Below are 70,875 nucleotides of genomic sequence, written 5' to 3' on the forward strand. Positions count from 1 at the left end.
CAAATTGCGCAAGTGTAGGGAGATAATTTTGCTTGTTAACCATCGTGGTGGAGTAAAAGTGCGATCTTTGCTGCAATTTTATCAAATAGAGCGTGAATCGAAGTGAGGTATGTATTTTTATGCTTTCATTTGTAGTATGCCCCTGTTTTTGATGTTTGAAATGGATGTTGACTGCAACCTTGTTTAGCGTACATGTTATATGTGAAATCGATGTTGTTTGAAGTGAAAGACGTATTTTCATGGTTTATATGTGTGAATTGTATGCTGTTGTTGTCAAATGTGTTGGGTTGTTCGATTGTTATCCTGTATGTATCTTATACTGTTGTTGTTTTTTGTCTTTGTGATTGATGCAGAATGGGTGATAATATAGTGTTAAGGTTTCAATACAATGGAATTGATGTGATTATTTTGGTTGAGGATGTTGATAAGGTTAATCTAATAGACCTAATTGTAGAGTATTGGGAGAAGGCAAAGGCAAACAATGTTGAAACCCCTAGTCACCCCACATTCCAATATGTGTACAAGATGAAGCATGTTTCACATCTAAATGATAATGATGTGATGAAAATGTTTACAAATTTGCCAGAAAAAAAAAGAGATTTACATATGGGTAGGGTGTGGAGCAAAAGACAGTAAAGTAGTAGCTGCTGCTAGGTCTTTAGTTAAAGGAAAGCATCAAATGGATGCAGCTGAGGTTGGGGAGCAAATAGTGCCACCTGTAGTAGCCAAGCCTATAGTAATTGAACCTCAAAAGAAACTTACACCTAGGAAGAGAAAGAATAGAGAGGTGGAAGTAAATGTAGAAGCAGAAGTTGTAAGTAAGGCAGAGTTTGATAAGCATGTGAGTGCATTGGGCAAGCAACCAGTTCAGGTGGAACCTGAAGTGCTTAATTATGATCCAGAGGAAACATGGGTTGAATTGGAGCAGAGATTGGCAGAAGAGGGTGTGGGTGCAGGTAGAGCTAGGGGGAGGGGAAGGGGTAGAGGGAGAGGGAGGAATAGTGTGAGAGGGAGGGGGAGGAATACTGTGAGGGGGAGGGGCAGTGTGAGAGGGAGAGGGAGAGGGAGGGGAAGAGGGAGAGGGAATTCCCTAGATTATTGGTTCAATATTTCCCCAACCCCTTGGGAAGGTGAACAAACTGAGCAACCAGTTAACACCCAAGAACCAGAACCTCAGTACATTGTACCTGAAGAGTTGACTATACAAGACACACAAACTCACCCATCTTCCCAACACATTGTACCTCCTTTGCAAAATGTAGGAGCATTTGGTGTCAGTAACAACTCAGGGGTGAATGAATCTTCTAAGTCTTCAAGGGTATCAACTTATTTTCATAGGAGGGTGCCTAGAACTAGTGCTAGAAGAAAGGGTATTGTGATTAGTACTAGTACTAGTGGTGGTGAGAGTGCTGTCAACACTGCCAGTCAATTGGGTGAGGGAGTACCAAGGTCTGAGAGTGAGAATGTCATCACAGAAGTTAGTTTAGGTGATGACACTGCTGATACTACTTTGACAGTGTATGAAGCACAGGATGATGACATTGATGATTATGGGTATACTGCAGATGAGGGTGAGGGTGAGGGTGAGTCTGATGATGATGGTGAGGGTGATAAGAGTGACAGTATAAGTGATGAGGATGGTGAAGATGAATATGGGACTAAGGTAGAGGATTCCTTTGATCCATTTGAGGAAGCAGAATTTGAATGTGAGGATGAGCATGATTACTATTTGAGTAAGCTATATAACAATGGGGAAGTCTACAAGGATGAGGGGTTTGGCAAAATAGTGTTGAAGGAATGGCAGCTTTTTGTTGACAAACAACATCTCAGAGATGTTGTTAGGGATTATTGTATACAGTGTGGGTTTGCTATTGTTGTTGATTATGCTAGTACCAAGAGATATGCAGCAAGATGCTCAGACATACATTGTAACTGGAGGCTGCATGCATCCATTTTGCCAGACAGCACCACATGGGCAATCAAAAAGATAAGCAATCCAGAGCACACATGCCAAGGACTTGAGATGAGAAATCCAACGGTGAATGTGAGGTGGGCTAGAAGGGTGTTGATGGATGATATTAGGGCTAATAATGACATCCCAGCCAAGTCTTTGAATGAATTGCTGTGGAAGAGATTTGGTGTTGACATGGCACAGAGCACTTTGTATAGAGTTAGGTCAAAAGCTCTAGAAGAAATACATGGGGGTCATGATGAGTTATACAAACACCTGCCCATATACTGTGATGTTATCAGAGAAACCAACCCAAATTCTGTAGCTCATGTTGTTTGGTCAAGACCTGAACCTGAAAGGCCTTTACAATTCAGCAGCATATTCATTGCATTCCAAGCTGCATTAGATGGCTTGATAGCAGGTTGCAGGAGCTTGATTGGAGTAGATGGGGCCCACCTTAAGGGCAATTATGGTGGTGTGTTACTGTCTGCAGTAGCCATGGATGGAAATAATGAAATATTTCCAGTTGCATGGGCAATTGTGGGGACAGAGAATGCTGATAGCTGGAAATTCTTCCTTTGGCATTTGAAGACAGCTCTACAAGATTCAGGGAGGGGAGATGAATGGTGCATACTTTCTGACAGGCAAAAGGTTATGACACTAATAATGTTTGCTTATATTTGTCAATCTTTGTCTTTGCTTATCTGTGTGGTTATGACACTAATAAAGTTGTTGTTGTTATTTTTTTAGGGTATTGATCCAGCCTTAACTGAAATTTGGCCAAAGGTTGGTAGGAGATACTGTTGCAAGCACATTGTTAAAAATTCAAGGGTCAGTTTCCTGGGTTGCTTATGTTCCAGCTTTTCTGGAAAGCTGCTGGGGCATACAATCCCTTCACTTTCAAGAAATCCATGGAAGCTTTACAGAAGGCCAATCCTCTGGCATTGGTGTGGCTTGCAGAAGTGGGCCCACAATCAACTTGGACTAAGCATGCTTTCAACCCAGCCATCAAGAATGATATCAACAAATCCAACTTTGTTGAAAGCTTTAATTCAACTTTGGGAATAGATAGGTGTAGACCAGTCTTGACCTTGCTTGAAGGTAATAACATCATACAAGCTATTATGTGTACATTTGAATTTGAAAAATGAAATATGTAAGCTAACACATTAATCTCACTTTGATTGCAGGTATAAGAAGGTTGACCATGGTTAGGATGGCTACAAGAAGAGAAGCTTGTGAAAGTTGGAGAGATGATTTCTGCCCTAACATAATGAGAAGAGTGCAAGTAATAAGGCTGGAGTCTAGGTCTTGTAAGTACATCAGTGAGTGGTACTCAGTCCAGAGGTACAAGCTGACCTATGCACACAGTATCAAAGTGATACCAGACCCAGAGCAATGGCCTGACAGCACATATGAAGAAATAGGCCCACCACCAATGAAGAGAGGGATAGGGAGGCCTGCTAGGAACAGAAGAAGAGAAGAAGGTGAGCAAGCTAAGGGTAAGAGGTCTAAGACAGTCAAATGTAGCAAGTGCCAACAATTTGGACACAATGCTCAAACCTGCCAAGGTGGACTGACTAAGAAACAAAAAGCCAAAGCTGGAGCTGCACCAAAGAAGGCACCAAAGCAAGCCCCAAAGCAAGCTCCAAAGCAAGCCCCAAAGCCACCCCTAAAGTCAAAGAAAGGGACAAGCCAAAGCCAACCAGATCCTGCTACACTAGCATCTTCATCTCAGCCAATAAGACAGAGTCCAAGAACCAGGGCAAAAAAAGGACTTTCAGCATCACAACCTTGTTAGTTTATGCATTTCATACTTTGAATTAAACAATGTATGCCTTTTAAGGATGTCAAACATGTTTTATGCTGTTTTTTGCACCAATGAAATTGGTATAATTATAAGACAATGAATTTGTCCTGTTAACACTATGTGTTTTTGTTGAAATATTAACTCTGGCATTTTGCTTCATTGTGAGTATCCCAACAATTTATGTATCAATAATATAGGCAAAATTTTGAATAAGACAATAAATTGCAAAAAAATCATAAAAAGGACAGTTCTTTTATTCATCAAAATCCAGTGCATAATTTCGACATAAGTAGTCCATTACACCACACTAATAATCCATACTAATAATCATCACTTAGCAACTACAAGTAATAGCACAAAATACATTATCAGTGCCACCCTAACAACTAATTTCACAAATTTAAATAACTCATCAACCCTATCAATAACACCATGAACACTGCCACCTTGCTCAATCTCCATTTCGTCACCAACCCTAATTATATCCCCTTCTTTCAACCACGCAAAGAAATCGCAACTTCTACACTTGAAGAACAGCCTTCGAGGGTTTCTTGTTGTCTCTGAAATCATCACAGCGGCAAGTTGAGGAGGGGAACAGTGGCATCGAGTATGCTTCACCCACGCTATGCCATCATCCATGGTGATACCCTTCACAGTCGTAGACGCACGAGAATTTCTCATCGAAAAGACTAGAACCTGAGGATAATCGTTGGACAGAGAAAGAGAAATGAACAGAGCACGAAATTAGGGTTCATATGATTTGGGGGAAATTGGGGATACTGATTATATAGAAAAATAGGGGGATACGTTTAGGAGGGAATTAGGGAAATAGTTTTGGAGGGAAAGCTTATTTTTTAGGGGCACATTAGTAATTACACCTAAAGTTAACCATAGTTGTTAAATAATCAGATTATATTATAATTAAGGTTACCAATGACTTAGTCATTCTAATTAAGGTTCACCAAAGATAATTAAATTTAAGATTGTTCACCACTTGTAATTTAAATAAATTGGAGTTCACCAATGAGAATTTCCCAAAAAAAAAAAAAAAAAAAAAAAAAAATTGCTATAAAAGCCCAGCCAAAATTGACTCATATGGCCCGAAAACCCCGAATGTTTCGAGCTAACTTACTTTAGCACAATGCCTCATTTGGATTTGGCCGAATGTAATTTCTAGCCCAAAAATTTAGCCTGGTCCAATTACTTGGCCTGAAAAACGCAGAACAAATATCGGCCCAGCCCATCCCAAATCTTTGATCAACTCTAGAATAATCAAGCATTAGTTAAAAATTATGAAATTCCTTTATCCTTAGAATTAAATGGACAAGCATGCATTAGGCCCACAAATGATCTCATTTTCCTTTAACATGGTGTCAACAAACCTCAAATTAAAGATAAAAGTATTTTATCCCCAATTTAAAATTTAGAATTTAAATTACACCAATTTTATAACCCTAATGTAGATTTAAAACCACTATTCCCTCAAAGACAAAATTTGATTTTTTGAGACAATTAAAAGAATTAAAATTTTTTACAGTACACAAAGAACGTGAATTATTTGCGGTTTTAATTTGCCTAATATATAGCCAATTTATATTAGTGATTTAATATGGCACTAAAATATAAAGCTTATAATTTAGGGGTTTCAATTTGGGGTAAAAATATGGAATTTGAACATACATAAATTCATTTATGATTTAATTTGCTTATGTTACACCAAAGTTATATGTAATTCTCTCCAAATTTTGTTCTTACTCTTCCATTTGAAATTAAGATCCTTAATTGGGAGTATATTATTAAAATCGTTGAATATGGACCCCATACAGTGAAAATAGATGCCATCATCAAAACAAACAGTGTTACATTAGCAAATTAAAAACAAAGTAACGTAGTTGCATTGCTAACAAAGTTTAAAGTATAACTAAGATATTCGATCGCGTAAGTAAAAAATTAAAGTAAATTGTTGAGAAAAAAAAAATATTACTTTTTATTCAAGTAAAACTAATAATGATAAAAGGTGTCTACTCCATATTATAGATCAATAAGATCATGTTACTGTCTTACAGATAAATGAAAAGAACTTCAAAAAACAAAGAGAATACTTAAATAACTTGATTGGTTCATGATGATGAGAATACTTAATTAACTTGATTTGTTCATCATGAAGGGAATGCCTAATGAACTTGAATTGGTTGTATTAATTGTTAACAATCATGAATTGATAAATTTACAACATGAAAACATGAGGGTTGTCTGCCTTGTCTTAGTCTCATTGAATTGTATATTAACTCCGTATATTTGTTTTTTGAACGGTAATAACGGAAGTTAGTGTCAATTACACGTACATAATCATGAACAAAAAAAAATGCATTAATCATAGTTAGGTAAGTAATTAATTTAGTATGCAAATCTCTCTTAGCTTGTTTTAACTGGTTCTTGCTCCACGTTCTTGTCTTATTTTCTCCTACACACATGTAGTGACAGATATTTTCAATAAGTCAATTGTATGTTGTGGACCATATATTAGTACTTCCTACGTATTTTTTAACTAGTCAATATTAATTTTACATGTTTGTCAATCATTAACATATTCAATCATCTAAAAGAAAAATTACGAGAAGTTTATATGGATATAGTTTTTGGTGTTTAGAAAGCCACAAGGGCGGGGGTGAGAATCGATTTCAGGGAGGAAAACTCTAACCATTTGAGTTATTCCTCACTCTCAGAATTTTATATATATTGAATGCATTTATTGAGACTAATATAAAATGGTTTTTATGAGATCACTATATATTTTTCCTAGCATTTTAATGAACAAAGTTGGTCAAAACTCAAAAATGTGAATGTAGATAATGTAAAACTTACAAATATATATGGTACATCTTGAAAATGGATAGGTCAAAGTACAATTTATAGCGCAATCAATTCAGTTAATTTCCACCAGCCCATTTGTCTGAGCTTGTCAATTTAAATCATCATTTTAGCAAAATTATCATCTTCAATGTAAGAAAACTTGATCATAAGTGTAGTGTTTGATGTATTTTACTCCCTTCGTTTCTGAATAATTGACAAAGTTAAACTTGATACACATATCAATGTACTGATTTAGCCTTAAACTTTATATTAATACCTATTTCATGATAAAATTTGGTTTTTATACGTTACTTAAATACAATGGTAAAGTTAGTATATGAATAGTTAAAAAAAAGTGAAGTATGTCAATTATTTAAGAAAGGAGGGAGTATTTTAATAGAACTTATGTTTATCAAAATTAAATTTATTTGAATTGAGCTTTAATTTTTAGAAATGAGAAGAAAAGATTTGAATAGAGCGGAGCCTAATTGTTCAACTTTTAGTTTTTTATTTGCACTATTTATATACCTATCTTGACAACATTTTTGTAGGCCTTCCAAAGTTGTAGATCGACAACTCTTTCGGCTAGCTTAGGACAACTTTTACCGGCCCTTTTCAAACTTTTTACATCAAATTATAAGTAGAAAGTAGAAAGAGGAGTTTGATGGCTATAATTTTCTATACATGAAAACAAATTTATATATGTTATATAAGTATTACAATTTCGTTTTCAAAATGTAACTGATCCTGAAAATCATTTATCTTTCTTAGAGTTAGAAAGCTAAGCATGCATAAGTATGGTCATTGATGAGGATGCCCAATTGCATAGCCGCCAAGAGCTTTATTTGGAGGGTCTCCAAAGAATATAGGTCTATACTTTCATAGTTAAATTCCATATGAATCAAACAAAATTAATTAAACTAGCTAATTAATAATATCACCATAATTGGAGTTATTTTTTTCAAAGAAATCGCGCATGCAATGTTTTAATATTTTGAAGCTCCAATTAGCATATGGCCGTCCCCTAAGCCTAAGGAAAACATGCACATGATGTGTAATGTTCAACTTTGATTTTTCAATTTGCACTATTCACATATACCTTATCTTGATCTTGACAACATTTTAGTATAGTAGGCCTTCTAGAGTTCCATACAACTCTTTCAGCTTAGGACAACCTATATATACCCTTTTAAAACTTTTTAACAACAATCTACCAAGTGAGAAAGAGGAGTTTGAGGTTGTCATTTTCTATATATATATATATGAAAACATATTTATGTATAATGTTATATAGTATAATAATTTTGTGATTTTCAAAATGTAACTGATCATGAATATTATCTTATCTCCCTTAGAGTTAGAAGCTAAGGAATGCAAAAAAATGATCATTGATGAGGCCATGAAGGCGTGCAAGATGCCTTAACCTATTGCATAGCCGTCGAGAGCTTTATTTGGATAGTCTCCAAAGAATAAGGGTCTATACTTTTAAAGTTAAATTCCATATGAATCAAACAAACTAATAATAATATCACTATAATTAGAGTAATTGTTTAAGGAAATCGCGCATGATTTACTATTGGGAAGCTCCAACTTACTTTTATAGTTAAAATCCATATGAATCAAACAAACTAATTAGTAATATCACCATAATTGGAGTAATTTTTTAAGGCATGATTTACTATTTTGAAGCTCCAATTAGCATAGGGCGGCCGTCCCCTTGGCCTAAGGAGAACATGCACATGATGTGTATTTGTTTCACATGTAAACTTCCTGCTAGTGCATTCCTCTTTACAATCTGTGGAACATGTTGATAAGAATTGAAGAATGTTGAATCACTTTCATCCCAAATTATTGAACAACTTATTTGTTGTATATGCACAAACATATATGCATGAAAAGTATAAGGGAAAATACCATCTTGTCATTGAACTGTCATTATTTGTCACCTTCTTCGGCCGACTCTAACTAATCACGTAATTAATCACTCTATAGTTGTTACACTGTCATAAAGTAATATAACTACTCATTTAATTACAACCTTATTGACGTAAATTTATAATTACTTAAAATAATAAGATAATACATGTTAGTTAGTGTAATTTATGAATAGTTAGTTATCATGCATTACTTTATGACAACTTAATCGTACTGTGCTAGATCAATTCAAACTTCACTCTATATATATAGTTCATGTCCCTGTGCTAATTACTACCACAAACATCGGAGCTTCTTAAGTTTATTAATTAGGAAGTTTGGAGAAAAAATATAAGAAAATGGGTGTTTCTAGTAAAATGATGGTGATGATATTTCTAGGAGTATTAGGGTTTGTAGGCCTTGCTGAGGCACAATTGAAGCTTGGTTACTATGCTCAAAGTTGCCCGAAAGCCGAGGCAATTGTGCAAGATTATGTGCATCAAAACATCCCACATGCTCAGTCTATGGCTGCTCCTCTTCTTCGAATGCAATTTCATGATTGCTTCGTTAGGGTTAGTCATAATCTTCTATAACTTGCTTGTTTTAATGTTCTTATTAGTTTTACTTAATGTATATCTTACTATGTGGTTGTTTTTATTTACTTTTTTTTTTTTTTTTTTATTTGATGATTTTACAGGGTTGTGATGGATCAGTGCTCTTGAATAAAACCGAAGTTGGAAACAATGATACAGAAAAAACCGCTAACCCAAATTTGACACTAAGAGGGTTTGGCTTCATTGATAGTGTTAAGAGCATTCTTGAAGAAGAATGTCCCGGTGTTGTGTCTTGTGCAGATATCATTGCTTTGGTTGCTAGAGATTCAGTTTGGACCGTTGTAAGTATAGACGACATTATTTAACACTTGCAATAATATACAACTACTCTATATGATCTTTGTTTGGATTTAATTTTTCACCTTGTTTTATATTTCGTGTCTCCTGATTTTATTTTTCACCTTATTTTATACTTAATTTCTCCTAAAATTTTCACTCTCCTTGTCAAGGACTAACATTTTCATTTTCGTATGTGTAATAATGTGTAACCATTCTGAAACAATTGTACTCCGTATCAACTTTACTAAGTACGTTTGTGATTTTTTTAGGGAGGTCCATGGTGGCCGGTAACAACTGGTCGACGAGACGGACGTATTTCAAACGCCAGTGAAGCACTGCAAGATATCCCACCACCATTTAGCAACTTCAGCTCACTCCAGACCAGTTTTGCTAGCAAGGGTCTTGATTTGAAAGACTTGGTCTTGCTTTCCGGTAAGCGTAACCATCAACCTATCATCTCAAACTTTGTCGTAGCTTAGCCTTTTGCTCATATTTTTTTTTTTGGAATATTTGGCCCACTTTTACCATATCATGTGCAATTAGTCACCACAAGTCAAGAATAGGTTGAAACTGAATTTTCAAAGACTAAATCGTATGCACGTTACTCCAATAACTCTGTAACAACTAATGAATCCAATATTATAAATCTTTAGTACATACTCTGTATAATATACAACGTATATATTTATAATTATCTATAATTTTAATAGTGTCGACCAATAATAACTTTGAAACTATAACCGCCTATTAAAAAGTGTCCATTCAAAATAAGTACATTATTTTAATTTTAAAAAATAAATAAATAGTAAGGATTAATATAATGTATATTCCCTTAAAAATGAATAATGATAGGTAATTATTTTTGCTGAACTACGCTACGTACCATATTTGCAGGTGCTCACACCATAGGAATAGCACATTGCTCATCATTCAACGAGCGATTATACAACTTCAGCGGACGAGGGTACGGGCAAGACCCATCACTCGACAGCGAGTACGCGGCCAACCTCAAGGCAAGAAAATGCAAAACACCAAGTGACAACACAAGCATTGCTGAAATGGACCCTGGAAGTCACAGGACATTCGACTTGAGCTACTACAAACTTCTCTTGAAAAGGCGAGGCCTATTCCAATCCGACGCCGCACTAACGAAATCGCTTACGACTCTATCGTACATCAAGGAGCTAGTTAATGGTCCATTGGAGGCTTTCTTTGCTGAGTTTGGTCAAGCCATGGTTAAGATGGGTGAGGTTCAAGTACTTACTGGGTCAGCTGGTGAAATAAGAAAACATTGTGCTTTTGTTAATTAGTGCTAAACAACCTTGTACAAGTGTACATCGTACAATTGGTTTTTAATTATTTTGTTAATTTATTTTATTTACGAATTGTTTAGAGTGGGAGTTATAATGTAATTCCTGTCGGAATAATTGAGGGAGCAATTGTGCTCTTTCATATGATTTCTATGTCAATTTTCCACTAGTTTATATATGATGATGATTTCGAATAATTAATAAAATGTGAACTTCGATTTTGTTTGTGTTAAATTGTTGTGAGTTTATATACCAACTTTGTGTTTTTTTTGTTGTTTGTTAATGTATAACATCTACTGTTAATATGTGTAATTATCAATTTACTTACGTTAATATACTAAGATTATACATTATGACACGGTAACATGATTGATTGATCGTTCATAAATGACCGTATATTTATTCTTGAAAAAAAAAAAAAAAAAAAAAAAACACTAAACTAAATAGGGTAAAAATAAATTAAAGTGTTACATAATACAGCTAAATAAAAATGTAGGAATTCTTTGTGATGCTTGTCACGGAAAATGCTTGGAATTCTTTGTGATGCTTTGTCACGGAGAATGCTTGGCTTCCTTTTTTTTTTTGGTGTTAAGAATCACAAGAGCGAGTGATGAGAATCGATCCTAGGATCACCTGAAATTGAAGGAAAACTTTAATCACTTGAGTTATCCCTCACTCTGAGATACCTGGACTTTCTAAGAATTTTCTACGCATTACTTTTTTGTATTTAATTGTCACGTTCTTAAATTTTAATTATCCAATAAGATAATTGCCCATTTGCCTAGCTCTTAGAGGTTAGAGGCTTAGAGCACTAATCCAACTTGACTACTTGAGATATAGACAGCCAAACAAGGCCCTCATTTGAACGGCCCCAAATTTATTTTCTAAAAAACAAAGGGTAAATTGGGCCTGATAGTTGTCTTGCGTGGGCCATTCCCAACTTGAACTCCAACTTTTTTTTTTATTTTTTATTTTTATTTAATGTACGAAGTAATAGACTAATAGGTACTGCATTTACTTGTGTAAGTCAACGTGTTCCAATAAGTCTAAGCTGCACCTTTGTGCACTTATTTTAGATGCAACATCAATCCACAAGCCCAATTTTAAACGCGCTTTATTAAAAAAAGCCCCAAACCAAAATGAGCCCACCCAAAAACTAAACATATTTTTAAAATACAGTCCACTTAACCCTCACTTTTAATAGCTATTATTTTTTAAATATAATTTTTTTTAAAAAAAGTCACTCTTAAATTTAAATTTCTGAAATTTATTACTCCTCTCTTTGATTTTCTCTCTCTAACAATCAAACACAGTCCACTCTCTCTCTTCAAAAATAATCATGAATATTTGAGATGAGATGAAAAATAAAACGGATTCTCCTCCCCCCCCTAAAAAAAAAGGCAATTTTATGTAAATTTCACTTAATTTTGTTTGAATTTATATGACTATCACTTAATTTTGTTTGAATATTGTTCGATACTCTGTTGTTCGAAATTTTTTATTGGAATTGTCAAAAAAAGATTAGTGAAATCAAACGAATACCATATGTTCACATTCTGAAATACATATGTTCATATTTTGAATTCTTATGTTCATATTTTGAATACTTATGTTCACTTTCTGAAATGCATATATTCACTTTCTAAATCCATATGTTCATATTTTTTATGTATATGTTCACCTTCTGAAATGCTTAATTATGTTCATACGCATTTAAAAATGAACCAATGCATATGTTCATATTTTGAATGCGTATGTTCATTTTCTAAAATGCATATGTTCATATTTTTAATACTTATATTGCGTATGTTTAATAATCAATTTATTTTTTATTTCTTCAATTTTCTTATGTTCATAATTAAAGGCCGCAAATTCAATTCATATGAATACATGTTCACAAACCTAATAAAATTGATCAAAATTCATTACAAAATCACCACAAAAAAATCGAAATTCATACACAGATCAAATTGATTGAAATTAAACTAAATACAATTACAATTGAATATGACCTTAAAAAAACCTAATTACAATCAACAAAACAAAACACTAACTTGGAATAAAACCAATTAAACCAAATTACAAATCAATAACATAAACTAACTTATATCAACAATCTCTTCAAGATTCCTATTAAATCCATCACGAATCAACGAAAATATAAAAAATGAAGGAGAGAGAAAATTTTAATAGAAGAAGATAATGTCGAACACGGTGGAGGAGAAAATTTCAACCAAAATTAAGAATTAAGTAAAGAATTTGAAAACAGAGAAAAAATTATGTGAAAATTAAGAAATAAGGAAAGAAATAAAATAGGAAGAAGATTGAAGGAAGGAGATGAAGTAATATATACCAATACTCCAGTAATACACAAGTACATAGTATATATGTGTGTTTGGTGTATAAAATAGGGTATTTGATGAGTGGTGCACCTACCTTAGATGCACAAGGGTGCATCTAAGAATATGCCAACGTTTTCTATTATTGGGCCTTATAAGTACCTTCTTGAGTTGGGCATGGTTTGTGGTTGAATGCAGGCCACACTAAAGCCCAGGGCAAAATTAGTTCAATCCAGCATCGCATTAGGGCATTGACTATGCATAGATATAAGTACCAGTATATAACTAGATCAAATCCCATGCAATAGATATACAATTTTTAAATAATTATGACAGTCAAATTTTAAAAACATTATTGAAAATAGAAAATGTTATATGTAGCACTAAGGGCTATGTATAAGAAGTTAAAAGAGAAAAGTATTAATGAAATATATTCATTAATTACACTGTTTTACACGTGATTTTGTAACGCATTCTTAAACTTATACCAAAAATGAAAAGATATTAAATGTTTATTTGTATCCCTAAGGGCTATGTATATCATTACCCAAAAAATATAAGACTCGATACTCCAATTATTCAAGTATGAAGTATATAACCACATATAATTATATAGCTAGTTTGTGGCCCGAGCGATGTCCCGGGTTATGTTTAAATATAAAATGAAAAAAAATTATTGAGTTTGAATAATATTTTCAAACCAATACCTTAAGTTAAATAATAAAATTGAAAAGGTAAAATTAGCTGGGGATAAAAAGAGTGATGTATTAGTATTTATTTTACAATTAAATAGGGAATTGCATATTTGCATATAATGCTTAAAAACTTTTAGAATCCTTAATGAAAAGTTACAATTCATATATGAATATTAATTAAGTAATAAAGTGACATTAATTATGGAATAGTGGTAATAAAAAGTTGGGAATTCCAAGGGACGTAATGGTTTAAATTTAATCCAAATATTAATGGGTAGTCATGTCATCATCTATGTGGCGTTATGTCATAAATATTATAATGACAAACTATGACACATGTCGTCAACATGTTAATCCCGTGGGTTTTAATAATATTATTATAGATAGTTATAATGAACCATATAATAATTTAAAAAGTTTAGTTTAGATTTATGTAAAGAAAATGTCATTATTTAGATACAATATTTCATTATGGTAAGAATACTTTTTTTTTTCTACGCAAATATTTTTGGGGGGAAAATTTTTAATATGACATTGCCAATTATTCCACTCAATTCGTATTTAGTAATATGTAATAGATAGATTTTCTAAACCATACAAGCATAATGAGTTGGCTTGCGTGTCGGACTATCAACCAGCTTTTTTTAATCTATTAGCAAATTTCTTTTTTTTAAAAAAAAAAAAAAATTTAATTAATCAATTAATGGGATCACTACATGAAATGTGGGTTAGGTCATGCTTGGGCCTCTTTTACAATAGTTTGACACAAGCCCAATATGCACAAACTATTTTTTTTTATCGTTTCAGCATGACTAGCTTGAGCACAAGGCTCACTAGCACATGTAATCGAGGATGTGCAAGTAACTGCCATCTTACGTGAACAATCTAAGTTAGGCAACCTATATTTGGTTTACGTTGATCTTATAGTTTGATTTGAGTGAAAATCAATTGATGCATGAATTCTATGGTATTAATCCAGTAATTCATACTCAAATACTCTGTAGTTGGTAATTTTGTTCATTAAGTCCATGTCTAATAAATAAATAAAAATTAAAAAATTAAAAAATAATTTTTTTTGAAAAAAATAACATCATGAATTTTGAATACTTACAATAATCTTATATTAGCACAATCTATGGCAAATGCTTGATCAGTTAGTTTGTTATTTATTAGTCATGCCTCATGCATGTAACGTTCCACAAGAATAAAGCATCATTATCTTCTACGATCACCTTCTTTATGTTACATTGACTAGATTTAGATGAATAAAGTTTGTTTAAAACAAAAAAGTTGAAAAAATCATCTCTCAAACTTCCATTTTCAATTCCTCTTTCTATAAATTTCTTTGCTAATCAACCATGAAAATTTATAAGTATATTTTATAGAAGAAATTTTTGGTAACATACAAAGCCTAAGAAATCTTTTTTAAAAGGTCTTTACAAACTCGAATAAGGGCACGAATACCTAGGCACTCAAACAAGGGTACGAAACCTATAAGGCTATTATACATTAGCCCACTTGGGTCACTAGTTTGTTAGTTTTTCATTTTTTTTTTAATTGTATATAAAAAGTGACGTGAGTTGGGGCTATTCATGGACTTAATATTGGTCATACCTATAATAAGCATGTTGCTTCTAAAAACTAATAAATATATTGGTAACAACTTATTGTGGTTTCTGTAAACAGAAAATTAGAAACAAAAAACGTGTTCACTTAATAAGGGTGCATTTACCTATCACAAGCATGCACGCATATGCTTTCGCCCATCCCCTATCTATAAAAAGGGTTGATCAATAATGCAAAACCAAATCTCCAAAAGATAAGTGAATATGGTGTTGAAAAAGAGTGTAAGTCTTATATTCATACTTACCTTTGTTGTGGTTTTAACCACCACACCTCAAACCACCTCGGCTGCTCGCTCCCTTGGTCCCGTATCAAGCATTATGCTTAATGAGATCGGTGTCGACAACGCCACTCCTCAAGCCTGCCGAGACGTAGATGATCATTGCAACTTCATTCACTGGTGTTGCGGAAGGTGTAATTGTGATTTTTTTGTTACTTGGAGATGTCAAGTTCCTCCGGATCCACAGGAACATTGTTGAACCATGTCCAACGTCACATTATTAGTCCAACGTCACATTATTAGTTCAACTTACACTATTAAATAATCTTCGGTCTATAATTAAGTAACATCATTTGTTGTATTGTTTTTAAATTTGAATAATGTTCAATTAAGTTACAGTTGTATGCTTCAAAGTAAAGATCACACCAAATCGGATAATTTCTTGCAAGGAAGTAAGTAGTAAAAGAATATGGCTACAAATATATTGCAATTGATGTTATCACTCATACAAAGATAAAATAATTAGCTATGCAATTATTAAGTATTTCTGAAGTAACATCAAGAGTGCATATATGATATACGAGTAAACTCTGCCCAAATAAATGTTGGCTAAACCATAATAATTTGTAATTTATACAAATTTTATGTACAACATTAGTAATAATAATATACTTGCACGCTAAATTAGAAACATCAAACACTTTTTGAGGACATTCTTATGGGAAGAAACTCAGAAATTCCAAAATATACAAATATATATAATCAAAGAAAGGCTCAACCAAAGCTCTGATTATTACTCAAAATTATTTGAGGTAGACATCAGAAACATGATGCCGATGGAAAAAAGATAACAAACTGTCGCGCTCATCACTGTCACAAAGTCTGATCTCAGCAGCTGCTGATGCCTTATAAGGATTATTGTAAAGCATGTCACAAATACCCTTTTGAATCACCTTGGTCACATTTTTCTTTGATGTTGAACATGAAACTTCGTCCTTTGATACCGTTGATTTTTTGGCATTCATACTTTGAGGCGTAGTAAGGAGCAATGATTCCAATGTTGGGGCTCTTAGCAAGAAATATTCTGCAAGTTCAATGTCTGAACTAGTTCCTCTGAAGTTGCACAATGTGGCAGTCCTTAGATAGGTAAAAATACAGTCGACAGGTTTGATATAAGGCTTTCGGAACTCCCAGATGAAGTTTTCCTCTTCTGAGACAGTCGAAAGCTACAAAATTGAACCAAATAAGTTATGATACAGCAGATATTATACAAAGGTGTTAAAAAAAATATGCAGGGGAGTATCGAAAAATTTAGGCCTTACTTCTATGGAAATCTTTTGTAAAGAAGGGCAACTGCAGTGCTTAAAAAAGCAGTAGACATCAGAGTTGAACAGTCCGAATAATGGGCTGTTAACAAGCTGTAGTTCCTGTAAATTTCTGAATGTCACCTGAAAGTCTTTGATCAAACTCGGCTGCAGATAAACAGGTACTAAATCGAGTTAGGCTAGAATCTAGAGGTGTTTCACGTGTTAGCTGTTTGTATTAGCCTGGTCTAAAATATCAAGGCGATATATGTTAATAAACGAAGAAAGAATCAAATTGTAAGGCAGTCTAACTGTACCACAAGGTGTCCAAAGTATAAGCTGAGAGATCTGACATGTGCAAGGTCTGACAAAATCTTCATAAACAAATAGAAAACTCCACCAAACTCATCGCCTCGAGTCCCAATAAATACCTCCTCCAAATTCACCATGTCTCCCACTCTACAAGCATCCAAGTGGCCTGCACTAATCAGCAAGGACCGGATGTTGGGGCCAGAAATCTCAAGAACCGAGGCATTATAACACTCGTAAACTGTCAGTCTTTTCAGACGTGTAGCAGACAGAATTCTGATCGAAGTCAGCGATCCACATTCCTTCAGAACCAGAACTTCAAGCAGTTTGCAGTTGCATAGCAGACTTTCAAGCATACTGTCAGTTACATGGACTTCTTTAAGGCAGAGAGTCTGAAGGCTGCCAAAACCGGCATATTCTTCTGGAAGGCCTAATATGCATCTGCTCAATTTCACAGTTATCAGTGTTTTGCTGTCATAAAGGAAGTCTGGCAACTCGAAGACCTCTCTCTTATTAATAACATGGGCGCTCGACAAGAAGTGGATGTAAATATGCCTGCAGAAATCAAAGTCAATCTCTTCAACACCCCTTGAAGTTGCAAATCTAATCCAACTTATTGCTTTTGACTTGTGTTCTTCATTTCTCGGGCTGAACAATAGCTTGAACTTGTCGATTTTCTCAGACTTGTTGATGCAGAGGATTCTGCTAAGGTTATCAGCAAACTGATTTGGACTCTGATGCTTGGCAAACTCTTCTACAAAGTCTAAGTTACTGGCATATTCAAGATGATCAGCAGAAATCTGTCTCCATCTTTTGGAAATCGAAGAAGCCGTGATAACGAATTTGGTTGGGATTAAAGAGAAAATAAGATGAAGAACAGCATCAGGCAGATCACTGATTAAATCCTTAGCTTCCTCCTCCATTTTGGTGGGTTGTGTTTGACTTTTGAGAGAGAGCAAAATTCAAATTTACTTGCATTTTCTTAGCATATTATAGCACTTGTATAAGTTAAAGCACATTGGATTACAAATTGTTTTTCAGGAATCTTACAAAGGTTGGCTGATTGTCCATGAAGCTATGATTTCATTAGCTGATGAATGATGAATAATATAAAATTTGCAAGGAAAAGGTCATCATATAATATGATAAAATAATCTGACCAAAAATTGATTTATTAAAGACAAGGACAAATCTCCTTAATTAAAGATGTTTAATGTCAACTAGGCAGGGGGAAGATGAGCTACCCAATAAACTAGCAATAATTTGTCCCATCAAACAATCTAAAGATAGAGATATGAAACGTCTAGTTTGGGACCTTGTGGAGTTGTGGGCTTATATAAGAAAGAGAACATGCCTTAAGCATGGCAATGGGTCCGAGCCATGAATTTATTGATGGAACGGACCCCAACAGTCGTGCCATACACCATATATATACACTCTACGGCTAGTCCTATATGTTATCTTGAGTGTTTGTCACTTGTCTTAAATAACAAGTACGAAGTAATATTTATGCAAAATCAGTAATGGACCGTCTATCATGCTCACAGTGTTCCATGTCAGTGTTTACAAACATGACCTAGGGACACAAGACATAGCCCATTAGATGGACCTGGTGCCATGCCGTGTTGGTACAAACCACTCAGTATTAAAAAATCGCACCCAGGTACAAAGTATTAAGGGTTATATCTTATATGCTTTTTATAGTCTGGGCAAAAATGAAGTGCATGCACACCCGTTTTTCACAAATTCTTTTTTACTGTTTATTCGGTGCATCTAATTTTGTTTCGTGATCCTACACACAAAGGTCTCCTACACTTTCTTTATTTTTTTTTTTTTTTTTTTTTATTATAATAACATAAGGAGTATTACATGTATAGAACTATAGAAGACCATTTCAATTTATGACTCATTTAAGAGAATATATAAGTCCTTACATCTTATAATACCATAATATATAGTCCATGAAAATCTAGTTAACCTTAGTGCAACATCACAAATATAGTATGAGGTATGAGCTGCACACCTCATGAGTATGACCTTGTCCAAAAATTCGCCAATTATCGTGTAACTTATTTTAATTTTTGAGGCCAATTATATCCAACCAACAACTTTTATTGGCTACCAACAGTTACCTTATTTCTTTATTTATATTTTTATTGTTGACTCTATTTCTTTTTCCTTTTAACTAGTAAATAAATCAATGGAGTTAGCCGAATGAACTTAAATAATAAAATGTCAACAGTTCTTCCAAAAAAAAAAAAAATTAAAAACTATTACGCCGTTGCCGAGGATCGAACCCGGGTCACCCGCGTGACAGGCGGGAATACTTATCACTATACTACAACGACTTGTGATGTTTGTAAATTAGGTCTCAGTTTATAGTAATCAAAATCACTACAATTTTTTGCTTTTTATAAGTAAGACCTTGTCCATAAATACATATGAAGGCTTATATATTTTTTTTATTAGCAAGGTTGATTGTTTGTTAGCACGTTTTTTCCCAGGTTTGCTTTTAATAGTCATAATGAAGTGGAAAAGGCTTTGAGGTCTAACAAAAATATGTGTTTACAGGAGTTAAAAGTTTGGGTTACAAAATGAACGATAACAAGTTATAGGATAGGGCAAAGAGAAACTAGCTAGTACCTCTTCCTGTTTAAATTACTTGACATGCTTCCTTTATAAATTGAGGAATCGGAATCCTATCTCTTGCAAGTTGACCACCGTCGGTGATTATTCACTTTAAAGTGGGAGAAGTCGTGATTAGTTGTAAAAAGTGTTAAAGGTCAAAGTGTGTAATTTGACATAAGGAATATCTCAATAGTACTAAAAAATAACTTCGCCGTTGCCGGGGATCGAACCGGGTCACCTGCATGACAGGCGGGAATACTTACCACTATACTACAACGACTTTGGTAGACTTGTTAGAGATATTAAAATAATTGTTTATTCAATGGTGCTAAAAAAAGGATCTTGGTCTTGGATGAAAAATTCTTTTCCATGCTGACCATGCATGTGAACAATTAATGTGCAATTGGTTTTTTTAAGTGTCATTTTCTTCTTGATTTCCAAAAAAAAAAAAAAAAAAAAAAAAGAAAAAAAGTGTCATTTTCTTCTACTCTCCGATAATAGCTCTCTTGTTGAACCAGTTTAAACAAAGTTCTTTTGCTGAACCAATTTTAAACAAACTTAAGCATTCATGCAACTGCTAAGCAACAAAATTTGCAATTTTTAGATTAAGTAATCAATGATTTCAAATGAATAGTATTAAGTTGCAAAACATTATACCTTTCACATTTCCCAAGTTTTTTTGGAATTTTCCTCATAATGTGCCAAATACACCGACGATGCCTAGTTGAGGGCATTACCTCCTCTAAGGGCTTCCTCATTGTCGTTGCGTGGTCTGTAAGAATCGCAAGAGGTGCTTGGTTATTCATACAAGATAACTACTCCTGAAATACCCAAGAAAATGTGTCACAGTCCTCGTAACCAATGCACGTCCCAACAAGATAGATTGTACATGGTGGTTTACCCCTACGAAGTTCACAAATGGTAATTCATACGCATTTGTTAAATAGGTAGCATCAAAGCATACCACATCACCAAATTCCACATACGCTGCCCGACTTTGCGCATCAACCCAAAGAACATCTTTCAGCCTACCTTGTTCATCTAAGCGTTGTGCATGATAAAAATTCTGGTTCCCTTCTTTCATTTTTTTGAAAAAAGACATCATAGCTACTGAATCCCCCCCCCAAGCATTTTCATTCTTCTTGCCTTGTACACCTCATGCTCCAGGTCTTTCACCGTGAAGTGAAGGTTATCTGGTCCTTCTACTTCGGTCGCCATGCAACCATGAATTTGCGAAACTTGCACACCTTGTTCAAAAAAGGTAAGCAACTTCCTCCTTGCTGTTGACGTAAATTTCTTCATTCGATATACTCCTTAACAAGCTTGGCCTTTCTTGGTGTTGATAAGTGCAAATGTTCCAACACCACTTTCTTTATCACCCACCCCCCCGATGGATTAGCCCCTGCATATATCTTTGCATGACACTCACATTTTTTTGATTTCCGCTTTCGTTGCCTTAATTGGTCCACATATGATCCCCCCTACTACTCCTCCCGTGCCTGACACCTCCATAGCTTTAGCCCTCTTCTTTGCTTCCCTCATCGCCCTCATATCTGGCCTACCCCAGCATTCACATCTCCATGTTGTAGCAATTCGGTTTCTTCCCTCGCCCTTTGAATACACACCTTGTGCCCTTGTCACTCCAAAACCTTGTTGCTCAGCATATTCTTTGTAGTACGTCTCTACATCTTGCCAATTCTTAAAAATCATTCCCACTTTTGGGGGTTCTACATACGTAACCACGCTCACGTGATTACTACCCACGCCAGTCTCTGTTGTCTCGACTGTTTTGATTGGCGTTCGATTTTTAACACCAATCGAATCAGGAGACCCGGGGGTCTTAGGTGTGTTTTGGGCATCATGGTTTGGCACAGCTCCCTGATCACATATTCTTGAAGGATCAATGTCAGGTTCATCACCACACCCAAGTTCACTAACCCTTACATTTACGTTAAAAGCTTCACTGCCATCATCCAAAATAGTAACCATTTCAATTCACAACAACCAGATGTTACCCCTGCATATTGTTTGTAAAATTGTAAGTAAATCACGCTATTAGTCTTTCTAACTATGCTGATTAGCTACTTTAGCTACATTATTACTGATATTTTGTTTGCTCAAATAAATAAATCTATTACTAGCTAAATCATTCACTAATTTTGTCCTTTTAAATCTTAATTATTCCCATAATCATACACACAAATTATATCCATCAAATTGACCATTATGTATATCCACCTTCTAATATGAAGGTGATAAGCGTGTAAAGTATTGTCAACTTCTCAAAATGCACTGTACAACTACTACACTATCAATCTACAAGTTCTCACTCAATAATTTTTTTTTTTTTGGGTTTAACACGTCCATTATTTTTAATGACTTTGACCTACAATGTAACATTGTTTTATTTCGAAATTCACATCAAATACCTTTTAATTCCAATATGCTACCGAATTACATCTATTGCAACAACAACTCCCATGTTCTATGCACAGATCTATTCTAATACTTAAATCATCTTAGCCAAATCAAATAGCAATCGTCCTAAATTCCATTTGAACATTCAAGTTCATTATACCTACAGACCATACATAATGTCACATGGATAATGTCATCATATCACCAAAGAGACTTAATCTATTATATACCAATACAGACCATACATATTATGCTCACAAACCGCTCATACCACTGTTTCATGACAAATATACACCCTGCACTAAAAACTTGCTTAGATTTACTATGATACCTCTTACAATTAACTAACCTGTGAATAGAAGAAGCATTCACTAACGATCTTTGAAGGGCCCCAAATAAAATTAAAGAAAAAGGGTAAGTTGGGCCTGATAGTTGTTGGACAAAGTGAACCAAGTTGTGTTAGGTAGTTGCGGTCTTGCGTTGATCCATTCCCAACTTGAACTCCAACCTTTTGTTTTTTAATAACAGCCATTGACTACTTGTGTAAGACTTTTTCTATATTTGGGGCCTTATAAGTACCTTCTTGAGTTGGGCATGGTTTGGGGTGGAATGTAGGCCACACTAAGGCCCAGGGCAAATTAGCTCAATCCAGCACCACGTTGGGGCATGACCCGTGCATAGATATTGGCCCTGTTTGGTAGTTAGCTTATTGGGGGTATATTAGCTTATTTGACTAACTTTAGCTGATTGACTAGTCAAACAAGCTAATACAAGTGTTTGGTAGTAAGCTTATTGAAAGAGCTTATTCCACTAAATAAGCTCTTTTTGAAAAAGCTCATTTTATGAGCTTTTTCTATTAGCTTATTCATTAATTATTGTGAAATGACACTTATAACCTCATTTAATTTAAAATTCTATCTAAACTACCTACCCCACAATTAGCTTATTGGTCATTTCACATACTCAATCACCTTTAAGCTATCAGCTATTTACCAAACACTTTTATATAATCAGTTAATACAATAAGTTAGTCAAATCAGTTAATAAAATCAGCTAGTCAAAATCAGCTAACTCAATCAGCTTCAGCTTTCAGCCTTCAGTTTTCTCCCAAATAGGGCCATTATTTTCAAAAACACACAAGCATAATGAGTGCTTGTGTGTCAGACTACACACAACCATCTATTTTTAATCGATTAGCAAATTAACAAAAAAAAGTATTAATGGGATCACTTACATGAAGGCCATGCTTGGGCCTCTTTTACAATAGTTTGACACGAGCCCAACATACACAATTATTTTTTGATCGTTTCAAGCATGACTAGCTTGAGCACAAGGCTCACTAGCACATGTAATCGATGATGTGCAATAAGTAGCCAAGTAGCTAGCATCCCACGTTAACAATCCAAGTTAGGCAAGGCCTTCAATCCTTCACCCTATATTTGGTTTAAATTGATCTTGTACTTTGATTTAAGTAAAAGTCAACTCGCATGAATTCTATGGTATTAGCCCAGTCCATACTCTGTCAGTCTGTTGTAGTAAGTAATTTTGTTCATTAAGCCCATGCCTAATAACAAAATTAAAAAATAACATCATGATTTTAGAATAATTAGATTTTTTTTTAAAAAAAAAAAAAAAGGAAAGATACAAGAAGTTAGGCTAGTCTTCTCTCAAGACTGTAACTCAACCTATATGAAGTAATAAAAAAAAGAAAATTTACTATCTAAAAAAGGATCAATATCTTGGTGCGTATGCATGAAATGACCTAAAGAAGCAACATAAGTTGCTGCTCTATCGCCCTCTCTATAGATATGCCTGGACTCGACGGAAAAGAAAAGACGAAGGAGCTCCTAATATCTTCCAGCAGTAACTGAATCTTCCACGGGCACTGAGCTTTACCCTGCAAAATATTAATTATAAGTAAGTTATCCCCTTCAATAAAAATATGAGGAAAACTGTGGGACCGGGAAAGAAGAAGGCCATTGCGAAGGGCAGTAGCCTCAGCAATAAGAGGCGTACTTGTGCCAATATTATAAGACTGGCTACAAATATGATTACCGAAGTGGTCTCTGATAACCACACCTGCAGCACCTGAGCCACCACGCACCGAGCCATCAAAATTTATCTTAACAACACCATGATGAGGAGGAGACCAGAAAATCCGAATGGTCCGAGGATTAGCATAAGAAGGAGAAGGAGTTAACTGATTATCCATAGAATCCAAACAAGAGCGCAACTTCCATTCGTGAAAGATTTTTTGGGCACGGGATAAAATAGCCATAGAAGAGAAATTCATGTTCTGAAACAATTGTGTTTCTGGTTTTCCAAATACTCCACATAGAAGTAATAATTTTAATCACAGAAAAAGTAAAATTCCCACGTAAAATCCTGAAAAGATGATAAAAATTATTATCAAGAGGAACATGGCCTAGCCAATTAGTAGTAGGGTTAGCAGTCCAAAAACGTTTTGTAAACAAACATGAAAGGAATATATGATCCTGGGTTTCAACATGTAAATTACATAAAGGACATGTACTGGGAACGTCCAACTGGTGATGAGCAAGATTTGCTCTATTAGGAAGAGACTTATGAAGAAGTTGCCAAACAAAAATTTTCAATTTTGGAGAGATATCTAATTTCCAAATCCAAGCAAATTCTCACTTAGTGTGGGAAGATATATTATGGGCTAACCAAGTAGCAGATTTTACAGTAAAATCGCCAGTATTAGACAAACCCCAGCAAGGTTCATCTTGGATAGACGAGGAAGGAAGAGGGATGCCTTGAATAATCTGGACTAAATTATTAGGAACAAGAAGAGACAGGGCCGTAACATCCTACTCATTAGAGTCCGTAATAAATTCATCCACAGTAAGATCTAGAGTGTGGATATCTGAAATATCTAAATTTAACATAGTAATAATATTTTCAGAAGAACACCAATTATCCAATTAGAAAAGAACACTAGTGTCATTACCAATTTTCCAACGAAGTCCCTTAAGAAGAAGAGGGCGGATTTGGAGAATCTTTCTCCAAATCCTAAAGTCCTTTGGCTGAGGCCTATACTCAAAGAAGGTTTGTTTAGTGAGATACTAAGCGGTAACCGAACGTACCCAAAGATTATTTGGGTCTGAGATTATTTTCCACCCTAACTTGGCTAAAAAAGCCGAATTCACAGCTTCAGTCTTACGCAAGCCTAAACCACCATAACTTTTGGGCTGACAAATTTTATCCCAAGAAATCATGGGGATTCCATTTTTTGTGGGGACTGTTTCCAAAAAAATAATTCTAATAATCTAATCCAATGAGATAGTAATACTTTTAGGAAGGCGGGTTGTGGACATTGAAAAAGAAGGTAAAGCTTCCAAATTACTCTGTATGAGAACAGTCTTCCCAGCTTTGGATACTGTATTAGAAGACCAGTTGTTCAATTTCTGTTATGCTTTAGTTACTAAATGCTGGAAATTTTGTTTCGTAAAAGATCGGATTGTAAATAAAACGCCCAAATATCTACCCAAAAAAGACTTTAGAGTCATATGAAAATAACTAGCCAAATTTCTTTTTTTTTTAGGAAGGGACTAATTTAGAAAAAAAAAAAAAAACAATAGAGGACTTGTGAAAATTTATCAGTTGACCAGACATGGCCGAAAATTCATTAAGTATGTTTGGATGTGAAAACAAGACGCTGGAGTAGCACGGCAAAATAATAACGTGTCGTCTGCATATAAGAGGCAAGGGATAATAGGAGCAGATGAGGCAATTTTAAAACCTATACCAGATTTTCGATCTAAAGAATCCGAAAGAAGCTTCTTCGAGAGAACTTCCATACATATAAAAAATAAGACTGGTGATAAAGGATCTCCTTGGCGTAATCCTTTGGAAGGGATAATCATATTAATAGTACTGTTATTCATTATTGGAGAATAGGAGACGGAGGTAACACATCCCTTTATCGAACGGATCCAAGTATCGTTAAAACCAAAAGCCGATAGAGTTGCCCAAAGGAAATCACATTCAACTTTATCATAAGCCTTTTCCATATCTAATTTAAGTGCCAACCAACTTGTTTTATTTTTTGACATTAAAAATATTCAGTATATCTTGAATAGCCGTATCTGGGGAAAAAGCATTTTGGTAAGGACTTATGATCTTCTTTAAAAAAGGCTTTAAACAATTAACCAGAATTTTTGAAATTCCTTTATATAATGTCGCACATAAACTAATAGGTCGAAATTGACTAGCCTTAGTCGGATTATCAATTTTCGGAATAAGAGAAATGAGCGTGTGATTAAGTTGGCGTTGCATAATACCATTATAAAAGAACCCCCGTACAGCTTTGCAAACATCAATTCCTATGATAGGCCAGTAATGTTGAAAAAATTCGGGTCCAAACCCATCAAAACCAGGAGCTTTATAAGGGCACATATCAAAGAAAGCATCTTTAATTTCATCATCAGAAAAAGGGTTGGTTAATGCATCATTATCTGAGAGAGAGATAACAGGGTGAACCCATGGTATAGAAATAGGTCTTGAGTAATTATAATCTGATTTAAAACGTTTGGAAAATTCATCAAAAAACAATTGAGTAATTTCTGTAGGATAATCAACCCAAACATCTACATCATCCTTTTTTAATTTAAAGATTTGAGATCGATGTTTTCAATATTTCATCGTGTCATGGAAATATCGAGAATTTCTATCTCCTTGAGTTAACCAAGATTTACGAGCTAGTTTCCCCCAATATTTCTTGCCAAACAACAGTAATTTTTCCCTTTGCTTTAGGAGACGCAGTAAATGCTGTTTAATGTGCACATTAAAGGGAAAAGCTTGTAGCTGTTCCTCTACATTCTTTAGTTTTTCCTGATTAGTGGCCAATTTTGACTGAATATTACCATATTTTTTAAAATTTCAATGCTTGAGATCAGTTTTAATCCGAGTTGATTTATGAGTTATGCAAAAGAACCTGGAACTAGTTAATCTATGTGCCCAATTCTTTGAGACTAATCATAAGCCTCAAAATTCGGAGTCCAAACATTTTGAAAACGAAAAGATGATATCTTTTTCAAACCTCCATTTTGAAGATATAGACAAATTGGGCTATGATCAGAACATGTGAAAGATTCATAAGATAAAGCTGCATGAGGATATTGCAGTGCCCAACTTTAGCTAGTTAGGCATCTGTCTAAACGTTCATACACTAAATGTGTATGAATCTGTTTTTTCCAAGAAAAGGCCATAACAATAGGACGAATGTCAACGACTTGCGTAATCTGTACAAAACGTTGCAATTTTTAACACCTACGAGGTAAAGGCAAAACACCTCCTTTCTTGTCTGCCAAACACAATAACTCATTATAATCACCTATTATCCACCAAGGAAGGGAACAAGATTGAACAAGCTGGGAAAACGGGTTCCAAAAACCCATCTTTTGATTTTCTTGGGCCGGGGCATAAATACCAAATAATTCAAAAACAAAATTTGAAGGGTTATCAGTAATACGAAGATGGGCTAACCGATGAGAAAAACTAATATTATATACAGTAATACATTTGGTATTCAACAAATCCACATTCCTCCACAGTGGCCATTCGGGTTAATAAAATGGATTTCATCGAAGGCTAAAGTTCGTGATAATCTCCGACTTGTTACTATAGAAACCATGGTTTCATTAACAAATAAAATATCCGGATTAAATTTTTTCCGAATAAAAATAAGTTCACTAATAGCTTGGGACTTCTTAGCCCCACATATATTCCAACTCATTATTCATGAACTATTCACTGAACAAGACGACAAAAAAAATACTGAACTTTCAAATTTTCAACAAGAACGTCGCAATTGTATCCAAAATACATGGTCAGTGGCCTTGAAAGGCTAGCCTGATAGCTTACATTACAGCAATAAGTACAGAAAGTATAGTGAATAAAATCCATCAGAGCATGCATACAACCAACCAAAAAGAGATAGCCAAAGTAAGGACTGCAATGGAGTACAGTGTAATATGCATAAAAGAGGCCAACTAAAATAGGCCAAAATAAAAGAAGTTGTGAAAACAAACTAAGCAAACTGACTAAGAAAGCAAAGCACCAACTCCTAAGCCAAAGTATACAACAAACTAGATAAAGAAAGCTGGGTGGAACTTGGCATTGTGAATATAACAAAACCTGAAGTAGCTCCCTACACGTGGGAAGATAGTAGTAAACCAAAGGCAACGTACAAAGTCTCATAAAAGCATCCAATCAGGCTAATCTGCATATAAAAACAAAAGATATAAAAGCTCACAAAATCTGAATAATAACTGAAGGTAAAAAAAGAAAAGAGTCTGAAAGATTATCCCAAGAAATGTCATGGGTGCTCCAAGAGCACAGGGTGCTCCAAGAAATCCTCATTGTTATTAAATTCAATAAGATACCATTCATTACCCATAGCAAGGACTGAAATATCACCTTTTAAAGCCCAGATTTTTCTAATTTGACCTTCTATAACTCTAAGAGGGATAACATCACCAAAGATCTTACCAACCAAACAGTTAGACTCCATTACCCTAGAGACCTCATCATTGGACAAGGTGTGATTATCAACTTTCCATCCGCTGAAAACTCTGTTAAGGGTGACTTGGGAGGGTCACCCTTAGAGATGATTACCTCCAACAACCTGCTGGTGTGGGGGTGAGGTAGTACCTCCAACTCCAGAACTAGGGTCGACATGTCCTTGATAGTCTGGTTAGAGCACACGGTTGGAATGACTAACAGGAAAGGATAGGATGAGACTGCAGAAGCATAGCTAGAAGGAGGGATGGATATTTGAGAGAATTGACAACTAAACAAGCAGAGAAAGATTAAGCAAAAGATGGTACGAATGGAAGAGAAGCACCCAAGACTAGACCTATATATAGAAGAGCTAAGAAAGGGCGGGAAACTCAAATAAACTGACCTCAGACTAAACCCGAAACAGTAAAAAAGGACAGAGAGCCATGAAATCCAATGACACCTCAACCAAGAGTAAGTAACATAAGCATTAAAAAATGACAAGTGTTGTAAAACCATGCATAAATAAATTAAGCAAGGGTAAATACAAAAGGAGAGGCATGAACTAAAGATGATTAAGGTAAGAAGATGACACCTAAGAAGTAACAACATAAAAGGGACATAAGGGAAAGAAAGCTCATACCAAAACATGCAAAAAAGAGCAATTATCAAATTAATAGGCCAATTAAAATAAACAAGACTTGTAAACATAAAACAACAGAGTAGATGGTTTAGAGCAAACATAATATCAAATACATAAAAAATTAACCAAGAAAGAACATTAGTATGAAAAAGGGACACGTAGCAATCAAGAAAAATAAAAAAACATTAAAAAAAAAGACTGAGAGAGAAGACTTCCTGAAAATCTCACCTACTCCAGCATTATACGTAGATTGAACCTTAATATCCTGCTTTCTGTACTCGGATATCCACTTCCACCTTCTCCCCTACTTCCACCTTTTTCAAGAAATAACACTGACGTATGATGATGGATATACATACCATCGTATAACGCTCTCAAATTATCAGACTCAAGCAAGCAATGACCTGACCAGACTAGTCCAAGTCAGTTTCCTCCACAAACCACCCTCTAAATCCACCAAACTGTCCAACTCTAGGGTATATGTAATTTTTTTTTGCTCCTTCATCACCTAACATTAGAAGGTACACTAGATAACCGTTATCAACCTCCTCACGCTGAACATAAAATGAACAATGCGAACCATCTACCAACAATGTGTAAATGGCTGGAACAGCTTTCATGGAATGTAGATCAACATCAAATGCTAATTTCTCACCCAATGAACAATCTGACACTAGCTTAGTCTTATGATCCAAAATCAGATGCTCCACGATAGAATGAGTATGTATTGCACAACCCCTAATTGGACAAGAGTAGAGCGCCTGTTTTCCCTATAACAAGAAAAAAAAAAAAAAGGAAGAGTAAAAATTTTGGTGAGGGAAATGTAGGAGAAAAGAAGATAAACTAATTGTGAAAATAAACTAAAGAGATACTGTAGTGGGAAGAAAAAGGTCATCCGAAAAAAAACTTAAATCTGAATAATAACTGAAGGTAAAAAAAAGTAAAGGGTCTGAAAGATTATCCCAAGAAATGTCATGGGTGCTCCAAGAGCACAGGGTGCTCCAAGAAATCCTCATTGTTATTAAATTCAATAAGATACCATTCATTACCCATAGCAAGGACTGAAATATCACCTTTTAAAGCCCAGATTTTTCTAATTTGACCTTCTATAACTCTAAGAGGGATAACATCACCAAAGATCTTACCAACCAAACAGTTAGACTCCATTACCCTAGAGACCTCATCATTGGACAAGGTGTGATTATCAACTTTCCATCCGCTGAAAACTCTGTTAAGGGTGACTTGGGAGGGTCACCCTTAGAGATGGTTACCTCCAACAACCTGCTGGTGTGGGGGTGAGGCAGTACCTCCAACTCCAGAACTAGGGTCGACATGTCCCTGATAGTCTGGTTAGAGCACACGGTTGGAATGACTAACAGGAAAGGATAGGATGAGACTGCAGAAGCATAGCTAGAAGGAGGGATGGATATTTGAGAGAATTGACAACTAAACAAGCAGAGAAAGATTAAGCAAAAGATGGTACGAATGGAAGAGAAGCACCCAAGACTAGACCTATATATAGAAGAGCTAAGAAAGGGCGGGAAACTCAAATAAACTGACCTCAGACTAAACCCGAAACAGTAAAAAAGGACAGAGAGCCATGAAATCCAATGACACCTCAACCAAGAGTAAGTAACATAAGCATTAAAAAATGACAAGTGTTGTAAAACCATGCATAAATAAATTAAGCAAGGGTAAATACAAAAGGAGAGGCATGAAATAAAGATGATTAAGGTAAGAAGATGACACCTAAGAAGTAACAACATAAAAGGGACATAAGGGAAAGAAAGCTCATCGGAGAGACATCGGATACCCGTACCCGTACCTGTCTTACTTCTCTCGAAGGAAGTGAGACATCTCTATCATCATCATCTCCGAAACCCCCGTCTGCCCCCTCCGTCTGCACCCCCTCCTGAAATCGAGGGGAGCTTCTTGCTCTGGTCGGCGGCTGCCCGGGCTGTTGCGATTGTATCCCATCTCTTCCTCTTCCTCTAGCTCTTCTTCTTCCTCTTCCCCTAGTGGACTTAATACATTACATTAAATCAAATAACATTCAAATAACAAAGCTACAACTAACATATCTAATACTCCCTATAATGTTCTAATAGATATGTAAAGAGTTAACAAGAAAACAAGTGATAATATTTTCTTACAGTATATAGGTTTTAAGAATTTTCTAATAAATATTTGCAAATAACATAGATGAGGATTGTGATTGACAATGTCAGTAGAGCATTTGTGGTCTTAGAAATTTTCTGATAATAATATATTAATGACAAACAGAGATGAGGATTTGGGTTTTCTAATTAGATTAGGAAGAAAAAGGTACTCTGTAGTTGAAAAGAGGGAAGGGGTTGGAGTGGTTAGACACTTAGACCATGCCATGATGTCTTTTTTCCTTCCCTAAAGGAGAGGACCCTTGTCTTTTTCCTTTTCCCCTTACTTTGGGTATTGTACTGTTGCCCTACAAATTCACAATATAAGACATATCTCTAACTCCTCTAAGTTTGTAGAAATTACTGTGTTCTTTGGGACAGAGAGACATATAGAGAGGTTGGGTCTCTTTCTAAACTTCTCCATTATTTTTTCAGTATATATTATTCAATTTTCATCTCATGACATTATTGAATCATATTATATACTAGAATCATGGACCGTAATACATATATATGCTCTGGAATTTGACATGAAAGAATGAACAAGTAAATGTACAAACAAACACAAGTTCAAATAGCAAGTATGGAAAATGATACATATCAACTATAACAAATGATAAACATCAACTAGGAAGTAATCTCAAGCCATTAATTGAGCTGAAATTTTCTATACAAAAATTTCATGGTTAATTAGTGATTTAGTATCACTTTATCATTTTCTATGCTGATTTGGTTTTGTTTTTGCCCTCAGATGATTACAGCAACACAATTGTGCTACGTGAAGAACTGACATCATCCAATCCATTAATTATAAGGTAGTTCTTGTAATCACTCTTATGCATTGGTACCTGTACAGTTTATTATATGCTATCAGTTGTCTTAGCGCTATAAAATACACTTTCTTAGCTTTGCAAGTTATTGTAAAAGATCGTCTAATAGATGTTGTCCTAATTTATTTGTGTGAGATTAATATTTCTAATGATCATAATTTTCTCTTTCTCATAGACTTATTGTTAATCTTATCTATTCCAATGTATCCTCCACTTGTGCTAGGTTTGGGAAAAGCCAAATAACTTTTGGCTTCTTTTATTTCATTTAAATTTTACAAATTGCTTTTAAAAGGTGTAACCATTTATGAGGTTTTTTAGTGTTCTTTTCTGATTTGGATAATTCATAGAAATGATACCCACGGTCATGGTACCATCTGAGCTTGAAACTGTTTTCAAGCATAAGCGGTCAAACTAAGTAGTGAAGCTTTGTTGCTGCAAACCTTTTTTTTCTAGAATTGTAGTATAAATCAATGTAAAGCTCACCTTAAGCCATCTGAAGAGTGGATTATTACCTCTGTTTCGTCTTCAGAGTGAACAAGATTGTCATCTCCTAGCACCTGGGGCTGTCGCGGTGGTATCCCATCTCTTCCTCTTCCCCTTCCCCTAGTAGAAGTAAACTGAAAACATAACATTAAAAATAGTCAAAGTACTTGAAACTTAACAAGTGATAATATTTTCTTAAAGTATATAAGTGGAAATACACAATCAAACATTATCAGAAGAGTGGATTATTACCTCTGTTTCTTCTTCAGCGTGAACAGCATTGTCATCTCCTAGCACCTGGGGCTGTCGCGGTGGTATCCCATCTCTTCCTCCTCCCCTTCCCCTAGTAGAAGTAGACTGAAAACATAACATTAAAAATAGTCAAAGTACTTGAAACTTAACAAGTGATAATATTTTCTTAAAGTATATAAGTGGAAATACACAATCAAACATTATCAGAAGAGTGGATTATTACCTCTGTTTCTTCTTCAGCGTGAACAGCATTGTCATCTCCTAGCACCTGGGGCTGTCGCGGTGGTATCCCATCTCTTCCTCTTCCCCTTCCCCTAGTAGAAGTAAACTGAAAACATAACATTAAAAATAGTCAAAGTACTTGAAACTTAACAAGTGATAATATTTTCTTAAAGTATATAAGTGGAAATACACAATCAAACATTATCAGAAGAGTGGATTATTACCTCTGTTTCGTCTTCAGAGTGAACAAGATTGTCATCTCCTAGCACCTGGGGCTGTCGCGGTGGTATCCCATCTCTTCCTCTTCCCCTTCCCCTAGTAGAAGTAAACTGAAAACATAACATTAAAAATAGTCAAAGTACTTGAAACTTAACAAGTGATAATATTTTCTTAAAGTATATAAGTGGAAATACACAATCAAACATTATCAGAAGAGTGGATTATTACCTCTGTTTCTTCTTCAGCGTGAACAGCATTGTCATCTCCTAGCACCTGGGGCTGTCGCGGTGGTATCCCATCTCTTCCTCCTCCCCTTCCCCTAGTAGAAGTAGACTGAAAACATAACATTAAAAATAGTCAAAGTACTTGAAACTTAACAAGTGATAATATTTTCTTAAAGTATATAAGTGGAAATACACAATCAAACATTATCAGAAGAGTGGATTATTACCTCTGTTTCTTCTTCAGCGTGAACAGCATTGTCATCTCCTAGCACCTGGGGCTGTCGCGGTGGTATCCCATCTCTTCCTCTTCCCCTTCCCCTAGTAGAAGTAAAATGAAAACATAACATTAAAAATAGTCAAAGTACTTGAAACTTAGCAAGTGATAATATTTTCTTAAAGTATATAAGTGGAAATACACAATCAAACATTATCAGAAGAGTGGATTATTACCTCTGTTTCTTCTTCAGCGTGAACAGCATTGTCATCTCCTAGCACCTAGGGCTGTCGCGGTGGTATCCCATCTCTTCCTCTTCCTCTTCCCCTTCCCCTGGTAGAAGTAGACTGAAAACATAACATTAAAAATAGTCAAAGTACTTGAAACTTAACAAGTGATAATATTTTCTTAAAGTATATAAGTGGAAATACACAATCAAACATTATCAGAAGAGTGGATTATTACCTCTGTTTCTTCTTCAGCGTGAACAGCATTGTCATCTCCTAGCACCTGGGGCTGTCGCGGTGGTATCCCATCTCTTCCTCTTCCCCTTCCCCTAGTAGAAGTAAACTGAAAACATAACATTAAAAATAGTCAAAGTACTTGAAACTTAACAAGTGATAATATTTTCTTAAAGTATATAAGTGGAAATACACAATCAAACATTATCAGAAGAGTGGATTATTACCTCTGTTTCTTCTTCAGCGTGAACAGCATTGTCATCTCTTAGCACCTGGGGCTGTCGCAGTGGTATCCCATCTCTTCCTCTTCCCCTTCCCCTTCCCCTTCCCCTGGTAGAAGTAAACTGAAAACATAACATTAAAAATAGTCAAAGTACTTGAAACTTAACAAGTGATAATATTTTCTTAAAGTATATAAGTGGAAATACACAATCAAACATTATCAGAAGAGTGGATTATTACCTCTGTTTCTTCTCTAGAGCGAACAAGATCATCATCTCCTAGCACCCGGGGCTGTCGCGGTGGTATCCCATCTCTTCCTCTTCCCCTTCCGCTAGTAGAAGTAGACTGAAAACGTAACATTAAAAATAGTCAAAGTACTTAAAACTTAACAAGTGATAATATTTTCTTAAAGTATATAAGTGGAAATACAAAATCAAACATTATAAGAAGAGTAGATTATTACCTCTGTTTCTTCATCAAAATTGTCAAAATTGTCATCTCCGGAGTGAAAAGAATGGCCATCTCCTTGCACATTATCCTGAAATCCAGCATTATAGAAACGTAAGTTCGAAAAAAAGGAAAAAAGAAAAAAAAAAACAGGAAAAACGTACAGTACTTCCTTTTCCTTTTCATATACTACCTGTCTCCATTGTACATTCCGTTTCTCACATTTCTTATAGATAGTCAGATACCAAGGAAAACAATCAAATACTGTGGACCCATGAACAATCAAGAGGGTTTAATAACCAACCCACTGTAGCCACCATCCATACCCCACCATTAGGCTACCATTTCATTCAAACACCAACACCCAAACCTAACCATAACTGCTACCAGTTGTAACCCACCATTGGAATGTAGGAAGGAGACGAAGGTGGTGGTGGCAGTTTGTTGGGGGTTCAACTGGGTGTGTTTAAGGTAGTGGGATTGGTAAAAACAAAAATGAGGGTAGATAATTATTATTACCTCTGTGTTTTGATATTGTTGACCCTGACCTGTAGGCCCTCCTTGCTGACCAGAAGCTTGCCTCCTCCTCCTCTTTAGTCGTTGGCAGCTTCTCACATTTGCAATGTCATTCAGTCGATACTGCTGCTCCTTCTGGAGTCGTACAACTCGATAAGATGAGTTGAGTTCTTGTAAGAGGGTGTTACACACCTCTTCCTTGGACTCTGCTACATTTGCATACCTTGCATTAAACTGAGGCAGTGACTTTCGTCTGGCTCTGCTCCCTTCCATACTCAAATTAAACTACAAAAAAAAAGAGAGGAAATTAAAAAAGAACCGTATTGAGTAGATCTGGGAGATTGCTCTTGGACATGATTTTGACAATGGTTCTTAATAACCTGACCTATCATCATATTCATAAAAGAAATTTTTCAGGAAACTTCTACTGTATCTCAAAGTCCTAATCGTATCCAAGTTAATCGGGAAGACGGGAATATCTAATTGATCTTAAGCTTAGAGTTGAAGTCTCGCGGGACAAATAGGAGCAAATCTCTCTGTCGTTCTCTTAGCCTAATCCATACTTCTCTCCAGTAGCAATGAAATCGTCTAATTCTCAACACAAACACAATCTGAACGATTTGGAAGCTCTAAAAAATCATCAATCTTGAATAATAAGTTCATCAAAAGATTTTCAACTCGATTAACAAATAAAACGACATAAAAGCTTTGACTTCTAAACAATAATGCTCAGAAATTTTCACAGAAAACTTAGATCCGACGCTGAAACTCGTCAATAATCGAATAAATCACACTCTCAGCTTACTTAGGCATTCCGATTAAACACACGCCATTTCGATTATCAAATCAGTGATTAAACAATTCGAACTTACAAATGTAGCAAAGAGCAAACCAAATTCAGCGAAAACTACTAAATCAATACAAAATGCAAGCGATTTCCAGCCGAAATGAACAACAATCAATAATTTTCAAATTCAACCGCAAAAAAAACCTCAAACATGGATCAGGTATCATGTAATCCAGCAAATATTGTTTGAAAACCTTTTTTTCTGAAATAGTATAGATGTTACTACTAAGGAGTATAAAATTACTCAAACTTTCTAATCTAGAAATCCAGGAATTTTATTACATTTTTAGTCCATATCCGACGTTGATCCAAGGTATATGACTAAATTACAAAATATTTGATGTAAATAGAGTGAAAAGCAATAGATTCTCTTCAAAAAAAAAAAAAAAAACCAGGAGCATGACACATTGAATAACCTAATAACTTGACCGATTATCATTTTCATCAAAACAATTATTTCAGGAAACTTCTATCCCAAAGTCACAATCAAGTTAATTAGGAATATCTAAACAATCTTAAGCTTAGAGTAGAAGTTTCGCGGGACAAAGTAGAACAAGAGAGAACAAATCTCTCTCTCGTTCTCTTAGCTTAATCCGTACTTCTCTCAGATAAAAACAAGAAATCGTCTGATTCGCAATATAAACAGAACCTGAACGATTTGAAGCTCGAAAAAATCATCAATTTCATGTAATAAGAATGATTATCAAATAAACGACATCAAAGCTTGACTTCTAAACAAATGCTCAGAAATTTTCACAGAAAACTTAGATATGACGCTAAAACTCGTTACAAATCAAACAAATAACATTCTCAACTTATCAACGATTAATCAGTTGAAACTTACAAACGTAGCACCTCAAAGCAAAGAGCAAACTAAATCCAACGAAAACTATTAACATCGATACAAAATGAGAGCGATTTCAAGCAGAAATGAACAACAATCAGTAATTTTCATATTCAATGGCAGAGAAACCTCAAACAAAAAAAAATCGGAAAAAAAAACTTACAGAAAATGTCGCTGAAGTATGACGCACGTAATGCAAAACTGAAGAGAGAGAAAAATTTACAGAAAAAATTGATATAAAGCCGAAAATCAGAGAGAAAAGAGAGGAAAGAGATGAACTAAGAGAGAGAAAATTAGAAGTCAATTTTATTGAATGAAGAATCTAGATTACAGGTGAGGTATTTTTTTTTAGGGAAATAATACAGCAATAATCTAATAATGCTATAGCTGAGCTGGCAAGGACTCTAACAAACTGAGATCATGAGAAACGCATGATCTCAATAAAAATGAAGAGAGAAAAAAAAAAAAGTGAGGAGTGAAAAAGATGAAGAAGAAGTGAAGAACACTAACAGGGCGTTTGGCACGTGGGAATGGAAATGGGAATAACTGATTGGGAATTTACAAAATAGATACAATCCTTTGTTTGGTATGCATTTGGCATAACTTGAGAAATATATATGAATTTTACTTAAATACCCTTGTTAAATAATTTTCTCTTTGTTATAATTAATGGCAATTTGGTCTTTTCACTCCATTTCTCAATTCCCATCTCTATTACCTATCCCCCCTAAGTAATAAAATCATGGGAATAAACCCATTGTATTCCCATTCTCATTCCCTACTTATATTCCCATTCCCACAAAACAAACATGAGACTTTAAATCCCCATATATTTATTCCCATTCCCACCTTCCAATTCCCACCAACCAAACACCCCCTAAAAGAAAGAAAGAGTGATTTTATTAGATTTTTTATTTTTTATTTGTTTCAGATCTTACGGTCAAAATTTTCCCTCCTTTTCGAGGTGAGCAGTTGGTTGCCGTTCGATTGTGATAGGACGGTCAGGATTTTATATGAGGGGGAATATTTTATTTTAATTTAATGTTTTTGTGGGGACCACTGTAATATATGAGGCTTGATAAGCGTATAAGCATTACGGAGTACATTTTTTTTTTTGGACATAAAATACTTCTATTAGGGGAAGGGGTGGGATAAGACAGTAGCAGTGGCCCAGACTTTAATAATTCATTGGAGGAGGTTGTTGGTAGTTGAGACATTAACTTAACTTTACAGGCCAAAACAATAGGAGATACTGGTGGAGCATTTTGTTTATTATTGTACGAATTAGATAATAGTCGATCATTTTTATCACTGAGAAGAAATAATAGGAGACTTGATCTCACATAATTCAGTCCCCCTTGAGGCATTGAGGTACTGATGTACTTAGCATTTTAGCAGTGTCTGAACCAAAACCCCCACAGTTATGGAATCAATTGTCTATTTTGTGCAATCAATTGTTTGTTTCCGAAATCAATCGTCTATTTATGTAATCAATTGTCTATGTAACGTGAACAATTGAATCTCACCAAAAAAAACACCTTTTCTGAATACTTTTTCATAAACAATCGATTTGCAAAATAGACAATTGATTTCGAAAATAGACAATTGATTTCAAAAATGGACAAAACGACTAGGGCAAATTTCGTCCATTTCTGTTAGAGATCTATCACTCCTCATCCTTAACGCATTTTCACAACACCCATGAATAGTGTCAGCGAATGAGGTGTGACATATAACATGTCACTGGTTGAGGAATGGTGTCATGTGTCGAAGGATGGTCCTTTTAGTAAGTTTGTCAAACAAGAAAAGTTTTAAGTTCTGTGACATATTTGGATTATTATTTGAGGGTTGAACGTGGTTATAGTTAAAATGCTGATATGTTCTTTTAATTAGGTTGATAAAAACATGAGTTTCTTTGCTTGAAATTCTATGAGGAGACATATATTAAACTACTAATCAATATGGTAAGGAACAATGATAATTGTGACTAGGGGGTGTTCAAAAAAATCTCATTTGTGATCCGGCCAATTCGATCCGGTTTTTTAGGTTTCGTATATATCAGATCGGGTATCCGAAATATTCGATTTTTGTATTTAATATTAAAAAATATGATTTTTTTTTTTTTTTTTTTAAAACTAACAAGTATATGAAAGATATTTGATCTAATCCGCAATTCGGCCGATCCAATCAAGTTTTTCATATATTTCGGATATTTCGGATCAGCTTTAGATCGGAAATTTTAAAATTCGAAACATAAATCTGAAAATTTTCATATCGGATTCAGATCAAAATTTTCCCAAATCGAAATTTTGGATTGGGTCGGATTGGAAATCCGATTTGAACACCCCTATTTGTGACTACGTTACTACTTTATTGAAAAGTAAATTATAGAGTGATACATTTTTGCACTATTATGCTGTTTGATGAAATTACATTCATGAATCACATAAAATTTACCTAGTTCACTAACATTAATCCCTAACCTCTAAAAGCCCCAACTTACATAATTAGTAATTACACTTCACTTTTCTTATCTACAGTGTGGACGTTTTTACCCTAAAAAATATGAGTTTATTACACTTTCTTCTTCTTGTTCTATGATGCCTTTTTGCTTTATCTCCATTGGTTCACCTCCATTTCCTCTCTTCTATGCCCTCATTTCCAGATCTATCACAAAATAAGGGAATTTTTTTTTGCTTGTTGATTTTCGTTCCAGTCACCTATCTTCATTCATTCGACATTATAAGCAAATTTCCCTAATTTTAGGCTCAAATTCTCTAACCTCTCTCAATATCAATCTGGTATTTTTCCTTGAAGAACCCTGAACATTGGATCCGTTGCCCTTTAGCTGAATTTTCCCTTTGAATTTGCTTGATTCTTCAATTCTATTTGTGATTTTCAATCGATCCTTTCAACCCATACAATATGCTGAATTTCAATATCTCATTCGGGGCCACCACGTACGGGTTAAAATTAAAAGGCAGAAAATATGCCATTTTTAACAATCGAATGATGTATGTTTCATCAATCTCTCAATATATTTGTGGTAAATGGGAAGTATATGTAGTTTTGGGTGTAATTGCTTTTGAAACTAACGGTTTCTAGGGTTTTAAAATTCTTTTGATTTTTCTGCTTTTTTGGTTTTACTTAGGATTTGGGATATTGACGATTTTAGGTGAGTAAATATTTCAATTTGTTTGCAATTTTACCCCATTTCAATCCCTAATTTCGTCCCCATTTTCTAGGGTTTTTCTCTGGTCCCCTGATTTTAATATCGATCTTCTTATTTTGCAGTTTGATGAGCTTCGGAAACAATATTTGAGCAAATACTTGTATTATCTTAAATTTGTCTTCAAGCTTCCCTGGTAAACCTTTTCTTTTAATTTAATTATATTTAGATCTTTCTTAGTCTGAATTGGATATGATTTTCACAACCAAATCCTAGAAATTCTTCTTAGAATTTAGCTATGATTTTCCAAGAGCATGCATGGATGAAATTGTGTGATTTGTTAAAAATTTTGTAATTTGTTTTGATTTTGGAAATTATTTACTTATTAAATTGTACTAATTCTTCAAAATGTAAGCTGCATTTCCCTCTAATTTTTCTGGGTTCCATTAGTTTTAGTTAATAATTATTTGGATTTTTCTTGGGTTTTGTTTGATTTCTTTTTGTAGAGCTTTGTGAATGAATTGAAATTATATTAATCGTTCATATTTAATTGAGCTGTCATATGTTAGACTGTTATTATATTGAGTAGAATTTTTCTGGGTCGTAGAGTTTTTTTCAATTTGATGCAATTTAGCTGTAGAATGTCAAATTTCACTCTAAATTATCTTAAATCTGCTCAAATATTGCTGGGTTGTGCATATGATTTGACTTTGTGTGAACATAAAAGGCTGGTTTTTGAGGTGAAAAGTATGATCTTGACTGTTTGATTCGTGTGGCATTGGGTGAATTGTATGATTTCCATAAATTGATTTGCTGAAATGTCTTAAATTTAGCTGTTAGAATGAACACATGACCACCTTCTCTTCTTCCTTTTGCAACTCCCATGAAAAAACAAATCAGAGGTAAAACATTTGATTATAGTTATTATGAATTCAACAAAAAAGAAAAAATCAAAATCAACCACCTCAAAGGTTAAAAGGACTTGTTTTGTATGTACTGTTTGAGTGTGAATTTATGCAGCAGTACCCAACACAACAATGACTTCAGGTTTTCCTTCTCTTTGTTTACATTCACATTTCATTTTCTCTCTCTTCAGATTATCTTTGCAAAATCAACCACCAATAATGGCCAATGGGCGGAAGGGACAGTGGAAGAGCGGTGTGAAGTGCGGTTGGTTCTTCAATATCTCGAGCAACTCTAGAGGGAATTTGTAATTAAAGACAGAAAGTACGCCATTTTCAGCAATTGAGAGTTGTAAGTTTTCTTTGATTTGGTATCGTCTATATTTTCAATCTCGGGTTTCTTTTTAGTGATAATTCAAGGAAAGGGGTAACATTTAAGGTTTCTAAAAGTTAAATAACATGTAAGTGAAATTCTGGTGATGGAACCAACAAAGCAGCCTATGGTGAAGTCGCGGCTTAAATGGCTGTTCGGGATCTCTATCCCTGAGCTTTTGGAGTTACCGTGTTTATTCTGAGCCAACTAAAGCACTCATTTTAGTTTCTGAAGTTGGAAAGCTGGTTTTATTACAAGAATTTGGACAATTTTTGATGAATTGTTGGGCAGAATTATTGTGGGCTTTACTCTTTAAGGATAAGTAGTGTTGTTTTGCTTGAATTGATTAGAAAAAAGTATGGGCTAATTTGGCTAATCTTTTTCTCTCATCTTGCTTTCTCTCAACTTGATTATACAATTTATGTGGTGTAAAATTGAATTTAGTTTCTGGGTAGTGGATTTTGTGGGTTTTTCAAATCCATTAAATTTGGAGAAATTTCTTGATATAACAACGAAGGGTTAGTAAAGTAATAGATAAGAGTACAATTTTAATTTTGACTGTACTTTATATTGATTTAAAATGAGCAATTTTTTGAAAAGAAATATTCATCCTTTGTTATATTTAATTTTTCAGTCAGCCAAAGCAAGTTGTGGTGCTTTGAATTGAACGGAAACGTTAGCAATGCAGAGTGCATAAAGTTCAAAGTTTCAGACTGTATCTAATGTGAGTGATCGAATAATGGCAATATCTTCATCCTTGTTATACATATATCTGGCTGATGTTGGGTTATTCTTATTCTTGTGCTTTCTGTTTCGTTTCTTCCATGTGTTATATTCCAGTTCAAGAGCTTGAGCTTAGGTGTTGGGTTTAGGAATTTGATTTCTACTTGATTCTATTCAGGGTTTTATGTGTAGGATTTGAATTTCTACTTGAATTAGGTACAATAAGTGAATTGTTTATAAATGTTAATAGCTTCACTTTTAATTTTTTTTCTTTGCTTGATTATTGATTTTTCAGTACTATAATAAAAGTGTGGTACAAGCTAGAACATGGGGAGACATAATAATGGAGTTTGTCAAAAAAAAAAAAAAAAGCAATTATGCGTAAAGACTGCAATGAATCAAAAGTTTTGCTTCATTTAAGCATACAAAGAAATTATTTTAACTGATTCTTTGCTTTGCTTGAAAGTCGAGGTCTCGTAAGCAAAACTCCTTGCAAAAGCAATTACACCATAGATCTTATGAATATGAAGATGAAGCTTTGAAGCAGGTAATTCTCAGATCACCTCGCTGGCTGCAAAAACCTAAAACCAGCAAGAGGGATGTACGACTAAGATGGGAACTCCCTAACATTCCCGTTATGGGGCACCATGGGGTACTTCATTCAAGTGTGGCTTCTAGATTATATTAACATTCTAGAGAGATGCAAAGTACTAGAAAGTACTTAAGCTGAAGCAAATCTAATGACAATGTCATGACTGGAAAAATCACATTTTTCTTCTCCTTGCATCACGACTGGGAGATACTTGGTGCATCTGCCTTGCCATTGGTTATTTTCTATGTTATTTCTTTCTCTGCGTTTATTTAATATCACCATGTCTATGCTCTAACATGAGCACCTTCATGTGTTCTAGTACCAGCTTCACATGCATTTAGCGTTATGTTGAGTCCCGCAAAGAGCATAACCTTTTGTGTTTAGTTGCCTTCTTTGCTCTCGGCTGATCCAGAGTTCCAGTCTGTTATGAATACTTCATCCATTGTCAATTTGTCATGTCCTGTATTGACAACAATTTATAGCCAGTATTGATGTTCTGTAGAAGGTAGATATGTTTCAGCGATCCTTCACCTTGTTTTCCCCTGTGTTGTATTAGTTTCTCTAAGCAGTTAGATACTTTGTATAATATTATATCGGTTTCTGAGAGCTCATTTATAATGTATTAAGTTGGTTATATGAAACATTCTTTTTCAACTGTTTTGGCATATTTATTTCTGTTATGCATATGTTTTTTCGTTTGATTGAGTCATCTTTGTCTGTATTATGATGGCCTTAAATTATTCTGGAACTTAATACCTACTTATTATTCTTATGTTGACTTTCAAAGGCAATACTGGCATGGTACTGTGGTTGTGCAATACTTGTTGCACACATCGTCTATATTTTGTCCAACTTGATAGTCATTTTGCTTCTTAACCTGCAGGATACAATTGTACCTAGGATTTGGAGGTGTTCTTTTGAGTGCTGCTTATTTCGTTTATACGAGCATGTCAACATCAGGTGTTAGAAAATCGAATGAAAACTGGGAGATACTTGGTGCATCTGCCTTGCCATTGGTTACCCTTCTGGACCTAACTTCCGTTTGCCTGTGAGTGCCAACCATAATTCTGACGTATTCGTGAAATCACTCTTGAATATGTGCGTGCTTAAACTTGAAATTTTGCAGATTCACCTGGGCTTTGTGGCCGATTTGGAGCTTCTTGACCCTACCTCTTGTGGTATGTCTCCATTCCTTTCCTTATCTTAATGAATACCTCTTATTTGAACACCCTTCAGCCCCATGCCAAAAAAATGAAAAATTCACTTCTCATGCTCGTTCTGCAGTTCACACTTTTCATGGCCTAAACTTTGATTATAGGGTGACATGTAAGATCATGTATTCACGCCCAAAGTTGAATTTAGAAGGATTATGGACTGACTTAAAATGAAAATTGAAATGCTTTGTACTTGTTGTAAATACTCTTCTTATTCTGGTATATATCTGCACTGCAGGCTATAGCTCTTTCTTTAAAAGATGTTGTTGAAACCTCAGACATAAATCATGCTGGATTACCTCAAAGCCCAAGCAAGCAAACAGCTAATGCTAATGAAAAGAGCTACGATCACTCACGGGAAGATAATTTGAGAAGGAGTACAGGTCAGTATTTTTGATCATCTTGTATATTTCACGGCTACACAGCACGAGCTCATTTTCTGACCTTTGTTCACAACATGCTGTCAGGAATTCCAAACTCACACATCTGCTGCATGACTCATTAGGTAGAAATCATATCCCTTTAATTTTAATTTCCAAGAATAGATACTTATTTTTCTGAATTCACATATTGCTTTCTACTCTTGTGTATTTTGCAGGAGGTGATTTTAAGACAATATTGTTTGTACAAATTTGCCCATCAGAGCATGACTTGGGTGAGTCTTTGAGCTCACTGAAGAACTTGCCCCAGCAAAAAGGCAGATTGATACAAGTGAGCTTCAACACTCCCAACTGTGCCCTCAACACAATGCACCAGCTTCATAAATCGAGGCAAGGATCCAAATCCAAAGAGGAATTCATAAGAAAGCTAGAATCAAATTAATGGTCTTACTTTGCTCAAACATCTAACTGTTTGATTTCCGTGTGGTTCAATTTTCTTCAAATTAATGGTCTTACCTTGCTCAAAAATCCAAATGTCGTCTATATATTGAATGGAAGGTGTAAAACGTGATATGCTGCTAATTAGTGATTGTTTTGGGCTGAAATTTTGCAGGATGGACAATACTGTAGTCCATCTGATCCAGCCTATGACCAAGTACTTGATCCCCTTGCTATGGTGGCTCAACATACACCCAATACCTCTTCTGGAAGCTCTTCATGGGTGGAGAGAGAGGTTAGTTGTTATCATCAGTTATTGACTGCGATTTGTTCATCATGGAGTGCTCTAGATTTGGATATCTTGTCCTCTATTCAGGGATACTTTGTTTCGTTCTTAAGCACCTTTTCATATCTCGAGTTTAGCAGTTCATTTTGTGATCTATACTAAAAATTAGATGTTTAAATGGTTAGCATTTCTAAGTTCTAGATTTTTTCACATTCTCTCTTTTTCTATCTTTTGCAATTTGCTTTTCGTTTAAATTATTAATTTTGACCAAGTTTTTCATTTGGTTTGATTTTTGTATAGTCCGAACTTCAGAATTATGTATTGCTCATTTTTTTTATTGTTGATGTGAATCATGTGATGGAGTTTGATAGATTTTGAATACCTCTCAAGAAATGTATTTAGATTTACTTTGTTGGTTTTTTAATCTGAATTGATTGAACTTGAGCAAACCATTTTATCATTGTTGCTCATTTCTGAAGTTGAGATTTTGCGACAGTGCTCAATGTTAAGCTAGAGTTAGAATCTAAATACACTTTCTGATTTTCAATTAACTCACCATCTTTTATGAGAAGAGGTCTGCTAACAGTATTGTGACACACTTCGTCTATATTTTATTATTTGATAATATAGCTGATATGAGGTCTGATTCATTTACAGGAGTGAAGGGAGTATTGTGACTCATTCCTTACCCTTTGCGGAATATGCTTGAATTAATATCCACGTATCTGGACTTTATTGATAGTTAATTGACACAACTGTATAAGGTCTTAGTTTTGTTTAATTTCCTACTTTAAGTTATAAATTAAGCATGCTTTTGATTTATTATTCTTTTCTTTTGTATGGGATGGAAATTACATTGGTTTTTTGACGAAGACTTGTTCTGTTCTTGCAAGAGTAAGCTCTTCCTAATTTGTCGCAACTCAACTGTATCGCAAATTTGCCACTTATAATTTATGAGGAAAAGAGATTATATCGCATATATATTATTTATTGAATTTCTTATCGTATAGATGTTTATTCGGGAAAACCAAATGTCTAATGAGTAATGTTTGAAATAGCAAGTTTGCAGTATTATTGAGGAATCTTCATGTTTGAAAAATTATACAGAGACAGATCACATGGTAACCCTGCATTGTGTTAATACTTTGTAGATAAATTCCTCCTTACATTTTCTTTAGGCAATAGTTTGTTCGACTTTATGAATTGTTCAACTTAATTCAGTAACTTTTGACTTTATTAAAAATGAGAAAAAAAAAAAGATGGTGAAAATAGCACCAACACTGTTTGTGGAAATTCTATACATTATATGCCCATTTTTAAAGATCATGTCTTTCGCAATTGCTAACGCTTGATAATTAGCAACAATTGGATATAAAGTATTAGCCTTAGTAAACATATAAGTTGAAGGGTTAAGGTAACTCCGGTGTTTATATAATGCTTGGGGAGGCAGGGTTGGGGCTATTATTTTATTTTTAGTAGTTGCTTATTCAATATAAGAGGTTTCCATTGGGTTTGCTTGGCAATAGCTTATTAATTTATAGAACAATATCTTACTGTTCTCTGTACATTTTATTATTTTTAAGATGACAAATTTACCATATACTGGTTGTTTCAGGCTATGCAAGCTGGGTGAGAAACGCCTCAAGGAAACTGGAGCTAAATTTAAAGTTGATTTCTAAGGCTTATGATGTAAGTCTTCGATTGTCTTTTTCTCTTTCTGTAATTGGATTTAATCTACAAAAAGGATGGAGTTTTTTGATATTTAAGATTTATGTGAGCTCACATGTCCATTGATAATCACAAAATAAATTAGTATAAAGGTAACATACTAAATGAAAGAAGATTATGACAAAGGAAAAAAGGGACAATACAGAGCAAAGGAAACCAGGTGAAAAGAAAAAAAGAAAGAAGAGAGAGAGAGGGGGGGGGGGGGGGGGAGGTGCGAATTCCTTAAAATTTCAATGGGGGAGACTTTTTAATGTCAACGGGGGAACATTTAGTCTACTTAAAGGGATAACCGTGTTGCTGGAACAAAGTTGTGCAATTAGTGCGAGTTCCTTAAAATGTCAATCGGGGAGACTTTTAAATTAAAATTTTCTACTTATAACTTTGATTCTATAAACCCTTTGCTCAAAATCTTGTTTAAGCTAATTTAATTAGGAATGCAGGACTTATTTACCTGTTATTTGATGTATGCTTGCTTGTTGTCTGTGGTCTACCGTGTTTTTTCAACTGGATTAGCATCACTGCTATTGCTGTGTTTTGCATAAATGGGCTGAAGCTGGAAACAAATGGTAATTTTGACAGATCTTGTGGAGATGACTACTGAAAAAAATGTGGATGGTGGGAATGAAATTTCCGCTAACTATGATGAGCGGCTCACACCAGCTGAGAGACGATACCTAGAGCAGTGGAAGCAACTTGAAGTAAGACGGCTGCTCAAGACTGTCAAGAGTGCTAATGAATCACATCGCGTTCGTGTTCCAAAGAAAATAACCTGGCGAATTTGAGTTTCTATGTGCTGATGAGTTTGTTGCATCCTCATGAAACTTGTCGTTGATTATTGCATCTTGGTGTAACTTACCTGTTTTTTTTCTTAAAAGGTCTGTTTGGTGCAACCAAAATCAGAAATTGATCTCCAGTTTGAATCGACGAGTAGGAAATAAAGACTATTGGATATATTTTCACACATTACAGTGATCACATATGTTCTTGAACTCAGATTTGTACGATTTTGGTCTTATATTATACTCTGTATTAATAATATATGATACTATGTATCATCGTAAGGGTTTTGTTCATTAGGCCTTGTGCTCTAGTTGAAACTGCATGACGGTAGATCCCTTAAGGATAACAGTAATACTGAGGGGTTTGACAGACTTTTTTATGAATGCGTAAAGCTAAAATGTTGAGTTTTTATTAGGATCTTGCTAACGAACGCTCTCGGGGCGTTAGATAATCATTTAATATATGTTCTAAAGTGGTATTAATTTAGGAATGAATGCCAAAGCCACGCGTCAATCGGTGTAATTAATGTTTATTTTTATTTAATATTTTAACTTTTAGTTAATGGTGTTCATTTGCTTTTGCCTCGGGGCGTTAGATAATCATTTAATATATGTTCTAAAGTGGTATTAACATAGGAATGAATGCCAAAGCCACGTATCAATCGGTGTAATTAATGTTTATTTTTATTTAATATTTTAACTTTTAGTTAATGGTGTTAATTTGCTTTTGCCTTTTTATTATTAATCAATAATATTTATTACACCATCTTATTAATGTCACCTCTAATTAGACCTGGCAAACAGGTCATTCGGGTCGGGTTCGGGTCGGGTCATTTCGGGTCAAGAAATGTTCGGGTTGGGTTCGGGTCGGGTCAATTCGGGTTTCGGGTCAAAGTCGAGTCAACGCTTCGGGTCGAGTTCGGGTCAGGTCAATTTCAGGTCGGGTCGATTTCGGGTCGGGTCAATTCGGGTTGGGTCAATTCGGGTCGGGTCAATTATCAGGTCAAGTTGTCGGGTCAAGTTCGAGTCGGGTCAAGTTCGAGTCGGGTTAAGTTCGGGTTGGGTCATTTCGGGTTGGGTCACTTCAGGTCATGTCACCTTTCAGGTTCAAATGTCGGGTCAATTTCGGGTCAGATGAGTTTTTAAATCCAATCATAAATAAATAATAATGATATTATTTTATCTTCTCAAATATGTTTTTATGATCAACAATTCCGATAAGGTTATACAAAATACATGTAGTCATGTGTTGATTATTTGATTATATAAGATTATAAGAATTATAATCTAAAATTATAGGATAATACTATTATTCTTCCAATACATAAAATATGAAGAATTATCTAAATCATTTTTCCTTAATTACTATTACTAGTTATTTTACTTATTCACCAATAGTCTATTTGAGTAATACGTGGTATATGAGTGAGCGTGTTCGTGATCTTTTTGTAACAGATTTGAATATTTGTTATAAAATGATTCATTTTATTACAAAATTATTGTTATGACTTGTGGTCTCAAACAAGCCAAAATTACATTCTTTGTTTACTAGGTTAGGTCCCGTGTCATGCACAGTACTTTGTAATAACAATTCTTATATTAACATCACATTTAATTATATAACATAATTTTGTCTAAAATAATCAAATAAAAAAATTCAAAACAATAAAAATCCTCGTTGTAATAATTGTAGTACATAACACTCCATACGACATGCTCCACAATACTATCTAAATATTGTGTACTCTCTCTCTAAAACGAGAGCCTCTCTCACTAAGATTGTGAGTCTCCTCCTTTAACCTTCAAAAGTTTGAACACTTTTCTTGTTCTTGGGAACTGTAGCATGCAAACACACGCCTAATATCTTCACAGCAATTCAGTAGGAAATCCTGTAATCTCCCCATATTTGTGTTCCACCAATGGTTGCAAGCTTCAAATCTTTGCTCTTCAATTGAACCAATCAGTGTGAGGGAGTTTTTGCACTCTTTCTCCTTGAGCCCATCACCGGTGCATCACTTGGAAACTACAAGAAGCAATTAATTTTGGTTGCTTTTCTTGCCATTTGTTCAACATGCAGTAGTAGCTTTTTTTCTGTCAACTGAACTTTGCTGCTATATAAGCGAGTTCATTAATTGTTTCTCTCATCCATCACTTTCTCTAATTCTTATTCTCCTTCTATCCTCTTCTTTCACTGTCTATACTCCTGTTTTGTGGAAGTATGGTGAACCAAAATCCAAATGACCCTCATAATAATGAAAGCGACCTTCCTCATTTTAACCGACTTAGATCCCATAGAATGGGAATCCTTGTTACCCCACCACCAAATTATAATGCTTTATCACACATTAACTTCAATAATTCTGTAATTGGAGTTTTTGTGGGTCCAAACCCACCATCTGCTACCTACGTTCAACACATAATCAATCAAAGATGGGTGTCTAGGGGGCATGTCCGTGTTCATAGAACAGGAGATTATTTCTTGTTCGAGTGCTTAGTTCAGAGCGATTTGGAGGGTTTGCTTAGACAATATTCTACTGTCTTTGATGGTCGTATTATTAATGTGAGGAGATATAGTGCGAATTTAATTCCACAACAAATCAATTTCTCTACGGCAAGGTTATGGGTTCGTGTTTATGGTTTACCTCTCCAGTTTCTCACGGAAGCTTGGGTGAGGCGTATCTTTGTCCATATTGGCTATTTGGATTCTCTGGAGCCAATAACGAATGGTAGGCTGCCGGAGAGAGCGGAATTACGCGCATGCATGATTGTTGATGTCACGCAACCACTAATTCCAGGCTGCTTCGTACCAGTTCAAGGTGAACGTGTTATTTGGGTTTATTTCAGGTATGAGGGCGTTTTTCGTTTCTGTAAAACGTGTGGTTGTGTTGGTCATAGCACTAGTAATTGCAATTTGCGAAGAGAGGTTGCAACTAGACGCTTGATGAGGCGTTTAGAGGCAGTTGAAAGAGATGGTCTGAGGGTGCTTCACGACCCCTTAGATTATCCATATTACACTAATTTTGTTCGAGGTTTGCCTGATGTGTTTAGGTATCGAAATTGGGCGGTTAATTTGACACGGCCGCAAGAACCTAAGGATATTCCTATTGGAAACAGGGCTCTATTCAATGTTAATTCTGATTCGGATTTTAACTCCGATGACAGCAACGATACCGTCTATTTCTCGGGGTCGGGAAGTTCTAGTGAGTCAGAAGTGGCTCATGATAATCAGATGGAGGCTAGCCTCGATATGGGAGCTGTTCGATTATCTCCGGGGAGGAGGCTTGGTGTGGGACGTGACCCCTATGCGGAATTCACCCCAACAAATTTGAATTTCGCTCCAAGTCCACCTCGATCATCACCAATTCGAAGGGTGATTTCTATTCCAAACAATGCAAGGCGGAGCTCAGGGCCTGTGAACCAGGTCGACAGGTCGGATGAAGGACCTGTGGGGGTAATTACTCTGGCACCGTACTCAGCAAGCCGCATAAACCCAGCCCCGGCGGCGCGTGTCTTACCAGCGAATCACATGGAGTTTGGGGGAAGCTCTAATTTTGAGATTGGAGAATCCTCAACAGCAGCAAACAATACAGAAAGGGGAAGCGGAAATCAGAGAACTCTGTTTCAAGCATTGGGTATATCAGACTGGGCTTTCCCGGCGCCGGAACCAATTAGTTTTCCGGCAGATTCAGGGGAAAATCAGGTGATTCCGGGAGGGTTTGACCCGAGTCTTCACCAGCAGCTGGCTGGGCAGTTTGAGCAGAGCAATGGGACATTTATTGGAGGATGGTCAGAGCAGCAACTAATCATACACACTCAACAGCAAAATGAGAGCTTCAATGAGGGGGTAAATTCTGATAACTATGAGTTTTTTTTGGAATCTAACCACTTAAATTTTGTTGAAGCTGAAAGATCTTTTATTCGAACTATGGCGGCTTATAGGGCTACGACTAGGAGGATTTATCCTTCACCAAGATCCCCCTTCTTACCGTACTCACCAAATACCTTCCCTTCCAACATGCCAAACTTGCCAATGGTTGAGTATGATCCGCCAAATTCACCAGTCACGCCAACTGATCAAAGAGAAGCACACATTGAAGTAGCTGCTGTGACCCAAAAAAGAACACGAACAATTGATCGGGTCCCCTCAAAGTCGTGCGATGATGACTTGGTGAGGGAGGCCTCTTATGATTCAGGATGGGTGGATAGGAAGAGATTGAAGACCTTGAACCGTTGGGCGGATAAAGGAGGTTTCAATATATGGCATAAGGATGAAGATGGGTTCTTTGAGTTTAAATCAAAGGCAATTTCAGATGTCGATATGGCAAGGCAGTGGGATGTTCGAATTTAGGATCCTCTTTTTGGTAATTTGGGCAAGAAAAGGTGAAGCTCTAGTTCTTCTTCACCGCATTCGAGTCCAGCAAAGAAGCGAGGAAGTAACCTCAAACTTGCATGAGTTTGACAGTGACATGGAGATGGACATGGCTATGGAAGATGGTGAATTTGTAGGTGACATTGGTGATGTGGTGGCTACACCGAGACAGCCACCCACGGGGCCATGAAGGTTGTTACTTGGAATTGTAGGGGATTAAATGACACACTCTCCCCTACACATCCTTATTTAGTGTGGTTATTAGCTACTAAATTGCCTACTTTTATGTTTATTTCCGAAACTAAAATGATGTTTAGTGATGTTAGTAAGTTAGTTTCTAAGTTTACTCCTAACTTTTCTTGTGGAGTAGACTCGGTTGGTACAAAAGGGGGGTTAGCGTTGTTTAGTTGGTATTTGGGGGATGTTTTTTGTGTAGCTTCTTCCCCAAATTTTATCTTTTGTAATGTTGGTGACATTAATGGAAGTAGTAGGCACATTTTGTTTTTGTACGGGGCTTCGAAAGTTGAAGATAGAGCTAGTGTTTGGGAAGAAATTTCAACTCTTATTGCTACTATTCCTAATGTCTTGGTGATGGGAGATATTAATCAACTTGAATACTATAGTGACAAATTGGGGGGTGCTTCTTTAATTAAGGGGTTGGATGTTTTTTTGGATTGGAGATTCCAAACTAACTTATTAGAAGTACCTTTCTCGGGACCCCGATACACTTGGTCAAATAAGAGATTGGGGGTGGATTTGATTATGGAAAGATTGGATAGAGCCTACTCTTCATCACAATGGTTCAATGATTTTCCGGATGGACGGGTTGTCCATGAACCAATTACGGTCTCGGATCATGCGGCGATTATATATGACACTAACAACCAAGTGACAAAGTCTAATAAGCCTTACCAAATTGAGACTTGGTGCTTAGTTTTTCCGGAAATTAAGGGCTTCATAGATGAGGTGTGGAGTACTCATTGTACGGGTTCAATTATGTACAAATTTCAGCAAAGGTCGAAATGGCTGCGTAATAAAATCAAAAGGTGGTGCCTAGACAACAAAAAAGTGTGGGGGATAAATTGGAGGAAGTTTTCTGCAGATTTGTCAGTGCAGGGTGAGCAGGTGACTACTTTGGATCAAGGAAGTAGGTATGTGGAGGCAATTAACGACACGATCAGTCATAGTAGTCTAGAGTTTAGGTATTGGCAACAACGAATGAAGGATAAATGGATAAAGGAGGGCGACATTTCATCAAAGATGATGTATGGTAGGGTGAAGCATCGACAGAAAAGGAGGGAGATCATTACCCTTAGAACGAATGAGGATGAGTGGATTCAGGGTCAGAATAATTTGGAAGCTCTCATTATAAATAGCTTGAAAGAAGTTTATAACCCGCCGATGGTAGCTGAGGAAATAATGAATGATAACATTGGCTTGGTGTTAAGAGAGTTGGAGTTACCTCCTATAGATTCAACAGATGCGGCTTCTTTAGTCAAGCCTTTTTCACACCAAGAGATCAGGAAGGCGATGTTCTCTATTCACAATCTTAAGGCGCCAGGTCCGGATGGATACATTGCGAAATTCTTCCACCAAAATTGGGAGAAGGTTGGGTCCTCGGTGGTTGAATCGGTTCAATCTTTCTTTTCCACAGGCTATCTACTAAAGGAACTTAGCGCTTCCATTCTTGTTATGATTCCAAAAGTGGAGTACCCGGAATTACCAACACAGTTCAGGCCTATTAGTTTATGCAATACTATCTATAAATGCATAGCTAAATGCTTGGTAAATAGAATGAAGCACCTATTACCAAACCTGATTTCGGAGTTTCAACATGCTTTTGTTCCGGGAAGATATATTGAGGATAATGTAATGCTGAGCCATGAATTGCTTCATTTGGTTAACACTAGTAACGGTGAGTCCACAAAAATGGTGATTAAATTGGATATGTCCAAGGCTTATGATCGGGTGAATTGGACTTTCCTTCTGAGAATTCTAAAGGCTTATGGGTTTCCAGAAAAGTGGATTCAGTGGATTTCACAGTGCATCTCAACGGTTTCTTATAAGACTCTCATCAATGGCCAGATTTCAGAAATGTTTAAACCGGATTGTGGCTTGAGTCAAGGTGATCCCCTTTCACCCTACCTCTTTCTCTTTTGTATGGATATTTTATCTCGTATGCTTACTATGGCTGAGCACATCAAGATAATCAAGGGACTCAGGGTCACTAGGCGCTCTCCTTCGATTACACATCTTTTTTTCGCAGATGATGCAATGTTATTCTTACATGCAACTCCTACCTCTTGTCATCATGTGATAGATATTTTGTCTAAGTTTGGTGAGATCTCAGGGCAACAGCTGAACTTGAACAAATCTTTCGTAAAGTTTAGTAAACATGCTCAATTGGAGGAGGTGGATGTTCTAAAAGGGATTTTGAAGGTAGGTCAGGTCTCTGTGATGGAAAAACATTTGGGGGCCCCCATTGATTTTACGGCTAGGAAGTTGGATGCTTTTAAATATTTGATTGATAAGGTGGCTACTAGAACCCTCTCTTGGGCAACTCTGAATTTGTCACAATCAGTGAAACTAATTATGATTAACACTGTGCTGATTAGCATTTCCGCACACGTGATGAAGTGCTTTAAGTTACCAGTTGCGGTCACAAATAGGATGGACTCTCTAATTACTCGTTTCTGGTGGGGAAATAAGGGAGAGAAGGGCATGCACTGGGTAAAGAAAAGGATTATTCAAAGACCGAAGGGTATGGGTGGTCTTGGTATAAGATCTATGTCCTGTTTGAATGACGCTCTTCTGTTCAAACAGGTAGCACGAATGCACTGCAACCCACAGTTATTAGTGGCTAGATCTATGGAGCCTACTCATAGTTGTTCCTTGTGTACGGGGGAGTCTAGGATGGATCTTAAGGGTGGTGCTTCGTGGGGTAGGCGTGGTTTATTTAATGTGGCAAATAAGGTTGTAAAGGGCTATAATTGGAAGATCGGGAATGGGGATAGAGTGAAAGTCGCAAATATGAGATGGGTGCAAGGTTCAGTTCCGGTTTTCAATTCTGATCAACCCCTGAGGGGGGTGGGCTTAGAGAGAGTGAAAGATTTAATATCCCGTGATACTAAATCTTGGAATGTAGCATTGATAAGACAAAAGTTTGAATGGAGCACAACGCAGAAGATTTTGGAAATGGAGCTACCTTCAACTGAGGAGACGGATAGACTATACTGGGGTAGCCATGCTTCAGGAGTTTATACTGTGAAAACAGGTTATGCTTTTCTAATGAATGAGTTATCAGGGCAACAAGATGCTAGTCTGGAGCATAGCTTCTACCGACTAATCTGGAAGCTAAACATCCCACCGAAATGGAGTTTGTTCCTGTGGAAGCTGGTGATGAATGGATTGGCGGTTAAGGGTAATTTAGCCCGGAGGGGAATTGATATAGCTGATCATTGTGACTCTTGTGGTATGGAAAATGAAGACCTTCAGCATCTTTTTAGGATGTGCTCTTTTGCGAGGTATGCTTGGCATAATTGCCCTTTGCATATCTCCTCAGAAATTGATGAATCTACTCCTCTGAGACACTGGATTTAGCATTATATCCTGCTTTTTCATAGCGAGGATGGAAAGAAGAGTGACCGTGTACCAACGTTTATTGGGGTACTTTGGAGCCTCTGGTTAACAAGAAATGGAAGAATCTTTCGAAATGAAGGAGGTTATCTGGTAGATTTGTTTAGGAATTACAATCTGGCAATGAAAGAACTCTCGGTTTGGCGCAAATTAGAGGGAGGAGATGTCATAAGAGGGAAAGAGACATTGGCTCATAATTTCCCACCGGGGTTTGAGCGGGTCAACATAGGATGTGCTACGGATGACATTAGTACCCCTACAGATTCAAGGATAGAAATGGTTATCAAGGTGGATGGCTCCTGGAGCAAGAGAGATGGGAATGCAGGGGCGGGATGGGCTTACTCAGTGAATAACCAAGCTTTTAGTACAGGTGGTGGGGATTATGGAAGGGCCCTTTCCCCTCTACATGCCGAGCTTTTAGCTTGTGTGGCTGCTCTAAGGTGGACCCGAATGAAAGGAAAACGACGAATTGTATTGTTCACTGATTCTCTTGCGACAGTTCAACTGATCAAACATCCGAGAAGAAGGGAAGTGCGTCTACTATGGACAATTCAAGACTTATTGCAGGAAGGACAATTGTTTCAAACTTGTCTAATATGGAAAGATAGCAGGGATCAGGTGGCTGAGGCACATGACATTGCTACTAGATGTAGAGTAGATTTTTTAAGCTTTTCTATTTAGTGTTTTTCTTTAGTTTGTGATTGTAAAAAAAAAAAAAAAAAAAAAAAACACTCCATACAACATACATTTTGTTAAAAAAAATGATATATATAGTTGTCAATATATACATATTATGAAAAATACATTAAATCTTTTATTTATGTTATTATATATACATTTGATATATTTTATTTATGTAAAAAATTGTTATCTTTTATTTATGTACATAGTATTAGATTTATTTCCGAAATACAATATTATTTTTTTATAAAAAAAAAAAAAAAAAACTAAGGACACACTAGGAGATGACACGTGTCATTGCTGGTGTGTCTTTTAGTATATAGTTATTGATTATTGTGTTACTGGTCATTACTCAATTATTTCATTTAATACGCATATCGGTATATATTGACAATATTGCAAGTATTACACGTACAACTAAACTAATATACTTCCTCCGTTTCTATGTACTTGACCTATAGTCCTTTGGCACGCAATTTAAGGAAGAGATTAAAGAAGATTAACATAAGATAAATAAAAAATAATTAATAATGTGAAACCCTAATTCATCCCTTTTATTGGCAGTTTTATTTTTTTGTATTAAAAATATCGTTTGTCTTCTTTAATTAACTCCTTAAATTGCATGCCATAGAACTATGAGTCAAGTAAATTGAAACGGAGGAAGTACTTCGTAACAAATTCATGGGCGATAGTTACTATAGTACTATACTAATATAGTATAAATACTACTTCTAAGTTATAACGTTATTGTCCTGTAGTATACTAGGATACATGGTTACTTCATCCAATAGTTGTGTTCGTGTCAAACACTATGTTAGACTGTTCGTGAGATACACGTCTACACGACGACACGTCTCAAACCGTATCCTACTATGATATAATTATAGATTGTTCAAATTTTTTTTTTAATGAGAAATTTCAATTAGAGTAAGGTAATTGTTAAATAATATGGGTGCTTTCATGTATAACTCATTGTTAATATGATACAATAAGATCCAATGAGAGGACGGAATGACAATTATATGATCAAACGCGCGGAGCACCTGACGGTTATTCAAAATTATATATCGTGAGATATTTGGATATAGTTTAGGAATAAGATCGTTAATTGTATGGGTGTAAATGAACCAAGCCAAACAATAAACTACTCAGGTACAAGCTTGGTTGAAGCTCGTTCATGTTCGTTTATTTAATCAATGAGCCGAGTTTGAACAAATTTTGAAGCTCGTTTAATAAATGAGGTTGGAGACGAACATAGATATGCTCGTTCAGATATGTTAATGAAAAACTCGTTTATTTATTTTCACGAATTACTGGTTTATTTATGTTCATGAATTATTGATTTATTCACATTTGCTAATTTAATTCTTAAGTTTATACGGTATGATTAAAATTTAATCATTATACTAATTCTGATATTTTCAAAGGTCAAAAGTATGAAGCTCGTTTATTATAAAAGCTCGTTTATTATTAAGCTTGTTCATGAATCACTCATTTATCAACTCGTTTAATAAATGAGTTGTTCATAAACTGTTCGTAAACTGTTCGTAAACATACATTATACTAAATGAGACGAGCTTGAACTGATTTTCGAGCTCGCTTGAAAGCTCGGGATCGTGCTCGGACTTGCCTAAGTTAAATGAACTGAACATGAACAAGGTAGTACTCGGCTCGGCTCGGCTCATTTACACTCCTAATTAATTGTTTGTGAAATTCAATATTTAAAAAGTTACATACTTACACTTGAAAAATTTGGAGGGAATTTTTGTGCCATACTGCCATAGACCATATTCAAACAATTTACTTAATACTCGATTAAAAAGTAGAGTGAAAATTTTCCCTCCAAAATAAAATTAGTTGAAAAAATAGAGGGAAATTTCCCTCTTATTTTACTTCAATAGTAACTTTTTTAATATTTACACAAAAAGAAAAAAAAACAAACAAATAAACAAAAAACGTGACTAAAGAAGTAAAGAGTAAAGACTAGAGTCTGACTCTCGTCTCCTAAATTCCTAGTTCTCCTAAAGAAGTAAGAAGACCTTTTGTAGAACAAAATCAAGAACCCTAGAAATCAACAGGCGTTTTCAGTTTTCACCCATTCTCCATCTTCTCTTCAGATCTCAATTCTCCGTCCTCACTGGATTTGCTCAACCGCTCAAGCGTCTACTCTATTCTTCGTCTTCTCAACTCAAGTGAGAAATGTTAGGTAATTGTGTATTTCTTTGATTATTTTGCTCAATTTGTTAGAACTTAAAAAAATGGGGAATGAATTTGAATGGTTGCATGTAATGGATTAATGGGGATAAACTGATTTTCTTTTAGTTTTGTTTAAAGGGAAACAAGCTTCTCTTAGTTTTGTTGCAGAGTATTAGTTTTGCATGTCCTTTTCGTTTCATTATTCTTCTCTTAATCAATTATGTATTCAAATGTTGTCTCTTGGGTTTTAGTTTATTAGCTCATGCAATTATATTGACATTATAATTATGTATTCAAATTATATTTATTGGATGGGTTATGACCTTATGTGTCTGAATTAAAATTTAATCCTCTACTAGGTATTTACCTACTTTAATATCTTTTCCCCTTTTAGGAGTTCATATATGTAATTTCTTTCTAATGCATGTATCCTTTTTTTCATGTGTATACCATGCTGGAATTTTGAACCTCACAGAGTCAGAGCTTCCACAACCACAAGAGAAGGGTAAGTACATTGTACATAACTACATAACTATATATATATAAACACTAATAATTAGACCCAATTTGTCTGGTTTCTGGATGGGATGTGGATTGTATGATTATGATGATCAATTCCCCCTTATTTATGCACTGTTATTAATTTTCCAATTTGTTTGCAGCTATGGATTGGATTTTGTATGAAGAGTCTGTGATGACACCAGATCCACAAGAGCCAGAAGCAGATTTTTTTTCATCACAAGAAGAAGCCACTCATGTTTCACCTGAAGTTCCTGAATCTACTACTTTTGAGAAGGATGTGACCATTGCGGAGCCCAATTCTGCTGTTTTAGACAAGAGACGGAGCTTGGTTTGGAAGGAATTCCTCATGATTGACATGGTGGAATGTACAGATGGGAAATCAAGGTGCATTTGCAAACATTGTCAAAGCTCATCTTTCATTGCCAACTCACGTTATGGTATGGGCAATATGAAAAGGCATCTTAGTAAATGTACCCCATATCAGAATTCCTTGAAAAACAAAGGAGGAGCCACAGGTAAAATTTTTAACCAACAAGTGTATAGAGAGTTGGTAGCTAAAGCCATAATAAAACATGGTTATGCTTTTTCTTGGGTTGAACATGATGGTAATAGAGATATTCATGCATATCTAAATGCTGATGTGAAATTCATTACTAGAAACACTGCTAAAGCTGACTGTCTAAAATTGCATCAAATTTATAAGGCCAAGTTAAAGGCAACTCTTCGTAAAGTCTCTGGTCGTATTTCTTTGACATGTGATATGTGGACTTCTTGTCGAGGGATATTTGTGCTTGACTTCTCATTATGTTGATGCTGACTGGAAATTAGTCAGTAGAGTGTTAAATTTCAGTCACATTGATACACCACACACTGGAAAAGCAATGTATACTATTGTGTTGGCCATGCTTCAAGATTGGGGTATTGATGACAAGATTTTTAGCTTTACGTTAGATAATGCTTCTAGTAATGATAGAATGCAAAATTATTTGAAGGACACTCTACTTGCAAGAGGGGCTTTGTTGTGTGATGGTAATTTTTTTCATGTGAGATGTGCTGCCCATGTATTAAATCTTATTGTTAAAGAAGGTCTGAAAGCTATTGAACATATTGTTGAGAAAGTAAGACTTTGTGTGAAGCGTGTTAAATTTTCCGAAGCAAGAAAAAAAAAATTTCCGTTCTTGTGTGCATTTAGTTAAGCTACAAGAAACCAAATCATTGTGGCTTGATGTCCAAACAAGGTGGAACTCCATGTACATGATGATTGATAGGGCCATTATATATTGTGAGGCCTTTGGAGAAATGTCTAAAGTTCAATATTGTTGTCCTACTTTGGAAGAGTGGGAAATTCTTGAGAAAATCAGAGATGTTTTTGAGCCGTTTCATGAGATAACTGAATTGTTTCGGGAAGAGATTATCCTACCTCAAATCTTTATTTCGAGAATGTTTGGAAAATTCTCATGTTGTTGACAGATTTGGAGCATGATAGTGAGGAAATTCTGAGAAACATGGCAATAGATATGAAAAGCAAGTTTGACAAGTATTGGTTTAAATCGGAAGATGATGACTATGGCATGTTGTTTGCATTTGCTGTTATTCTTGATCCTTGTTGCAAATTATCTGTTCTTAAGTTTTGTTATGAACACATGTTTGGAGAGGTAGTGGCCACCATGAAAGTTAACGAAATTCAGTATAACTTGGGAAAGCTTTATAAGCTGTATGTCTGAAATGAAACATCACCGACATCAAACATTGACACTAGTTCAAGGTCCAAATCCTCCACAAACACTTCATATGGGAACCGCAAGAGAAAATTAGACTACTTCGCGGTAATTTTTATTATGTTATTTTAAAGTTATAGATAAAATGTATAGTGCTTTGCTTACTGTTTTTTATGTCTTAAGTTTATTGTTTCCGTTAACACAGAATAGTCAGGGAACCCCAAAATAGAAGGGATAGAAGTTAGAAGTCTTAGAACCCCTGTTTTCTTATCTTGCTGCAGTGATACAGTACATATCATGTTGAGTAATGGTCAAAATCTTTTCCTATTAATTAGGAAAGTTGGGTAGGCTTATGTTCTTGATTAAAATAATGTAGTTGTTGTTAGTGATATTAGGAGGCAGTGATATTGGTTTAGAGCTCATATCAGTAGGATTTATTATGCTTTTCAGTTTTCCTATTTTCTATTTTTTGAAATCTGATCTTGTGATATGTGTAAGTTTTCTTATTTTCTTGGTTTCAATTTTGTTAGTTTTTGGATTTTAGTGTTTGATTCATATTTTGTTGTTGTGTTAAGTTCAGAAATATGATGATAAGGAGGCCTCATCTTCACATGGTGAAAGGTCCATGTTGGATGTCTATCTTGAGGACCCTAAATTATATCGAACAACGAAGCTTGATGTATTAGCTTATTGGAAAGAAAATGAACTTCAATATAAAGAGCTTTCTTGTCTTGCTAGAGATATTTTGGCTGTGCCCCTAACAACCGTTGCTTCATAATCAACTTTCAGCATAGGAGGTAGAATATTGAATAAATGGAGAAGTTGTTACCTTCCTGAAAATGTGGAAGCTTTGATAACAACTCGTAGTTAGATGTTTTCTTATGAATGTAAGTACCTTTTCATGGAGAAGATGATACTATACTTTATTTTTTCACTACTAATTTATATTTGAAAATTTAAATGTAACATTTTGTTTTTATGTTTGTAGCAAATGAAGAAGATACGTTTGTCGGATCTTATGTGGATTGGGCTGCAACAACATCACATGTTTGATGTCGAGAATTTAGAGGGGTGGAGTATTATTGTAGTACGATTTTTAAAGGATTTCAGTTTGTTTGATGTCTTTGCCTTTTAGAACTTGTATTGTATTTGCTTTATCTTTGGTATTTTTTTTGCCTATTAAAACTTGTGTAATATATTAGAACCTGCTCCTAAGTTTGCTACTGCTATATCCTTGTGGTTCAGGACTGGTGAATAGGTTTGAATGTTTTATTAGCTGCTTGTGACATGATTTGTTCATATATAAACTCTAATTTGATGTCAGGTTGCAATTTGCTAACATTATGTAATATACGAGTAACTAATAAAGTAATAAGGGATGCTTTGAAATTCATGCATGTACTTTACTACTTCAGTAGTTGTATACTTGTATTGTTGCAGGTGGACTAATTGTGATTTATTTATTTATTTATTATTTATTTATTTATTTTTTATAGCTGAAATTTGAAAATACATTAGTGCATTGAAGAACTATTGGTGTACTTTGGGTTTTGTACTTAATATAAATAATTATAATGTAATCCATTACACCATTTTAGAGAAATAAATTAAAAAAAAAAAGTCCTAAATTAATTAGACCGTTTTTAGTATCAATTATTTTTGGTTTGAGTCATTTCACGTATGACGATAATTATATTTCGGGTCAATTCGGGTCGAGTCAATTCGGGTCAATAACTTCGAGTCACTTTGGGTCAGGTCATTTTGGGTTTCGGGTCAGTTCGGGTCAACCAATTCGGGTTATAATCGAGTCGGGTCACTTCGGGTTTCGTGTCATTTCGGGTCGGTTGGCTTCGTGTTTCGGGTCAATTTCAGGTCGGGTCATTCGAGCCGGGTCACTTTGGGCATCGGGTCACGTTCGAGTCAACTCCAGTTCGATTCGGGTTCGTGTTGGGTCAGGTTTATTCGGGTTCGGGTCCTTTCGAGTCAATGAGTTCGGGTCGATTTTCGGGTTGCGGGTCGGGTCATTCGAGTCGGGTCATTTGGGTCAGGTCAAGATTGCCAGGTCTACCTCTAATGGATACATTTTAGGATGACACACTCGCATGTGCAAAATTTTAAGGAGAGAGAGAGAGAGATAGAGCTCACTTAAGAATATCGGAGCAATTAGCTTTAGAAAGAGAGACCACTAAAGAAAGATAACTTAAGAAAATCAGGGCAATTAGATTAGGAAAACACAATTAGCTTAGGAAAATACTAACTAAAATGGGAGAGAGAGAGAGAGCACTTAAGAAAATCAGGGAAATTAGTTTAGGAAAAAAAGTTACTAAAATGCTAGAAAGAGAGACAACTTAAAAAAGATCACTCCTTTTCCATCAATCAATATTTGCAAAAACTTAACACAAAGTTTCATATGTGGCTGGCCACACCATGTGGCCAGCCACTATTTAAGGCCCATTTCCGCTTTGGGCTGCCCATTCCATATAACGGAGTTAAAATATAACGGATTCCGTTATATCTAAAAAAAATAAAACAAATTCAAATATATTTTTTTTCCTTTTCTTATTTTTCATTTAACCGCCATTTCGTCTTCTTGTAACTTCTACGCTCTCCACTTTCTCTGCAAACTGTCTATCTTTCTTCATTTCTTTTTCTTCGTTCTCGTTTTTTCTTGAATTTCTCTCTCTAAATTTGTTTTTCTTGCAATTCTTTGTCATAATTCTGCAATGACGCATCTTAAAATCGTGTATGGCAAAGGTAGCAAAGGCGAATCATCCAAAAATGGCGACGATTCAGGTTAATTTTATTTTTCCAGTTTTTATTCCTTTTTTTTTTGTTTTTTGTTTTTTTTTTGTATTTCTAGGTTTCTGTATTTTCTTTGTGTTTTTTTTATATTCAATTTTTATTTAGATTTTTGATTTTGAAACCCTAGGTTTTGTGTGTTTTTTAAATTTTATATGTTTGTAGGTTTTGCTTTCGTTATTTTAGGGTTTTTTTGTTTAATTTCATGTGTTTTTCGGTTTTTGTTTTGAATTTTAGGTTTTCCAGTTTGATTTTTCTAAATATTGTTGTATTTGTTGATCATTTTGTTTTATTTTTGGTTTTTGCATGTTATATGATTTCATGAGTTATTTTATTTTTGTTTCATATCTGTTTTTATTTTGTTATTTAGTTTACTTGAATGTTATATGATTTCATGAGTTATTTTATTTTTGTTTCATATTTGTTTTTATTTTTTTATTTAGTTTACTTGATTTGTGTTGTATTTTAGATTTGTTGATTTGTTGTATTAAACATACAAGTTACTATGTTTTACTTGTTTTGTTCTGTTCTTCTAATTGTGTTGGTTGATTTACTTGTTTTGTTTTGTTCTTCTAATTGTGTTGGTTGATTTACTTGTTTTGTTCTGTTCTTCTAATTGTGTTGGTTGATTTACTTGTTTTGTTCTGTTCTTCTAACTGTGTTGGTTGATTTACTTGTTTTGTTATGTTCTTCTAATAACCTTAATTGCATATGTTATTTGTATAGTGTTAGTAAGTTTGTCAGGGGTTACATGGTTAGGGGTTACCAGGTCAAAGTTGTTACTAGATTGGTTAGGGGTTACTATGTTAAGGGGTTAATAAGTCTATTATAGGGGTTACTAGGTCAGAGTTGTTACTATGTTGGTTAGAGGTTATTTAGTTAGGGGTTACTTGGTTAGGAATTACTATTTATCAGAGGTTACTAAGTTATATAGTGGTTACTATGTCATAAGAGTTAGGGGTTACTTGGTTAGGAATTACTATTTCTCAGGGGTTACTAGGTTATATAGTGGTTACTATGTCATAGGAGTTACCAAGTCATTATTAATAGGTCTGTTAGGGGTTACTAGTTTGAATAGGGGTTACTAGTTTGTATGTTATAATATAGTAATGATGGGTTACTTTGTTAGGTGTAATTAGAATTGATAAGGGAACTAGGTTGGTTATTGGTCACTAGATTGAATAGGGGTTACTAGGTTGGACAGTGCTCAAAAGTGTTTGTAGGTTGGTTAGATTTTTCTAGGTTTTAGGGGTTACTAGATTGTGAAGTATGAGTGTTATTGGTTATTTGTTTAGGTGTTACTATGTCAAAGGGGTTACTAGGTTGGATAATGGTTACTTTGTCATGGGGGTTATCAAATCAGAGGTGTTTCTAGGTTGGTCAGGGGTTACTTTATGTGTTAGTAGGTTTGTTAGAGTTTACTTGGTTAGGGGTTACCAGCTTTAATAGGTGTTTCTATGTTGTATAGGGGTTACTAGGTCATAGATGTTATTAGGTGTTGGTTATTATCTTTGATAGAGGTTACTATGTTGTATAGGGGTTACTAGGTCATACATGTGTATTATTCAAGGGTTACTAGTTACTGTTATTATTTGTTATGTATGTTTTAAATGTAAATTTTAGTTTTTAATAGGATTTTATGTTTTGAACAGATGATAAAGGTGTACACACAGAAGAAGTTGGTTCTGGTCCTGTTGAATCTGTTTTTGCAGTTAATGAATGTAGAAGTATGATTGTTCATCCTTTCAAGGATGTTAATCAGGATGAGAATACAAAGGATTTGAAGGAATCCAATCCTACTGAAGAGGGTAATATATCTAAAGAGTCTGAAGAGTCTGATATGGGTGAAGACTTTAAGCTTGTGCGTTTGGTACCTATTTCAAAGCAAAACTCTTTATTGACTAAAGATGCTTTGGAGTCACAGCCTACTCCTAAGAAGCGTCGTAGGGATGTTGTTGAGGAGGATGATGATGTTAAACCAGCTATTAGAAAGCCAAGAACAAATAAACGTTTGGCATCTCAAAGTATTGAAGAAAGTGATGTGAAGCCTGATGTGAAGCCTGCTGTGAGAAGAGTAAGAGGAAGTAAAGTTAAAGAAGTTGTTGAAGTTTTGAATATTGAAGAAGAGTAAGTTACATATGTGCATATGAAGTTCTTTTTCTTTATTCTATGTTAATATATAAGAAAATTTATTATATGGAATATTTAGTTAAATTGTAAAATTAAGTGGTTATTTGAGTGGTAAATGAAGAGGTAACTTAAAAAAGATCAATTTAATTGGTTATTTTATTAGATGTGTTTACATAAGGGATGTTCAGAGGGGTTACCATTGTGGTTATATGGGTTACTATTGTGGTTATATGGGTTACTAGAGGGGTTACTTACAGTTATTATAGGGGTTACTTTTATATTTATGGGTTACTTGTACTTATTACATGGGATACTTTTATATTTTGAGGTTACTTTGGATTATTAGAGGGCTTACTTATGGGGTCACTTGGATTATTACAGGGGTTACTTATGGGGTCCCTTTATATTATTACAGGGGTTACTGTTTTATTTAGAGGTTACTAGGAGTTACTGTTTATTATTTTTAATTGTTTGTTTTTATTATTTTTATTTTTATTATTTTTAAAAGTATGGTTACTTATTTATTTTGTTGTTTTTTTTTTGTTGTAGGGGTGATGAGATGACCGTTAGATGTAGACCTACTGGTGTGTTTGATTTGATGAAAGTGTTAACTAAAGAACAGTTGAAAGCTGTTTATGCTGTAGGATTTCAAAGCTTGCGTCATATAAATTTGAATAAATTTCCAAGGGGGATGCTGCGATGGTTGTGCAAGTGTTTTGATCATTCTTCTAGAATGTTTGTATTGCCAAGTGGGGATCAATTTCAGTTAACTGCAGCTGATGTACATGATGTTTTTGGTATCCCAATGGGCAATTTACCTATTCCAGAGGCTGCTGTATATTCAGATTTGAAAAAGTCTTGGAATGTCAAATATGGTGGGGCAAGTCAAAAAGTTAATGTGAAGCAATTGTCTGAGTTGTTGATATCTGACCTAGAAATGAAATTAGGAAATGATGATTTCAAAAAATGCTTTGTAATTTATTCAATGATTACATTACTTACGCCAACTTCCAATTGATTGGCTGATATGAAGCTTGTAGAAGCTTTAGAAGATGGGGATAAAATTAGTCAATACAATTGGTGTTAGTATGTTCTTGATGACTTGGCTGACTAAATGAAGAAATATAATCCCAAGCAGAATTATGTTGCTGGGTGTATTTTGTTGCTGCAATTGTGCTATTTCCATAGGTTAAAATTGAGAGACAGTACCGTTTCTTGTGCCATTTCTCTGCCATTGATTAAGCACTGGACTGTAGAAGACTTCAGAAATAGATTGCTTGCTGAAAATGGTAATCATGGTGATGGTATACTGGATAATTTAACATATCCAATTACTGAAATTGGTTCTGTTCCAGAGCTGGAACCTTTTGTTGATGAGAAAAAAGAGGGAGAAGAGGAGAAAGAAAAGGAGGAAAAGAAGATTGAGAATGTTGAAGGATTTATTATGGAGGTTGAAGGAGTAAGAGGGGAGGATGGAAAGGAGAAAAAGAAGGTTGAGAAGAATCAACCAGAGAAGAAAGGAGTTGTATTTGAAAACAAAAAAATTGCTGATAGTAGAAAAAAAAAAGGAGTACAAGAAGCTTCTGTTGTTTATGATGTTTCTGCTAAGAAGAAAGCAGAGAAAAAGTCTAAAAAGAAAAAAGAAAAAGGAAACATTCCTGTTGTTTCCGAACAATTTGTATCAAAAGTTCATGAAGTGGCAGCATTGCCTGAAGGGGCAATGAATCATGGTTGTTCTAGAAGGTTTGTCACTTTTGAACTACCTGAAGAAATTCAATCAAATGAAGAAATCAATCAACTTGCAAAGAATGTAAGTAGAAATCTGTTTTGTTCTTGATTTTTTATTTTTTGAGGTTACTAGTTCTTTTTTTGGGGTTACTTGTTTCTTTTTTGGAGTTACTTTTATTTTGGGGTTACTTGTTTCTTTTTTGGGGTTACTTTTAACAGTTTTAATTTTAGTTATTTTTAGAAATCTGTTTTGTTCTTGATTTATTGTTTTTTTGAGGTTACTAGTTCTTTTTTTGGGGTTACTTGTTTCTTTTTTGGAGTTACTTTTATTTTGGGATTACTTGTTTCTTTTTTGGGGTTACTTTTAACAGTTTTAATTTTAGTTATTTTTAGAAATCTGTTTTGTTCTTGATTTATTGTTTTTTTGAGGTTACTAGTTCTTTTATTGGGGTTACTTGTTTCTTTTTTGGAGTTACTTTTATTTTGGGGTTACTTGTTTCTTTTTTGGGTTACTTTTAACAGTTTTTAGTTATTTTTATTGTTTTTTTGGGGTTACTTGTTTCTTTTTTGGGGTTACTTTTAACAGTTTTCAGTTATTTTTATTGTATATCTTTGAGGTTAATAGTTTTTGTTCAAATAACTTGAGGGATTAATAAGTAGTTATTGATTGGGAATACTGATTGGTTAACAAGGGGGTTACCAACGGGTTTACCAAATGGTTTAGTTGTTAGTGATTAGTGACTGGGGTTACTTTCTGTCTGATTAGTTATTAAAGGGTTTACTAACTGCCTGACTGATTATTAAGGGTGTTATCAAAGGGTTACTTTATTAAGTGTTATTGTTTTTTTTATATTAGCCTATACTAATGGGGTTACTAAGGGAGTTTCTGCAGGGTTTATTTAATGGTTACCAAGGGGGTTACCAAATGGTTTAGTGCTAAATTGATAATGAGTAGGATTACCGACTATCTCACTGGTTACCAAGGGGGTTACCAAAGGCTTTGCTAAAGGGATTACTATGAGGGTTACTAAGAGGGTTACTTGAGGGGTTACTAATAAGTTATTGATATGGGTTACTGACTGGTTAGGAAGGGGGTTACCAAAGGGTTTACTTGTGAGTGATTAATGAGTTAAGTTACTTAGTGCATGACTGATTATCAAAGGGTTTATGGTTTAGTACTTAGTTTGGTTACTTACTGCTTGACTGATTAACAAGGGGGTTACCTAAGGGTTACTTTATTAGGGGTTACTTTTTATTATATAATTTTTTTAATGAGTGGGATATATTACTTTTTTTTAATACTGCCTGACTGATTAACAAGGGGGTTACCTAAAGGTTACTTTATTAGGGGTTACTTTTTATTATATAAATTTTTTTAATGAGTGGGATATATTACTTTTTATTAATGAGACTTTTTTTTTAATGAGTGGCATTTTTGTTTATTTATAGTTTTTAAATTTATTTATATATTGATTGTTTGTTTATTTATAGTTTTTTAATTTATTTATATATTGATTGTTTATTTGTTCTTGTTTATATATTTTATATAGGATGTTGAGGAAAACATATATTCATTGTTTATTTGTCTATGTTTTTATATTGTTTTACATAGGATGTTGAGGAAAATTATATGTTTCTCAAGAGAGATATGAGACTACTATGTTATTAATTTGAGCAACTTATTGATTCGATTAAGGTCCAGTCGGCAGCTGTGGCAGAAGATTCTAAGCTTCCAGAAAAGGAAAGATCACCTGAGCTTTCTCAGTTGGATCCACTATTCAATGATCCATCTTTTTGGGCACAGATTCATATGATTGTTAGTCAAACTGTTGCAATTAAGAAATTTGAGGAGGAGTTGCCTTCATTTCAACTTTTATCAAATAAAACACCCGAGGTTTTAATTGACACTGCTCAAAATGTGAACAAAGACCTTTTTGCTGAAGTGTCTTAGCAAATTCCGGCCTCAAATTGATTCTCCAATTTTGGAAGATTTTGCTACTGGTTTGGTTGATGATGCTTTAAGGTTGAGTAATGTAGAACAACCTTCTGAAGTAAATGCATCTGCTGGAGCTGTTGTTGAGGGAGATCAGTTTCCTCGATCTGTTCTTGAAGGAGAACAACAACCACTTGCTGAAGTTCAAGGAGGGAATATTTCTGAAGGTATTGTTGAGGGAGACCATCCTTCAGAAGCTGGGAATGAGGGAGATCAGTTTTCTCGATTTGTTCTTGAAGGAGAACAACCACTTGCTGAAGTTCAAGGAGGGAATATTTCTGAAGGTATTGTTGAGGGAGACCATCCTTCAGAACCTGGGATTCATTCTTCAGAAGCTGGTATTGAGGGAGAACAACCTTCTGTAACTGGTATTGAGGATATTCACTTTAACAATGCTCAAGATTGTGAAATGGAAGAGGGTGCTGTTGTTGAAAAGCAATTGCCTAATACTGTTGAAAAAGGTTTTCCTTCATTTGAGCTTTTTTCATATTCAAATCCTAATCTTTCAACTCCAATTTTAACTCCTTTAAATCAAAATATTAATGTTTCTTCTCAAGTTTCAGATGAAATTGCACCACAAATTGATTCACAAAATTTGGAAGATTTTTCGTGTGTTGTTATCAACGATGTTGTCAAGGGTATAAATGAAGAGCACTGCTCTAAAGATATGGATGATGAAACCAATGTTTCTGAAGTTGGAATTGAGAATATTCAGAATGTGAATGCTAATGATTTAATAATGGAAGAAGTTAATACAGAAGGAGGGGAACAATTATCAGAGGCATGCATTGGTACTGAAAGTTTGAAAAATTCTCAAATTCAGCTTTCTCAAATTGAGACTGAAAAATATGAAATGAAAGCAGTTTCTGAAATTGTGAATATTGAAGATTCACAAAATGAAAATAATAATTCTCAGTTGGTATCAATTCTTGAGGTTTTGAAATCTTTTCAGTCTGAGAAAGAAGTACAAGTAATTGAGAATATTGTTGATTCTCAAATGGTAGAGGGTGAGATGGCAGAAGGTAAGATGGGTGATAACTCAAACTGAGAATTCAGATGATAGTAAAGTACATGAAGTTTTAAATTTAGATCCTCCTTTGGTTGTTGTTCCTGTTGCTGCATCTCTTCCTGCTGTTGTATATCTTCCTCC

The 70,875-nt window shown here is 35.0% G+C and overlaps 5 protein-coding genes, 2 long non-coding RNA genes and 1 other non-coding gene across 14 annotated transcripts; 3 read left to right on the top strand and 5 right to left on the bottom strand.

Moving 5' to 3' along the window:
• Positions 1–8,758: 8,758 nt before the first annotated feature.
• Positions 8,759–10,965, top strand: LOC145579463 (peroxidase 3-like). The gene is made up of 4 exons (XM_081636711.1): positions 8,759–9,100; positions 9,226–9,423; positions 9,691–9,853; positions 10,316–10,965. The coding sequence occupies exons 1-4, from the start codon at positions 8,888–8,890 to the stop codon at positions 10,729–10,731; spliced, it is 990 nt and encodes a 329-aa protein (XP_081492837.1). The 5' UTR covers positions 8,759–8,887; the 3' UTR covers positions 10,732–10,965.
• A 5,331-nt stretch (positions 10,966–16,296) lies between these two features.
• On the bottom strand, positions 16,297–18,198 carry LOC145579464 (F-box/LRR-repeat protein At3g26922-like). The gene is made up of 3 exons (XM_081636712.1): positions 17,230–18,198; positions 16,931–17,080; positions 16,297–16,834 (listed from the first exon to the last, which is right to left on the bottom strand). The coding sequence occupies exons 1-3, from the start codon at positions 18,142–18,144 to the stop codon at positions 16,412–16,414; spliced, it is 1,488 nt and encodes a 495-aa protein (XP_081492838.1). The 5' UTR covers positions 18,145–18,198; the 3' UTR covers positions 16,297–16,411.
• Positions 18,199–19,497: 1,299 nt separating this feature from the next.
• Positions 19,498–19,569, bottom strand: TRNAD-GUC (transfer RNA aspartic acid (anticodon GUC)). Its single transcript has one exon. It is a non-coding gene; the product is annotated as a tRNA-Asp (tRNA).
• Positions 19,570–28,181: 8,612 nt separating this feature from the next.
• Positions 28,182–30,205, bottom strand: LOC145579465 (uncharacterized). The gene is made up of 2 exons (XR_014099150.1): positions 29,661–30,205; positions 28,182–28,511 (listed from the first exon to the last, which is right to left on the bottom strand). It is a non-coding gene; the product is annotated as an uncharacterized LOC145579465 (long non-coding RNA).
• Positions 30,206–31,262: 1,057 nt separating this feature from the next.
• On the bottom strand, positions 31,263–35,957 carry LOC145578255 (uncharacterized). Its single transcript, XM_081635609.1, has 8 exons — positions 35,682–35,957; positions 35,179–35,253; positions 33,823–33,927; positions 33,600–33,704; positions 33,377–33,481; positions 33,154–33,258; positions 32,902–33,035; positions 31,263–31,455 (listed from the first exon to the last, which is right to left on the bottom strand). The coding sequence occupies exons 1-8, from the start codon at positions 35,949–35,951 to the stop codon at positions 31,263–31,265; spliced, it is 1,092 nt and encodes a 363-aa protein (XP_081491735.1). The 5' UTR covers positions 35,952–35,957.
• On the bottom strand, positions 34,269–34,817 carry LOC145579466 (uncharacterized). The gene is made up of 3 exons (XR_014099151.1): positions 34,721–34,817; positions 34,498–34,602; positions 34,269–34,379 (listed from the first exon to the last, which is right to left on the bottom strand). It is a non-coding gene; the product is annotated as an uncharacterized LOC145579466 (long non-coding RNA).
• A 3,941-nt stretch (positions 35,958–39,898) lies between the features above and the next one.
• On the top strand, positions 39,899–48,247 carry LOC145577432 (uncharacterized). Of its 7 annotated transcripts, none has more exons than XM_081634868.1 (12): positions 39,899–40,734; positions 41,635–41,792; positions 42,448–42,537; positions 44,012–44,176; positions 44,255–44,306; positions 44,581–44,725; positions 44,810–44,847; positions 44,941–45,112; positions 45,336–45,455; positions 46,104–46,210; positions 47,062–47,135; positions 47,754–48,247. In XM_081634868.1, coding segments are annotated over exons 3-7 (402 nt in total). In that variant the 5' UTR covers positions 39,899–40,734; positions 41,635–41,792; positions 42,448–42,535; the 3' UTR covers positions 44,941–45,112; positions 45,336–45,455; positions 46,104–46,210; positions 47,062–47,135; positions 47,754–48,247. The 7 variants fall into 7 exon arrangements, with proteins under 7 accessions (XP_081490994.1, XP_081490993.1, XP_081490989.1 ...); XM_081634867.1 differs by lacking the exon at positions 46,104–46,210 and adding an exon at positions 46,320–46,340; XM_081634863.1 differs by lacking the exon at positions 46,104–46,210 and having other exon boundaries at positions 39,899–40,544; positions 40,664–40,734.
• A 4,172-nt stretch (positions 48,248–52,419) lies between these two features.
• LOC145578256 (uncharacterized) lies at positions 52,420–60,168 on the top strand. Its single transcript, XM_081635610.1, has 4 exons — positions 52,420–52,468; positions 52,759–55,846; positions 55,946–56,607; positions 59,498–60,168. Exons 1-4 carry the CDS (start codon positions 52,420–52,422, stop codon positions 60,166–60,168), a joined length of 4,470 nt encoding a protein of 1,489 aa, XP_081491736.1.
• The last annotated feature ends 10,707 nt before the right edge of the window (positions 60,169–70,875 follow it).

This window comes from Chenopodium album, chromosome 14 (assembly GCF_948465745.1).
Source record: "Chenopodium album chromosome 14, dcCheAlbu1.1, whole genome shotgun sequence".
Lineage (NCBI taxonomy): Eukaryota > Viridiplantae > Streptophyta > Magnoliopsida > Caryophyllales > Amaranthaceae > Chenopodium > Chenopodium album.

What these genes read in the sequence shown, in the direction of transcription:
- LOC145579464 (XM_081636712.1), bottom strand. Translation starts at nt 18,144, where the DNA reads ATGGAGGAGGAAGCTAAGGATTTAATCAGTGATCTGCCTGATGCTGTT. An exon ending in TATACTTTGGACACCTTGTG is followed by an intron (nt 17,081 to 17,229) that starts GTACAGTTAGAC and finishes GTTTATCTGCAG; the next exon opens with CCGAGTTTGATCAAAGACTT. An exon ending in TACAAAAGATTTCCATAGAA is followed by an intron (nt 16,835 to 16,930) that starts GTAAGGCCTAAA and finishes TCAATTTTGTAG; the next exon opens with CTTTCGACTGTCTCAGAAGA.
- LOC145578255 (XM_081635609.1), bottom strand. Translation starts at nt 35,951, where the DNA reads ATGGAAGGGAGCAGAGCCAGACGAAAGTCACTGCCTCAGTTTAATGCA. An exon ending in AACAATATCAAAACACAGAG is followed by an intron (nt 35,254 to 35,681) that starts GTAATAATAATT and finishes GCTGGATTTCAG; the next exon opens with GATAATGTGCAAGGAGATGG. An exon ending in ACTCTGAAGACGAAACAGAG is followed by an intron (nt 33,482 to 33,599) that starts GTAATAATCCAC and finishes TTATGTTTTCAG; the next exon opens with TTTACTTCTACTAGGGGAAG.
- LOC145579463 (XM_081636711.1), top strand. Translation starts at nt 8,888, where the DNA reads ATGGGTGTTTCTAGTAAAATGATGGTGATGATATTTCTAGGAGTATTA. An exon ending in TTCATGATTGCTTCGTTAGG is followed by an intron (nt 9,101 to 9,225) that starts GTTAGTCATAAT and finishes ATGATTTTACAG; the next exon opens with GGTTGTGATGGATCAGTGCT. An exon ending in AGACTTGGTCTTGCTTTCCG is followed by an intron (nt 9,854 to 10,315) that starts GTAAGCGTAACC and finishes CCATATTTGCAG; the next exon opens with GTGCTCACACCATAGGAATA.
- LOC145577432 (XM_081634866.1), top strand. An exon ending in GACCTAACTTCCGTTTGCCT is followed by an intron (nt 44,177 to 44,254) that starts GTGAGTGCCAAC and finishes GAAATTTTGCAG; the next exon opens with ATTCACCTGGGCTTTGTGGC. An exon ending in TAATTTGAGAAGGAGTACAG is followed by an intron (nt 44,726 to 44,809) that starts GTCAGTATTTTT and finishes ACATGCTGTCAG; the next exon opens with GAATTCCAAACTCACACATC.
- LOC145578256 (XM_081635610.1), top strand. Translation starts at nt 52,420, where the DNA reads ATGGAGATGGACATGGCTATGGAAGATGGTGAATTTGTAGGTGACATT. An exon ending in AGGATGTGCTCTTTTGCGAG is followed by an intron (nt 55,847 to 55,945) that starts GTATGCTTGGCA and finishes GCTTTTTCATAG; the next exon opens with CGAGGATGGAAAGAAGAGTG. An exon ending in ACATGACATTGCTACTAGAT is followed by an intron (nt 56,608 to 59,497) that starts GTAGAGTAGATT and finishes ATTTGTTTGCAG; the next exon opens with CTATGGATTGGATTTTGTAT.